At 41.6% G+C, this 72,089-nt stretch overlaps 3 protein-coding genes, 1 long non-coding RNA gene and 1 other non-coding gene across 9 annotated transcripts in view; 3 read left to right on the plus strand and 2 right to left on the minus strand.

The window, feature by feature from the left end:
- Positions 1-7,679, plus strand: part of GRIN3A (glutamate ionotropic receptor NMDA type subunit 3A) — a 151,923-nt gene extending 144,244 nt beyond the window's left edge. The window contains exons 7-9 of the mRNA XM_060013356.1: positions 1,268-1,432; positions 2,795-2,871; positions 7,340-7,679. Coding sequence (XP_059869339.1) covers positions 1,268-1,432; positions 2,795-2,871; positions 7,340-7,679 — 582 coding nt within the window. The remainder of the gene's footprint in view (positions 1-1,267; positions 1,433-2,794; positions 2,872-7,339) is intronic.
- Positions 7,680-13,792: 6,113 nt separating this feature from the next.
- On the minus strand, positions 13,793-41,140 carry RNF20 (ring finger protein 20). The gene is made up of 20 exons (XM_060014408.1): positions 41,014-41,140; positions 39,803-39,957; positions 34,436-34,603; positions 34,182-34,329; positions 33,846-34,028; positions 29,654-29,772; positions 27,274-27,420; positions 27,024-27,101; positions 26,697-26,816; positions 25,177-25,356; positions 24,082-24,217; positions 23,637-23,758; positions 23,146-23,516; positions 21,787-21,904; positions 20,828-20,977; positions 19,061-19,273; positions 18,386-18,511; positions 18,078-18,218; positions 17,229-17,330; positions 13,793-16,974 (listed from the first exon to the last, which is right to left on the minus strand). The coding sequence occupies exons 2-20, from the start codon at positions 39,929-39,931 to the stop codon at positions 16,798-16,800; spliced, it is 2,928 nt and encodes a 975-aa protein (XP_059870391.1). The 5' UTR covers positions 39,932-39,957; positions 41,014-41,140; the 3' UTR covers positions 13,793-16,797.
- Positions 41,141-41,267: 127 nt separating this feature from the next.
- Positions 41,268-52,466, plus strand: LOC132426569 (uncharacterized). Its single transcript, XR_009519727.1, has 4 exons — positions 41,268-41,612; positions 42,153-42,356; positions 45,216-45,308; positions 51,230-52,466. It is a non-coding gene; the product is annotated as an uncharacterized lncRNA (long non-coding RNA).
- Positions 52,467-67,621: 15,155 nt separating this feature from the next.
- The window catches only part of PGAP4 (post-GPI attachment to proteins GalNAc transferase 4), a 19,837-nt gene continuing 15,369 nt past the window's right edge, over positions 67,622-72,089 (plus strand). For 4 of the 5 annotated variants that reach the window (XR_009519844.2, XR_009519843.2, XR_009519842.2 and 1 more), the window contains exon 1: positions 67,622-68,178. The gene's annotated coding sequence lies outside the window, so the exon portion shown is untranslated. The remainder of the gene's footprint in view (positions 68,179-72,089) is intronic. The other variant, XM_060014411.2, reaches the window with a different exon arrangement.
- On the minus strand, positions 69,940-70,043 carry LOC132427822 (U6 spliceosomal RNA). Its single transcript, XR_009520024.1, has one exon. It is a non-coding gene; the product is annotated as a U6 spliceosomal RNA (small nuclear RNA).

A 72,089-nucleotide genomic window follows, 5' to 3' on the forward strand; every position in this document is an offset into this window, starting at 1 on the left:
CTAGTGCGGGCCTGTTTCTCCCTCAGGACACAGGCCTCCTGCACCCTACCCCTGAACACAGCTCTCTATTTCACAAGCCCCCAGATCACTGTGCTGGAAGTTCATGTCTTTGTTACATTCTTTGTTTCTGCTTCCCTCAGCTTCGAGTGCCACTTTCCCACCCAAGCCTCCACATTCTACCTCCCTTACTTTAAGTCTTATCTCATGAGCCAGCTTCTCTGCAAAACCCAGGAGGCGTGGATCAATTTATCATGGGGTATAAATGTTTGCTTCCTCCCCAGATTCAAGCTGATTGAAGGCAGGGAAACAACCCTCCTAACTTCACCCCCCAGTGCTTGGGAGAGTGCCTGGCACATAGTAGGCACTCAAGGTATCAAATGTCTTTCTTTCTGCAGGACTGACTGGTCATCGATGTCGTAGACTGGATGATACGTATTTCATAAGGACTTCGTGTAAATCATTTAGCAAAGTGCCTGTCACAGGTGTTAAAGTTATTATATTTATGGCTGTTGTTGCTCTTTTGTTGTAGAGTAGAAAGAGCCCAGGCTTTGGAGCTACTAAACAAACATTGACTTATAGACCAGCTTTGTCACTTAAATGCTGCAGGAACTTCAGTTTCCTCAACTATAAATTGCAGTTACCATACCTATCTCGGCGCAAAAATAAAAAGTAAGCAATCAACAAATAGGTCCCTTCTCTTTCTCCTCTGTGGCTGTCTAATTTTGTGACCTGGCTCAATTCCCTTCACTTCTCTGGCCCAGGTTACTCATCTTGAAAATGAGGACATTCAACTAGATGATCTCCATGTTCCCTGGCAGATCTAAATGTCAAAATTATTGAACTCATCATCTTTTCCCCTTAAATCTACTCATTCTCTGTCCCTGAGAGAGGTTCTTTCCTTGATAACTATTTAATGTTTTGATATATTAAATTGTTTCAGTTTTCAGTCTCTCTCGATGTCTATCTCTCTGTGTCTCTCTTGAGACCATAGGGTAGTCCAGATGCAGGGCCTCTGCACGACTCCAGAAACCATTCATACAGTAGGACTGTATGTGAGTAGCACCCCGGGAATTGTGCCCTGAAGCAGCCCTCAGTCCTGGATGGATTCCCTTCACAGTGTAGTTTAGTGATGTCTGCGGAGCACGCAGAGGAACAGTCTCCAGCTTTCCTTGGGTCCAGCAAAAAAGAATCTGCATCTAAGAGTGAACAATCGTGGGACCAGATGAAGCATCACATTCATGGCCTTTCCTTTCCTGTTCTGCCACAGACTTTGCAAATGGGCATCAAACACTTCTCTGGACTCTTCGTGCTGCTGTGCGTTGGATTTGGTCTCTCCATCTTGACCACCATTGGTGAGCACATAGTGTACAGGCTGCTGCTCCCACGCATCAAGAACAAATCTAGGCTGCAATACTGGCTCCACACCAGTCAGGTGAGTGCCACAGGCATCTTCCTCCAATATTCCTAAACGTCCGAATTCCCAGTAATGGGAGAATCCGGGGCCCCAAGTCAGACTGACAAATGACAGGTTACCAAGAGAACCAGAGTTGTGTAGACACTCTCATTGTACAAGATGGAGTTCCCTCTATCCCATTAATTCACTTGCCCCTTAAATCAAGCTATCCCATAATGCTCGTGCCTTTCATATAACTGTCCACTGTTGCTCACAGTGGAAGGAATAGCATCCCTTTTAACCTGGCTTCTCTTAGTGACAGTCTGAAGAGATGGTGTGAAAGATTTGTTTCCTATAGACTCTTTTCTTGCCAAAATTGAAACCCATTAAATGAACTCGAAGTCCATTTCCCTTTAGATGAACCTACCAGCCCCTGTTCTCACTGCATTTCAATGGTCCAGAGCTTTGAAGTCCACTGGTGCCAAGGCCAAGCTCATAGGATCAAAGTTCCTTCATGTAATCCAGACACCTACACGCTCACTTACAGACAGAACTGAAAATGTCAGGCAGACCACCATTCAAGCGTATTCCTTTGCACATCTCACCCTGATGGAAACTGGCACTGAGAGACAAAATGTACTCTGAAGGCTTCTTACCGATGAAGGAGCTCTAGCAAAGGCAGCAGTTCCCCCCGGCCCCCGCCCCCCAGCGCGTTGTCCAGCGAGGCCGGAGGAGCCATCCTGACCTCCCGACGACTCCCTCCTACTTCCCAGTGCACTATCTCAGCTCCTCAGTAGTGAGGCTGCCAGTTCTGCCACCTTTGCCCCCTGCATTGTTATGCGGACTCACTGCTTTGTTAACACAGTACTTTTTTTCTAGATAGGTCACTATCATTGGTTTGGTTACATGTGAACCCTGTTGTTCCTACTTTCATCCTAGGACCTAATTGGTCTCCTAAGGAGGACTCTGCAGACAACTGATCCTCTCCATTGTATGTTAGCATGATTAATTTAATTAATCAGGAGTTCTTACCTTCTTTGTTTTGGCTGTTAAGAAGTCAGACTTAAGTTTTTGACTCACCTTTAGCAATTGTGCCAGGCCCTTTGCCACGTGTTGGTTATGATAACTCTTCTTTATATCACATACCTTTTTACAACTCAGAGTATTTCTAAGCTTCCCATCAAATTACTTTTCTTTCCTCCAGGTAGAATAATAACTTATAATTAGAATTTTTGCTTTCTTGAGATTTGGGACTGAATATTGATCTTTTTTCCGTCATCATTGTTAAGTTGTTTAAAGAGGCCTAGGTTTGTAGTGAAGAGATTAAATCTCAGGGGGTACTTTGTCCCCTGGTTGCGTGTTTCTAACAGTCTCTGTGTGTGCATCTGTTCTTTCTGCCAGAGATTACATAGAGCACTAAACACATCATTCGTGGAGGAAAAGCGGCAGCGTTTCAAGACTAAGCGTGTGGAAAAGAGGTAAGAAGAGGCCGGTTCCAGGTGTCATTTATGTTTGTTAAAAGTTTAGAGATGTAACTGAGACTTCATGCTCAAAAGGGAAATTATGTATAATGAATCAAATCGGGACCAAGTTGTTGATAAACACCATCAGTAAAAATACGTGGTCTCAAATAGAAGTAGCACAGACAAAATAAAAAACATATCTGTACATAGATGGACACTGAAATGCAGTAGAGGCAATATATGTTGTGGTTTAAGTGCTGGTGTGATCTCTAAGGTCAAGCATCCGGATCCAAATACTGACTCTGACACTTACAATATGTGTGGTCTTGGGCGAGTCGCTATGCCTCAATTTCCTCACTCGTGAAAATTAGATAGAGTACCTACTTTCTAGAGATGCTATAAGAATTCAATGAGATAACACATCTAAAGCCCTGAAAACAAAGCTATTTTATCTATTATTGTGTACAAAATACAAGTTAGACTTAATTCATAAGTACCACAGGCAGTTTCATGCAATATTGCCCCTTTGGCATGTTTCCACTCCCCACTCCTTTCCAGCACTTCTAGGAATATTTGAAATATGCAACAGACGTGTTCTGTTTAACCCATTTCCCGGCACTGTTACTACAAACTCCCCAGAAAAGAGCATCTCATTAATAGGAAGCAACAAGCATTAAATGCATAGTTGACATTTGAAAATTGAAACTCTGCATCTTCCCCACATCCAGCCTGTGGAAGACTGTTGCCTCATTCATGGTGGCTAAAGATGTTAGAAGTATTTGGGTCTAGTACCTGGCTGGCCTCTGTTTCATGCTGCCTAAGACAGCCTCCTGGTTCTTTCTTATGTCCAGAGGCCTCGGTTTACAGCATTTCCTCCAAGCAACTCTGTCATCTATGGCAGATCCTCAGCTCCAAGCTTGGCTTTCTGGGTAATTTTAAAACCTGACACTCACACTTCTTATTCACAATAGAGGACAAGGAAAAGGGGGTGGAAAACATGATTCTTTTTCATTGTTTTTACCTCCTTGGGGACTGCTGCAGTCCCCTTCTCTGCAATTTGCATCAAGCTTGTCAGAATCATTTCCGTTATCTCTTAAAGCCTCTCTTTCCAGGCAGGGAGCACACCCCCCTCTCCCTCAGGGTCTGTGGTGCTCCTGTATCACACTGCGGCCCCATCAGCAACAAGCTGCCGACCAATCAGGTCACAGCTGTTCTATGTCGTGTTACATATTTTTTTCTATAATTATTTTTAACATAAATTTTTAACGAGAGAGGAACACAAGAAGACATAGCAGCAAAGACACCATCTCATAATAACAAAGCATTTGTTTTCCAGCCATAATAGAAACAGGGAGCTTCCAGTGATCCCATTTCCAACTGTGAGATGACTCCTATTCGCATTTCTCTCACCTAAATTCAGAACCAAATGCATCTTTCCCTCAGCTTATCCATTTTTGTTGGCAGATTCCCTTCTGAAATCCCTTATTTGAGAAGGAGCTAAGGCAACACACCCTCATGGCTTATGGGGCCCATGTTTCCTGTGGTACCTCCCTACAACCCAACACCCACCTATAACCTTTCAAACGCAGTGAGTGTTTGAGGACTCACAGCTGTCACAACTCTTCTGCATGGTCTAGTGGAGTACTGAACCTCAGCGTTACAAAATTGTCCTGTGAAAGCTTTTTAGTGTTAAATTCAGTTAACTCACTGGTCGCCTTACACTCTAAGGCTGAGGAAAGCTTGCAAACCACAATCAAAACACTCTAGAGGCCAACAATATAACACGTTCATTTCCTCCAATTAGACACCATATCTGCCATTCAGCACCTATCACCTTGCATTCATAGGTGGCTCAGAGCCACATGTCAATCATCAGAGCACTTGCGATGCTGCCACCTAGAGTATGTCATGGAAGCCAGCTTTTGCTTATTCTTCTATATTATATTCCCAGATATATGTACAAAGCTCTGGAGAAAACCAGATTGGCTAATTCTATTTGCCTGATTTCTGAGGTTGCCTGGACATTCTAGGAAAATGTGTTGATGCCTAACTCCCAGGTTTTCCCCACTATGAATCATTCCATGATCCTAGAGTTAGGTCCGTTGGCTCAAAAACTCTCTCCCTCTTTTTTTCTTTGGAAGAATATCTATGCAAATACCTTTATCTGCCGCAACTTGACATCCCTCCCCTATGTTTCTTATTTATTGAGTGAATAAAATAATAGATAAATAAATGAATTACTAACATATGGGTTTGAGGAAAGGCCTGGGGAAATTATGGGCCATGGTATGAAAAGATTTTGCTCTTTTCTTTAAATCAGAGGAAAAAGGTAGATATTGCAAAAGATTATATATATAGTCCTTAGTTTATTCAACATGTGATTTCATGTAAATTTTGGTCTGTCCTTCACTCCACTGGGTTTCCAATACACCTCCTCTTTTCTCTTTCCTCTCACCTCAAGATATACAAAAATTGTAAACCATATATATATATATATATATATATACAAATAACACATGCCACAAACAAGATTGTTTTGAAATTATTCAAACTCAATAGTAAAAGATTTGAAGGAAGAATTAAAGGGAACTGTAAGGCTAGAAGGAAAATTATATCCACACCTTTGACCCAGTGTAAAGACAATGGAGCTGTAAGTGAGCTCATTATAGAACTTTTACCCAGCCCAGGGCACAGGAAAGCTGGGCTGTGGTACTCCCTGCTCATTTATATGGGCCTTAAACCATGAGAAATGTTAAAGAACTGCAGAGTGGTTTGGAATGTGTTTGTGTGTTTTAATGGCTCGGAGCACGTATCAATCAGTTTTTGCTGTGTGAGAAATCATCTCAGTTCATAATGTTTTAAACAACATCTAGTTGCTTATGAATCTATGTGTCAGCTGCGCAGGCTACTGATTTGGGCCAAACTTGGCTGATCGTGGTCACATTTGCTCCTGTGTCTACAGCCAGCTTGGAGAAAGGAGGGAGAAGCAGAGGGCTGGCTGGTCTAGGATGGCCTCAGCTGGTCAACCAGGAAGACTGGGGACTCTCTCCGATGGTCTGTTATCAACCACCCGACTAGTCTGGACTGGTTCCACTGTAGCAGTAGGGTTCTGAGAGAGGCAGTGGAAGTGTGCAAGACTTGGAACCACCACCTGCCACTTCTGCCACTTCCTATTGGCCAGAACAAGTCATGAGACCCGGCCAAATTCAAGGGGGAGGGAAAGAAGACTTTCCCCTGGAATCCCCCTTGATAAGGGTGAGTTGCTAAGTCACACTGCAGAGGGATATGGATGAAAGGAAGAACGAAGGATTAGGACCACTTTTGCAATGCACACAGGGCAAAATGAAACAGGATCACCCTAGTTAAGTCCTTGTGTTTTTGTTCTTATCCATGTAACTGAATCGACACTTAATTATCTCTCCCTTTTCCCCTCCCCTGCAGGTCCTTCCCTTCTCCTCCTGGTTAGTAAGAGTCCAGGAATAAATTCTTGATTCAGTTACATGGATGGGAACAAAGACACAAGGACTTAATAGAGTGTTTCTATTTTGTTTTGCCCTGTGGTAGATTGCAAAAGTGGTCATAATCCTCCTCTGCCTCCTCTTCCTCCTTCTCCTTCAACAAGGCTAGAAGAAATTAGCAGCCATGTGCTTAGGGCTCTAATCTGTTCTTATAGCAAGAAGCTCTTCTCATTGCATCTGTCAAAGTGTATTTCAGAAACCAGACCCCCTCTTCCTGTGCCTGGTCAGCAATAACTCTTTTGCTGTCTACAGCCATCTCAAGGATGGTGGTAGGTGGCTCGACACGAGCCTGAAAGAGGATCTATTTCAATTTGACTTTCATTATTCCAGCAAGAACTTGAGGCTCTCTTGGGTCTTTTTTTTTTTTTTAAGCTTCAGACCTCAACTGTCATTCTCAACTCACAAAGTCATCCCTATACTGGGACACTTTGGGCTGAAACCTGCAGCTTGTATGCTTTTATTCTCCTCAAACTCAACTAGTAAACATCAGGGTTGTCCTGCGGGGCTAGGGATGAGTCATATTAGAGTATCTACCAGCAGGACCATGCTTAGAGTCCAGCAGCTGAATAAACAGAATCTCATTTCTACTGAAGCATCATCTTCATAGCCGTGAACTGTTTCAAGTCAGTGCGGCTTTCTGAGCCTCACTGGCAGGAAGAGAATAGAAAAGCATCTAAGGTTCTTCATAAAAGAACGTGCCATACCCTGGCCCATCAGCCCTCCAGGTGCAACACCCATTCCGGTTTCAGGACAGCATGAGACTTGATGAATCACTGAACATCAGTTGAAAAGAATTGCATTGGCTCCTTTTATTCCCCTGACACTCCAGCAGGCAGCCTGTCCATGGTTTTGTGACTCCATCTCTATCTGCGTACCCAGTTCCATATTACTCACAAGGAAGTAGCTAAAAGATGGGGAGAGCTGCAGAGTAGGAAGTCAATCTAAAGTGTCTCTTGGTTTCCTAGGTCCAATGTGGGACCCTGTCAGCTCACTGTGTGGAATACGTCCAATCTGAGTCATGACAATCGACGAAAATACATCTTCAGTGATGAGGGGGGACAAAACCAGCTGAGCCTCCGGACCCACCAAGACATCCCTCTCCCACCAAGAAGAAGAGAGCTTCCTGCCTCGCTGACCACCAATGGGAAAGCAGACTCCCTAAATGGGGCTCGGAACTCAGTGATGCAGGAGCTCTCAGAGCTGGAGAAGCAGATTCAGGTGATCCAGCAAGAGCTGCAGCTGGCTGTGAGCAGGAAAACGGAGCTGGAAGAGTACCAAAGGACAAATCGGACTTGTGAGCCCTAAGTGGCCACGCTGCTCTCTTTTCTCAGTTCCTGGCCTTCTTCTGAGCCCTTAAGACACTTTGTAATGCTCTTTTGTAACTACTGACCAAGGTGGGGGGAAGCTGACGTCTGGGTCTTCTTAGAGGTCAAGTCTGCTCTCCCTAGCCTGCAAAGCAGCAGCCAGCCTTCTCAAGCTCATTCCTAGGTCTCCAGGGTAGGAGTCTTCCTCAGAGCAGGAATCTTACATTAGTCAGAAGTAAACATCGTGTGAGGGATCTGTGAATAACCAGACAACCCCAGCTCCTGTTAATCTTTTCACCTGGTGCCACAGTAACATTTCTGGTTTTTAGCCCTTTCTCTGCACTATCAACAAGAGATAAAATTGTTACTCATACCTGTGTCTTACTGGGTTGTTGGTTTTAATCTTAGTATAGAGCGGGATTATTCAGGGTTGTGACTTTTGCTATAACTCCCCAGTGTAGATTTGTTCCTACAGTCTGAATGGGGAGCCAGGGAAGAGCTAGAGAAACTTAGGACAGGAAGGTGGGTACTTAGAAAACTTAACTGAACTCATTCACATCATAGCAGGCCAAAGATTGATTGGATCAGGCAAGAGCCATGTTTTTGAAAGGGTCCTGGATCTCCAACATCATCCTGACTAACATTTGGTAGGAACATGTTTACACGCCACTATGAAAGGGAACAGGGATGTGGTGAGCAGAAAGAGCACAGGCAGAAGAGGCATTAAAATGTATACCATGCTTTTCAAACGAAAGCTCTGGGCCAGAAAAGCAATTTCGCTAAGGAATGAATAGGCCCGTACTTCTAATCTAATTAAGCATCTCCACTATAGTGTGTGCCTTTCAGAAAGGAAAGTGAGAAAAGCAAGGCAAGGATGTGGCCTTAGGATGAAACTGGGACATTCCTGCTAATTGCCTGCACAGGACATGTGAGCTGGCACTGTGAGTTAAGGGAAGGTGTTCTGCAATCCATATATTTGGCTATTTTCAGATCAGCAGTCACCTGTGTCTTAGCTATAGGAATCCCAGAAGTGAACTTCAAGCCTGTGAACACCACAAGCTTAAACATTCAGGAATGTGCCCTGTGCTTTTCATATCTATATGGATCACTAGCAAGTCAGTCTTGCAGCCTCACACCCCCTCATCTGTGAGAAACTGTGAACAGGCACTGGTCCCTCTGATTCTCCCCCAAACCCCATCTAATGCCCCCAAGAGATTGATATGAGTAAGCCGTTTCCCCTCTGCCTAGGCATCCCTTTTCCAGTGTGCAAAGGCTTGGACACGCAGAAAGGGAAAGGAATACGTGAACTATAGAACTTCAGTTCTCAGTCACCTAGGAACTCATTAGGATGCTGACTGCATGAGATGGGAAAGGGGGTGGATGTGGGCTCAGAAAACTGTTACCAACACTCCCAGGTGACTGACATGCGGCCTAAAAATTACTCTTCAAGAAACATTGTTCTAGAAATTTGTCTGCTCCAGGCATGGGGAGAATTGAGAAGAGCCTTTTTGAGAGTTTCTCAAAAGGCTTCAGCACACACCTGATGATTCACGGTCCACACAGCCACGCCCACCCCAGGACACCATGTAGGACTAGACTTCCTTGTCTATCAATTACTTGCTTTATCTTCTCAGTTGCTTATCATCTTTGCTCCACCCCAGTCAGTTTGAAGGCCTACAGAGTTCTCAGCACCGTGCCAAGCACCGTGCTCTGTAAGCTGCAGATCATTGGGAAGGCTCCTCAATCACAAAATTTCTTCCCCTACTTTTGGATGCAGTCCCTGCATTTCCACCAAGAGCTGCCCAGTCCCCCAAGGAAAGATAACACTTTAAGCTGCAATTAGATAAGACTCCAGCAATTAGCTGTCTGAGAAAACCCTGGGGTGGATACAGGCTTAGAGATTCTGATGAGGGAGGTGGACGGGTTCTAAAGTTAGACTTCATCAACCTCACAGATGAAACAGTTCAATAATGAGGGAACAGTGATCCCTGGAAACAGAAAGGACAGCTCTGTTTTGAAATGCCCATCCTCCCATGTTCTCACCCCAGACAAAAAAGTAGGTTTGCAACTGCCTTTGGAAGATTATGCCCCTTAGCCATTCCCACCCATCTGCAACAACTAAGGATGCTCTAGAGACTCTGCCATCATGCTCTGCACCCCTAACCTCTGCGCAGCCTGGAAGGCTGACGTATAGGTGTACCTCAACTCACGTAACAGCCATGCTCCTAATGCTGTACCTGGACATTTTTTATAACTCAGCTCAGATTCTGACTGTACTTGAGAAGTTGGCTATTTAAAGGAACCCAGAGGTGAATTCTTTTGTAAAGAATCCTTTTGTAATGCAATTAATTATCCCATAATGTATTTGTTTTGTAAGTTTGGATTTTTGTATATCTGGTTTACCTTAAGCTTCTCTACTGAGGCATTCTGAGCAGTGGTGGTAACATGCCAGATCACCCTGCCTATCCACAAACATGTAGATGACCAGGGCATGGCTCCTCGAATATCTTCTGAGGAACTACTTGGCCAAAACTGCGGCCAGGAGGTGGCCAGAAGCAGCAGGAGCTGAAAGCAGGCTTACTGCCGTCAGCATTGCTTGAAATGCCCCCATGTTCTGGACAAAGAAAAACAAAGCATAATCGCTTGTGTTGAAATGATGCAGTCTTCATGTTAAGTAGGAATGGTAATTGAACAGTGTTTTGCAATTTGTGAAACAGTGTGTTGTGTTTTGTAAAAAGATTTCATGAAATGGTGGGTCCTTTGAAAACCTTCTTTCCTGTTCTGCTCCACCTCTGTTCTCTCAACTCCCCTCAGGCTCAAGAAACACAAGGATCAGAGAAGTCTTCAGGTGGAGGGTGGTTTTCTGGTAAAGAAGGAGATAAGCGATGCTATCTTGCCTCCTATTGTGGGCTTCTCTTCCATGAGATCAGGAAGACCTCCATTTTTTTTTTTTTATTATTTTTATTTTTGGCTGTGTTGGGTCTTCATTGCTGTGCGTGGGCTTTCTCTAGTTGCGGCGAGTGGGAGCTACCCTTCGTTGCGGTGCACCGGCTTGTCATTGTGGTGGCTTCTCTTGTTGTGGAGCACGGGCTCTAGGCGCACGGACTTCAGTAGTTGTGGCTCATGGGCTCAGTATTTGTGGCTCGTGGGCTCTAGAGCGCAGGCTCAGTAGTTGTGGCGCACGGGCTTAGTTGCTCCGCGGGATGTGGGATCTTCCTGGACCCGGGCTCGAACCCATGTCCCCTGCATTAGCAGGCGGATTCTTAACCACTGAGCCACAGTGCTGAAAAAAGACCTCCATTTTTTTCCAAGCTCTGATGCTAGGAAATGAGGTGCACGACAAGTCCACTATCACACTCCCCAACCCTGTTTTCCAAGGGGGAATTCCTGGCACAGGAAGCATATAATAAAGTAGGACTGGGCAAGTTGGAACAGATAGGGCTATTGGTTCATGTAAATAATGAAAATAAGGGCCCCAGAGTGTGGATGCCCAAGGTGGAGGAGCAGGGGGATCCCTCCAACAATTGAAGACAAGCTGGAAGAATGACTGGGACAGGCAAGCGAGAAGCCACAATCATTCGAGGTCTTTAAGGTGCCTGGAGGTGACTTTCCATTATCCACGGATCTTGCTGTTGCACAAACCTTATATGGGAGCTGCTGCTTCTGTGCCAACCAGATAAGCCGTAAGTGGAGCAGCTGCTGAGCAGGACAGAGCTATGTCATCTGGGCAGCAGACTTCTCAGTGATGGTGCTGGGTCTGTTAGAGCCTTGGAGCTAGTGACCACTTCCTCGGTATGGATAAAGACTTAAGGGGAAAGAAACCATTAGCCTCTCTTCCTCCCAACTCATATATTTGATAGGCAAACCAGAAAATCCATCCAGTCTTCAGAAGGAACTGCTTTCTAGTCATCAAATCCACTTCACTCTGCAGTGTTCACTTATTCCTTTCTTCACCCACCCACACCCATCTAATCCAGGATTCCCTCATTCTTTAAGTTTAGTTCCTAATCGTTTTATGAAAATAACGTACCTGTAAGTATTTTCTTAAGGTTTGTAAAGTGTTTGCATTGTGTCTTCACTTTAATGTGTTTGCAATTGCTCCGTTCCAGGAAGAACTGAAACGCTGTCTTGTGAGCATGAGGTGAACAGGCTGTTTTGCTCCAGCCACTTTTCTTGTACAACCACGTGATGGACTAGATGTCCTCAGGCCTTTTCCATTTTCAGTTTCTATGACTGTGGAATAAATGTTGAGATAAAAACTTCACTTCCAGGTGTACTGCTGGCATTGTCTTTGGGGACTCAAATGTTGACATGATACCAGCCCCTTCCTAACAGGAGACCCAGTGATGCTGTGACTTATGCTTACTTCTTTGGTATAGTCCAAAAGTGACACAAAACGTGCTGAGCAAACTCAGAGCCCTGGCATCATGCAGTTAAACTGAAATAGCTTCGTCTGAGACATTCTAGGAAAAGCCACACTATTGAGAGATCTCTAAAAAACTCTGCTCCAATCACCTCATTTAGTAATTCAACAAACATTTGTTAAAGAATTTATATTTATGTGCCAAGTGCTGGAGACCATCATAAGATGGGCATGGTCTTTAACCTCAAGGACCTTCTCGTCTGTCCTTTTCACAACCTGTAAACTGATACTACTATATATAATAGCTGACACTTATTGAGCACCTATTTTAGTAACTGTGATCTCATTTAATCTCCATTAAAATTCTGTGAGATTGGTACTCTAGACCTAGTCTAGAGTAGATAAGCTGGACCTCTAGTTTATAGATGGAAAGACTAAGGGTCAGGGAATTATGTGAGCTGCCCACAGTCCCACAGCTAATAAGAGTAGTGGCAGAGATTCATACGCAAGCAGTGCAATTCCAGAACAACCATACTATGTTGTCAGAATACTGATTTCCTTACAACTTCCCCTTCTTCCTCTAACCCTTCCCCTCTCTAGTCTTTCTGCCATACTGCCTCCTGCCCATGCCTCAGCCTGGTCCCCAGCTCCACAGAAAGCTCACGTGGTAACTGCACCTGCCATGGTCCACGGAACTCCACACTGCAGCCCTTGAGTAGCACAGAAATACTGTTTCAGGCATCTTTTTGCTTTCTAGTCCAACCAAGAACTGGTGCAAACACAGCTGCAAATCACTCAGCAGTCCTGCAGTCTCAGGCGTTTTGCAATTAGCTGCTGGAAGATTTGCTGTCATGAATCTGCTAGCTGGATGGATGCATTCTTCCCACACAATCTTTTGGCATATACCCAAACCAAATACTACAAAAATATAGACCTACTGTATAACCTAGTTCAACCACCAACTTACCAAAGTCTGTTGAGCATCATTAAGTCATTCATTTTTTAGATGCTTATTCTGAGCCAGGCATTGGGCTGGCTGCTGGAGATAGAAAGACATAAAGCAGATTCTGATCCCATGGAGCTCAGTCTAGTGGGGAGACACAAACTGGGAAAAAAATGTGGCGTGTACTCTGATAAAGAAATGCACATCAGGTACTACGGGAGCAAAGAAGACACTTTTTCCTGTGTGTGTGTGTGTGTGTGTGTGTGTGTGTGTGTGTGTGTAGTGTGCAGTGGAGAAATCGAGTGGAGGGTAATAGGCATCCCAGGTTAAAAAAAAAAAACCAGCACGTGCAGTTCTGGAGTTGGGAAACTATGGCAATCAAGGCACTTAGGAACATCACATAGTACAATATGACAGAAACATAAAGCACAAGGTGGGTAGCAAGCTATCAGGCCTGGAAAGAGAAAAGCAGAGACAAGATCACTGTGCTAAATTGGATTTGTATCCCAAAGACTACAGGAACCATTCAAGGATTTTAAGCTGAAAATGGATTTGTGAAAAGATCGGGATCCTCACCACTAGGTGGACCTGGCTGTCATTCACATGCATTTGTTTGTAGGGCAGTGAGCAAATGAAGTTAACCTTTTGATGTTCTGGAATGACTTGGCCGTGGCATCATTTAACAGGGACAGGTGGACTTAGAGACAGACAGACACAGATAAACACACATGGCCTAGATTCCAAAGAAAATGTCAGTCTTGTTTTTCCTAGAAAGAAAATGTAGAAGAAAGAAAAATTGACCTCTCAATCTCTTTATTTGCAAAATGCTGTCTTGAGCATTTACTAGGTGTAAGCACTGGGCTAAATGTTTTGTTTATATTGTCTCAATTCATCCTCAAAACAATCCTACAAAGTATTTATTATTTTATAGATGAAGAATCTGAAACAGAGAGAGCTGAAGTAACTTGCTAAGCAGCTGGGCCATACTCACCCAAGTCTGACTTCATGAGAAATAGGTTTAGCATAGTGCCTGGAATCACAATAAGCACTCCACAAATGCATAAACGGGTTGGGTGAGCAAGGAGAAATCTAAGATCCTTTTGGTTCAATTCTACGCTAGAACAAAACGCTATGGGAACTCTCATTAAACAAGGGAATAAAACGTAGTCCTAGGGACTTCCCTGGTGGTGCAGTGGATAAGACTCCATGCTCCCAATGCAGGGGACCCGGGTTTGATTCCTGGTCAGGGAACTAGATCCCACATGTATGCCGCAACCAAGAACCCTCATGCCACAACTAAGACCCGACACAGCCAAATAAATAAATAAATAATTTTTTTAAAAAAAAAAGAACAAACCAAGAAATCCCACTGTAAATTCATATGGGAATGCAATCGCTAGCAGAAACAGCCAAAGACCTTTGAAAAAGATCCCTAGAGTAGGTAAGAAGGTAAGAGCCGAGCCATGCAGTTAAGATATATGCCTTAGAGCACATCAACCCTGATTGTGGTCCAAATGGCCAAGATAATTTCCAAGGTAACAACTAAAGAAAAAAGAATAAGAGACCATCTCTACAAGACCTGAAATGTTAAAAAAAAAAAAAGAGAGAGAGAGACTCTAGTACTTCTACAATAATCTTTGAAACTGGCATTTATAGGCATTACTTTAAAGAAATCCTCAAAAAAATCTCTTATGGATCTAGGGCAGTGATTCTTAACTTTTTTGGTATTTGTTAAGTTTCAAAATTCCTTTAAGAAATTTTGATTCTTTAAGGATCTGAAAAAAGCTATGACTAATGTACACACACACAAACAAAATTTCATATACCATTTGTGGGTATTCCTGAAGCCCATTCATTGACCTCTTCTCTAATGAGAAGCCGGAGTGCACCAAGTCACCACCGTTTTTGGTCGTTATCTAAAAATGACTTTAAGAGCTCCTCCTGTATTGCCTGGACCTGAAGCTAGTTGGGACTAGGGGCTCCCTGCTCTCTCCAGCTAGAGGAACTTCCCCTAAATCCAGCTTCCCATTGGACTCCTGGTTCCTTCCACAACATTCCACAGGCTCCAGGGTCCCCTGATGCTGGGCAGCTGGCTTTCCTAGCCAAGTGTCATAAACAATTAATATCCAAACCCAAACCACTAGCTGCCCAAATAGTCTGTTTGCCCTCACAAGTTTCCTTATAAGACGAGAACAGCAAGGGGAAAGTGCCCTATTAATGAATGCAAAGGCACCGTGTACCCTGAAGCAGGGCCAGACCCCCTTATGGCTGTGTGTGTGTGTTGGGTAGGGGGGTGAGGGGATCGAGAGGCCCGTGACCTCTTTGATGACACTGTAAGGTTTCTCAGTTAGACTCATTTATTAACCCATTCCACATGACTCTGTAGAACCCATCACAAGTCCTTCCAATTACAGGTAGTGACCACAAAAGGACATGCAATTTGTCCTTACCCATTCTTCTAGGACAGGTAGTAATCAGGAAGGAATCCATTTTACACAACCCCTTACCAGAGATATAGAAAACCTCTGGTTTTCTGGTTACTATAAATCTTATACCTCAAGAACTCTAAAACTGAAGTGCCAGGCAGTCTGATACCCTCTGGAAAACAAATCACAATCTCTTACCCCCATAGCGAACTATGAGAGAGAAATAAATAGTCAAATAAACCATTATATTTTAGGCATAATCACTCCGCAGAACAGATTCAATAAAACAACTGGGAGAAAAGTGCTTCAATTAATCAGAGAAATAAATACTTTAAACAGAGCTAGCCCCTTAATCTAAGTTGATTATTTCTGTTCAAGAGAATTCAATTCTAAAACAGCAGGTATAAAATCAACTAATACTGACAAATAGAAAAATTTCAAAGGAAAACATGAACACAAAAGCAAACTGAATCCTGCTTTAATTGAAGCTTGTGGAGTATAAAGTCCTACAGAAACATTACAGAGAATCTTCTGGAAAACAGGAGTGACGACAACCCCTGTGGAGAGGCATATGAGAGTAATTCATAGTTCACCAAGGCCTCCCTGTATCGAGACCCCAGGGTACCCAGAAGGTCTCTTCACCATCGCAGCCCTGTGCCCCATCCTCTCCAATCTTGATTTCATTATAAGATAAAAGGGGCTATAGTATTTGAAATTATTCTGGCCTCGAGAAATTTAAAGGCATCAATGAGTAGAACATTCAAAACTTAAGTAACTGTAACAAGGAGGCCAGCTGACCTTAACAAATTACTTGGCTAGTGAACAGGAAATGGATTGAATCATCCTGGACATAAATTTCATTAAGGCTTCAAACTATCCAGGAATAAGTAGCATGATGATACCATTTTATAATCCAAGTTTACAAAAAGTTTACTGCCCAAATCAAGTACTGTTTATGCCTGCAGACAGCTTATTTCTAAAAGATCACCGCCCACTGCAAGTAGCCATGTGTCTCTACTCTTGTTTCTTTCTCTGTGTCAAAAATACCAATTTGACTTCTTCAGGAGGAATGGACAATCCAAGATTATACAGTAAAAGCCTGAAGATGTTGAAAAGTCTAAAGGCAGGAAATACACAAAGCTGGTAGGGAAGACAAATAAAAGTTGTTTCTAATTCATTCTAAAACCCAAGACTTGCATTACCAGTCCTTTCCTCCCGAAGTCACCTAGGTATTAGTGAGGAGAACCCGCACGTAAAGTCTGTGAAGGAAAGGGAGTTGACGGACAAACTGCCCTGTGGGTGACAGTCAAGGAGAGAAGAGGTAGAGGTTTGATGGTTAATGACTAAGTGCCCGTCCAGCCTGCCCCTCTTCTTCTCTTGGCTTGGATCAACCAATGTAGATGCGATGGAAATCATTGGCACCAAAAGCAGCATTACACTTGGGACATTTGCGCTGGCGGGTGTCATAGCGGGTCTTCACACACTCAAAGCAGAAAACATGAAAACACTTGGTAAGTACAGCATCCTTTTTACGCATGTTGCAACACGGACAGGTCAGGCGTGCCTAGAAAAAAAAAGAAATCAGAGTCAGAGCAACCATAAAGGTTTAGGACCCAAATGGCTCTGATATATAAGCAAAAAATCCACTAAGCACTAAGACAGTAATAGCACCGCACGCCCCCACCACACACACATGATAAAGCATTCTCTGTTACCTTCAAGTAAAGGAGTTCAGTATTTATTATCCTAATCTGTTAGTAGGCCACTGTAGGCCAAAACAAAAAAACACACACAAATCACTGAGGCAGTTTTTCTAACCTTGTAATCCTTAATCTCCTCCATCAGAATCTCATCACATTTGGGTACATTGTCTGGTTTCTTTGTGGTCTCCAGCTTCCTTCGAAGTCTAGAGATGTCCTCCTGTGGTGGGATAGCATACCCATTACACACTCCCCCAGATCTGTCATTTTTGAGAAAAATTAATTGCTCCAACCTGAACTTTCTGTTGCAGAAAGAAAGGACTTTCTGTCCTTTCATGCCTAACTATATTTTAGGAATGTAGAGAATTGCAAATGACAAGCTATTTTCTTTTTTTTCGGAACAGGCAACCACAATCATATCACCAAACTTCAGTTGCATCTAACTACTGTCAGTTCAGTTCTGCGAAACTCCAGTCTAAGTTTAGAGGGATTAAATTTTAAAAAAAGAAAAAAAGATGAAAACTTGATAGGCCACCTTATTTTAAGGCAATTAGTTTTTAGGCTGAAGATAGATTGGATCAGAATTTACAGACTTATAGACAACTATAGAAAGGCAGCATGAGAAACAGCTGGCATGCAAAAAATAGAAAAAATTGTAGAAGAATTTAAAGAAGAACTTTAAAATTCTCTAGTGTTTTTTTTTGCTGCTACTTCTTTACGATTTCACTAACTCATTCATTTAAATAAATAAGTATTTATTTCATGCCCATTAGGTGGCAGGCGCCATGATAGGCTTCGGGGATAGCTTTCAGTGAAGAAAACAGACTCCATCTCTTCACTCAAGGAACTTACAGTTAAATAGGAAATGACATATTGATACGATAGACCAATGACTCTTTTGTAACATAGGTCATCTTAGAGCTCAGAATATACCTAAAAGGCAAAAAGTGAAGAAAAAACAACTGACCTGGGCCCGTTTGAAATTGAACATATCTTTTTCTTTGGTGACACTGTTCTCCACAATCTCATCCTGAAAATCATGTAGCTGCTTCTGAGCCAACTCCAACTGTGCTTTGAGGTCATCTGCAAGCTGGGCTGCCTCCATTGCCTATGAGGGATGTATGAACAACACTAACTTATCACCACTTATTTCCAGTGAGACAAAATGTTACCAAGCCCAAGGAATAAAGTGAACCTGTAATTTTATCAGTGTTAAACTTATCTGTTCCTCTGAAGACTAACTGTCACTTTAGACCACAGAGTAATCGATCATACCTTGCGTTTATTCATCTCTAAGGCTTGGGTCCTAAGACCCAGCTCCTTCTCCCCTGTGCCAATGTTGCTTTGTAACAGATGCTCCTTCTCTTCCAGTTTCCTCACTACCTGTAACTGGGCATCAACCTTAGAAAAAGAAAATCACATTTTAACACAAACAGGAAGGAAAAACACAAAAAATTGACTAGGCTCTGTTAATCCACAGGCCCACAAAAGAGAATCTGTTAGAAAACTCGAACTATTACTGATTTTATCCATGAACCTTTCAAATTACATGCAAGACTATGGTAATTCTCTCATCCCAACGTTCAGATGTAATCAGGTAACCACTCTTACAGCTTCTCATGCAGCCTTACAGAAATTTTTAAGATACACAGCACGTGCACACAAAGACATACACATTTTTAACACAAAAGGGATAAATAGATGAATCCCTTAATGATATATTTAAACATTTTTCCTTATTAGCAGATCCACTTTTGTTTAAACAGCTGCACTGTACTCCTCTGTAGGGATGTATAATTTATTTACCAGTACCCAAATCATGTACCTTAGTTTTGGGGAGTTTTTCCTATTACAAAAAATGCCACAATAATCATTTTCTTTACTTGTATCTTCGTGTAGAAAGCACCCTATTTCAACAGGATTCTGGAAAGCTTTTTTCATTCTAGTTACCTGAGTCTTCAGAGTCAAAACCTGGTCTGCCAGCTCCTCCTTCTCTTCTTTCAGCAGCTTATGGATCTGATTGGACTTGATACGTTCTGACATGAGCTTGAAATTTGCATCATCCTTCTCCCTCAGCTGCTGCATCAAACGGATATTTTGCTCCTGCATGTCTTCAAAGGCCTGGCCTGTGACGTCCATCTCAGAGAGGAGAGCTTCTTCCTCCTAAAATAAGAAAGAAGAACCTTCATTTTAATGGAATCTTCTAACTCCAAAGAAATGCACACAGGAAACTAAACTTTCCTACTGTTGTTATGGAAATAACCTAGTGACAGAGAAGACAGTTTTAAGAAGCTTAGTTTTGTCACTAGGTTAGCCCTAGGAATCTGAAGCCATTGGCATTGATTGTTGGTCTGATGCTCATTAACTGGGCCGTATTTGAGGTCAGCTGAAGCAGACTAAAATTATACACACCATAATCTAGCAAACTGATCAAGTAGGAGTTGGTTAAGAAAATTTCTATCATAAAACCTCACGTTTTCTCATACTTTTCCACAATTATAATACTGACTTGAATCTACAGACTTTTCAACTCTGAAAACATCTGTTTCATAACAATCTGATAGGTGAAAAACTGAACGTAAAAATAGTTTTAATTTACATTTGTCTTATTATAAATTACAGAGCATCTTTTCATACGTTTAAGAGCCATTTGTTTTTCTATGAATTATTAATATCTTTTGTCTGTTCTTCTATTGGGCTTTTGAGTTTTCTTCCCTATCATTTTTTGGGGATTTTTTAATATATATTAGAAAGATAAGCCCTTTCATGATAAGAGTTAGAAATATTTTTTCCAGGTTTCTCATTTACTCTTTGGCTTTGCTGCCATGTAGAAGAGGTTTTGTGTGGTCTTTTGTATAAGTCAAAATTATCAATCTTATCTTTCATATTTTTTAGACTTTTACTAATAGTTAGAAAGGTCTTCTCCACTTCAAATTTAAAAAGAAATTTATCTGTTTTCTTCTGGTTCTTTTATGGATTTCTTTAACATTATATATATGTTCCATTTGGAAATTATCTTAGTGTAGAGTGTTCAAATATATCTCCAACTTTTTTCCAAAATTATTTTGTTTTTGCCCACCACATTTAATCGTCTTCCTTTTACTTGCTGATTTAAAACTATATCTTTTGCACATATTAAATACCCATGTGTACTATGGTTTATTTATGTACCTATATGGTTTTTCCAACCATTTTTGGTATCTTTATTATCGAAAGTTAATAAAATCCATTGGGACTTAAAAATAAAGAAATATAAGTTCCTTATGAGAAGGGGACAAGTCTCTATAGTTCTATGATCCAGAAACCACTACAGTTGACATATTGGTTATTTATTTGTAACCTATTTGCGGAACATGTTTTTCTTGGTTTCATGTATTTATAATCATAATGTGTATAAAATTTTATATCTTTTTATAAAATTTTATATTCATTACATCCCCTGATTGCAGATCAGCAGAGAAACGATACATCCCTCAAGAAACAGTTTTTGAATAACTGGCTATCCATCTGAAAATAGAAGTAAGTTTCCTTCCTCACAAATACACAAAACAAAGTAACTGAAGGATGAGAGACTTCAATGTAAAAACAAACATACAGGAGAAAAAAATATTAACCAAAAAAAAAGACTGGAATGACAGGGCAAATTTCACTGTCAATAACTTACTTATCAAGTAAAATTTACTTAAAAAGCTCATTAAATAAAGAAAGTATGCCCACCTGCTTGGCCATGGCCAGCTTCTTCTGCAGGTATTCTATCTGCTCCTCTACTGCCCGGATCTTCCTCAGGGCATCTTCATCAGCCATTTTCTTGTTCTCTTTTTTCTCCTTATCCTCCAGATCTTTGAGTCTTTGCCTTAAATCTTCCAACTATAGGAGGAAAGAAATCACACAAAAGAAAAACAAAAAAGCTATAATACAATTTCAAAAATCAATTAATACTGTGCACAGATGGAGGGCCCATAACACCAAAAGAACCTTTATAGGATTATGGAAGGAGACAAATGATACACTAGTGCACCACATCACAACCCTGCTTTAACATCACTCCATTCCAACATCACACGCTTCTGCAAGTGGCATTTTTTTTTTTTTTTTTTTTTCCGGAACGCGGGCCTCTCACTGCTGTGGCCTCTCCCTTTGCGGAGCACAGGCTCCGGACGCGCAGGCTCAGTGGCCATGGCTCACGGGCCCAGCCGCTCCACGGCATGTGGGATCTTCCTGGACCGGGGCACGAACCCGTGTCCCCTACATCGGCAGGCAGACTCTCAACCACTGCGCCACCAGGGAAGCCCTGCAAGCGGCATTTTTGAGGAGTGCAAATGTACTTTTCTTTAGAATAGCTCTCACTCTTTTTTTTCCTAGGCTCCCAATTTTAAAAGAATAAGGCATTCTTCCCAAAAGTAACCAGAAAAAGCAAATCAGTATGACAATTTATATGGCACAAAGGGGAACAAGAAGTTTGAAAAGGTTACTCCTATTCCCCGTAATTCTGATATACCTTACCACCTAGTGGAAAATCTGGAACTCTCTATTTTAGATGGTCTTTGAAAGGGAAGAAAATGTTGCTAAGTCTTAAATGCTAACTTTAAAGAAACTACAGCCTTCAGAAGTATGAAGGAGAATCCCACAAATGGAAGATTTTGACCAGAATGACAGGTAATGGCAGATTAGATTACCTCTCCCTTAGACTTCTTCTCAGCTGCCATTAGCTGAACCTTGTCTCTCTGTTCCTTTGGGGCAGAGCGGTACATATCTAGCAATAGTTTCATCTCCTTTTGGCTCTCCTGTGCCTTCCTATGATGAGGGTGGTAGAGGGGAATGGTGTAATGAGAAAACAAAGGGCATCAGAGCAAGGGAATTTTGAATTATGCAAAATATTTTACAACAGTTCTATTTTACACTTTATATAACACATCTAAAAGACAAAACTTTTGCACAGACTATCAAGAGATTTCTGGATACACTCAGAAAGTATAGAAAAGTAAGTTTGCAAAAAAGACTCATTTCTCCCGTCAGACCAAGTCCTCCAACATAGTTATAAAATAAACACTTATGGCACTTGTTAAATAGGCAAAGTTCTGGGGCGCCACTCGTAGAAACTGAGACTCTGTAGGTCTGGGATGGAGTCCAGGAATGTGCTTTAAGTAAGTCACCCAAATAATTCTGATACCGCACTTGGAGGAAAAAAAATTGCCTTAAAGAGAGCAAGAGGAAGAGAGAAAAAAAGGGAGAAAATTCAAAGTTTAAAATATACTGCTATTCCTAGATTTGACAATTGAGTGATTAACCATCGGCTAAACGCTAAAACTTTATCTTACTAAATTTTCAAACCTCTTAATTATCCTTTTATATACCAAAGAAGTTCAAATGTTTTGAGCTCAGTAGTCCCTTAAATCCAAACACCAATAAAGGCTCAACCATGACAAACGGGGAGCAAGAAGGAACCGGTTCTATCAGAAAAGGTACGGCTGAGCAGGATGAGAAGCAGCGATATGTGAGATTACAGCAGTGTTTCTTGACTTAAAGGTCTGTCTTACCATTTCAATGCCTGTAGGAGTAAACCTCCTAGAAATCTCTTAAAACGATCTGATATACACACAGACTACTTAACTGTCAGGCAAAGAGATCAATACTGTTCAATTTATAGCGATACATATTCTACCTACTATAATTTAAATTATAATTAATGCCAACAATTTGCCCAAATCTAGTAAACAGCAGTATTTACTTCCAATAATTCTCATGAGTGTTACCTCAATCATGACATCCTTTTCCTTAATTTGGATTCATGAAGAATAAGGCTACAACAATAGGGTTTACTGAGACCTGATCACTGAACCAGAGTATACAATAGCCACACAGGCCACTGAAGTCGTACACTTGATCAAGAACTGAGACCACATTAATTGTACATTTAGTTACACCTGATACATTACAATTATTGAATAAGCGATGCCATCATTCAAACATTTCATGCACGATGTCCTAACCTTAGCTTTTGAGTCAGAAACAGTTACTCTAAACATTGCTCTTACTTGAGTTCGATCTTCAATTGTTTGATAATTTCTGCTTCCTTCTTCCTTCCATCATCATGTTTCCCTTTCTCTTTATCCTTAGCAGAATCTCTCTCTTTTTCTGACTCTTTTAGTTTCTGTTTCTCTCGTTCTCTCTCCTTTTCTTTCTCCCGCTCTCTTTCTCGCTCCCTCTCTTTTTCCCTCCTTTCTCGTTCTCGCTCTTCCTCATCGCGTTTGGACTTAATTTCGTTGACTTCTTCCTGAGATGCCTTCGATGCGGTGGACTGGGCAGACAAGTCCTCAGGATCTTGTTTTAGCTCTGCAGGCTCGTCCTTAGGGTCCTCAGTACTGGACTGAGACTGCAGGAGGGCACTCCCACTGCGCAGCCGTGTCTGGGAGGGCAGAGAAAGGAAAGCAGCACCCACACTTACGGTGACCACACCACTCTCCTCACCCCAAGACAGCTTTGCAAACTTAACAGAAAATAATACTTTTCTCCTGCTCCTGGTTACCTTGTTCAGGTCAGACTGGGCTTCTCTCAGTTTCCGCTTATACCTCAGGACCTCCCCCTTCAGCTGGTGGTTGTGATTCTGGAGGCTACTGATGAGGTGGCGCATCTCCCGGTTTATGGGGCCTTAAATACAGCAACAGCAATGTCAGGAAGAAGTGTGACAAGGGCAAAGGCACAAGGAGAGAAAGAGTAGAACACATGAGGGAACTCTGAGAAACAGGGAGAATTGACAAAAGGAAGATTCCTTCTCAGAAGATGAAAACAAAACTGGCCAATCTGAGTTAAAAAACAAGCACCCAGGCTGTAAACCAAAATGAATGACAGGATTTGATTTAAGGTTCGTTAGGACTTCTGAGCTCCGTAACAAACCCTGGTGACCACGCTGTGTCTTTCAAGGAATGCATGTGCAGCAGACGAACTACAGGGTGGAGCCAGAGTAACTGTACCTGCTTGTTCATTGGCAGCAAGGGTCTGCTCAAATTCTATCCTCAGCATTTCATACTCCTTGCGGACCTGGGCCAGTGTATCTTCTAGCTGGATCACTTCGGTCCTCAGCTTCTTATGAAGACTAACCTCATCTCGCTACACACAGAAAAAGGAACCAATCAAAAATTCTTATCAAAATGTGGACATGTCATCATATTCTATTACTGTTTCCTAAATTTGATCTATAAGGATCAAGATCCTTATCTACATATATAGATCTTTGATCTATAAGGATCTAAGAAGAAAAAGAGAAAACATCAAGAAAAGAGGGATTACTCTGAAAAGTTCCAATTCAATCAATACTTAATGAGCACCAGACAGCTACAAAACACTCATCTGAGAACTAGCAGGAGACTCAAGAAATATAGGAAATGGCTCCTAACTGAGAATATTACAATCTGGTTGGAGAACTAAAGAAGAAAACAGTATATAAACAGTAAAGTAAGATATACTCAGCTCTTTGGCAGACACACAGTAAAAGACAAACTACTATAAACATAACCTTAAAGGCAATGGAAAATACAGAAGTGAACACATGAATGAAAGTTTCTGCCTTAAAAAAATTATTTACATATGCCATTATATGATATAATGGCTTGTAAGCAGTGATACAGCTTCTATACACTATTCTCCCCAATGCACATAAGACTCCAGCCATACTAAACTATTTTTTTTACATCTGCTGTTCTCACTGCTGGGAATGCCCTTCTCCTATTTTTATCTACCAGTAAACTTGTATTTATCCTTAAGAGTCATACTGCACTTTGGCAAGTGGAATCAGGACGGCTCCACAGTCAAATCAGATGTTCTGTCTCCTTTATCACTGCACCTTTTAGATATACTCTATTGCAACACACTGCATCCTACTGGATACTGTTCTCCCCACTAGACTCTAAGATCTCTCATGGCAGGATGCCCACCATCTAGCAGAGTAAAGACCTACAGCCACTCCATAAATGTTTTCTGAATGAATAAAAGATTGAGCATAAGAGAGTAAAATTATAAAATTTATGAGGGAGGAAGCTTATATACAGAAGACAAAGCTAGGCTGTTACCTCAATGAGCTCAACTTGGCGTTGGTGGGTACCCCTGGTGCCATGAAGTAGGGTCCGAGCCTCATCCAAGTGGGCTTTCAACTGCAGGCTCTCGTTGTACAGGACAGAGAACTGTGACTGCATGCAGCGATATTCTGGAGTCTCCTTGACCACTTCCTCCACAGCACTCCGCAATTCCACCTTAGGAGGGCCCAAAGAAAAGAAAAGTCAGAAGCAGAATCTAGGATGCTAGCCTGGAAATAAAATCTTAAACTCTCTGACGTCTTGTGCAACTGAGACAAACTTTATGAAATCTATCTACCTATTCCTCTAGTTACATAAAATCTATCCTAACTTAAATTAGACCCTCCAAGAGGTGGTACCTGGTACCTGTATTCTTCCACCCAAGGATTGTTTTAATTGATACATGTTTTACATTATGTGTCAACCTAGATCCAAGGACACTAGAAAAGCCCTATGAAATCTGTCAGATCTAGGGACAGAGAAGAGCACTAAGAAATTTGTCAGGATACTTATTTTAAGAACATAGTTGAGGACCCTAGCCACTAACTTGTTCTCTTTATTGACAGTCACAGAGAAAAGTATTTTTGTTATTGTATCAAAAATACTTATGGGGTTTCCCTGGTGGTGCAGTGGTTGAGAGTCTGCCTGCCAATGCAGAGGACACGGGTTCATGCCCCGGTCCAGGAAGATCCCACATGCCGCAGAGCGGCTGGGCCCGTGAGCCATGGCCTCTGAGCCTGCGCGTCCAGAGCCTGTGCTCCGCAACGGGAGAGGCCACAACAGTGAGAGGCCCGCGTACCGCAAAAAAAAAAACAACAAAAAAACTTATGCTTCTCCTAAGTAACTGTTTACTTTAATTACCCAAACACATCAACTGATTCAACTCAGGTTGTTTTTGTTCTTTTTTTTTTTTTTTCAGTTCAAACATCTTTATTCATATATTTACCTAGAAACAAATAAAATTATAAAAGATAGGTGGTTGTGACCGAAAGAGGGGTGGGAAGACTTTCGGAATCTACTTTCTTCCCCCCAAGAACCAGGGAGAGAAAATTCTAATGGGCAGGTTTGAAAACCAACAGGATCACTGACCATGTTTCTTTCTCTGCTTTGGCAGTTAGAAGCTGCAGAGGCAGATTCTGTGGCCCACATTTGGCAGTTACTGACATGGGAGTGGCCTACGTACTGTAGCTACATGCTTCTTGCATGTATCTTGTATACAAGCCCCATTTTTAAAACCCACTTTGGATCCTCACCCTAGTTCACCCTACTCCTCATTTTTTCTCAACAATTCTTAAGTTAGTGCCTTTGATTCAGCCAATGTATTTTTGTAGGTTGCTTTAAATTCTTTTCAGAAAAGGCAGGGTACCAATATTAAGTATATATATAACTAAATAAATGGATATAGCAACAAAACTTACATTTTTCTTTCCCGTAATAAATTATGATGGTTCACAACACATATGTGAGTTATCAGCAAAAAGTTTCATTTTACTGCCCCTCAGAGTTGTGCCTCCTACCTTCAGCTTTTCATTTTGCGTAGTGACCTCCTCAAAGTCTTGCCGAAGTTTCTCCAGCTCACAGTGACGGTTCTGAGCCAACTCTTTGTTCTCCTCAAGTTCTGCGTTCATTTCCTCAAACTGGAGAAAAGCAGGAAATAGCAAAATGAGAGTAAAGAAAAGGAATTTCTAAATCATTCCCATTCCTAAGCTTCCAGCTCCACTGATCCACTCTTCTAGCAAAACCCCACGTTGTCACTTGTGTACTTGTGAACACAATCCTAAGTACCTAACACAATACCTGACACCAGGTCAAAAAAACAAACCCTCGGGGAGTCGCGATTTTACCTTCCGGGCATTGATAGTGATTGTGCCGCCATAGAGACTGCTCCCTGCACCGTATACTTTATAACCTTTTGAATTCACCTATGGAGAAGACAAAGATTCTTCAGTGAGAGGCCCTAAAATTTTAGTCTGATAACCAAAGTACTTTCAAAGAAGTCCATTTTTTCTCCAAGTACTACTACCCAAGTCCATCCTTTCTGAGTAGACTCCTTAAAATGAATAGTCTTCAAACTATGAATAAAACAGCACTTGCCCGTTCTAGGACTTCTACTAAGTGTCGATTGAGTCGCTGTTCCCTCTTTCGAATTTTGTCAATATCCCACTGCAGGTCATCAATCATGGACTCCAGGACAGATACTCGTGACTCAGCTGTCTCCACTTTACTCTGCAACTTGGCGAACTACATCCCAAACACAGGTGTTCAGAAAAATACAGCAAAAAAAAGACCAGGTTAGAAAAGGAATGCCTTATATCCCAAATCCCACAAAATTAACCCATGCTTATGTGTCATTAAAGAAAAGGTTTAAGTAAAAGCTATTTCACCCTCTTCCCAACACATGAGTATAAAACTGAAATCACAAGTTTAACAGTTTGGGTAAGTCACAATCACGAAAACTGTAAAAGTCTATAAGAACTCTCACAAAGAAAAGACTACTTAAGATTCAATAATTTTTCTGCCTCTGAGAAGCACCATTTCCCTATATAGACCACAAACCCATCAGAAAATATGTTTTTTAAGAGACAAAAGATAACATCCTTGATTTTACCAGACAAATATTTTAGGAGATAAAAATTCAAATATTTATTTAGAAAAGACAGCTATCTTTACCCTCTACTTTCCCTTCCCATATTCCAACAAATGATAATCCAAAGAGAATGGAAGGAAAACTTCCATTCTCTTTTTCAAGCTGAGCCCAGGGCAATCTAGAATCAGATGCTATAAAGATACAAAAATCTATGTTGTTCTCTACTTATTTAGGAGATGTACATAGCTAATGCTATTTAATACTTTAATTATAAAACTGTTACATGTCCACATTAATCTACACATATCTTTTGTGTTGGTTTTAAAATATGGCCCCCAAATTCTTTGACAGTTCTCCCAAAAAATGGTGAGGTCACTGTCCCCTCCTCTTAAATCTGGGTCAACTTTGGTGACCCAGTGGAAATGATGCTACATAACTTCAAGGCTATGTCTGAAAGGCCATGCAGGTTCTGCCTGATATTCTTGAAACACTCATTCTCTGGAAGAAGTCAGCTGCCATGTAAGAAGTCCAACTACCCTGAAACTTCCATGTTGGAGAGGCGACACTCCAGTGGACAACTAAGATGAGCTCTTAGCTGACAGGCAGCGTCAACAGCCACCCATGAGTTGGGAGTTCCCTAGTGGCCCAGTGGTTAGGATTCAGTGCTTTCACTGCCGTGGCCCAGGTTCAATCCCTGGTCAAGGAACTGAGATCCCACAAGCCACGTGCCACGGCCAAAAAAACCCCAAAAAACAAGAGAAAACAAAAAAGAAAAAACAACCAGCCGTGAGAGCCGTCTTGGATATCAGCTCAGCTGAGCAGAGCAATATGTCTCTCCAACTTAGTAATGCTAAATGAGATTTGGGAAAGGGCTGGTAAAGGAAGACCTTTTCATCTTGGTAGCACCTAGCTTATGCCTTAAAACATGACAGAAAGTTATACTGATTTTTTTACTACACTCCAATTTCTTTATAAGCACCACTATACTCTAACCCCTTTGAAGGTTGATGAGAAGTATTAATAAACTTCCCAAATGATTCCCAGGCAACCAGCCCAGCATGCACCTTGGCACTGGAGTTTAGGAAAGAGGACATAATGAAGAACATAGGCTTTGAAGTTGAACAGACCTACATCCAAATCACAGTTCAATCACTTTCTGGCTACGTGCCCTCAGACCAGTCATCAGTTTCTTTGAATTTGTTTCCTTAGCAGTAAAATGAGAGTTATTTGACCATGAGAGATAATATTCGTAAAGTACTTAAGTGCTAGGCACTAAGTAAACGGTTAACTATTAACTTACCAATAAGCGTAAGAGTTGGGTGGCCAAGCTAAGGTAGGTCAAATTTCAGCAGAAGGCTTATCACCACATTGTCTCAATCATTTTATACAATAAACAAACACCCAAATCTTGACATAGTTTGGTCGTGGCACTATGTGTGTCCAAGTTTGGATTGAAAAGCCACATTCCTCAAGTTCATAGGTCATCATAAATGCAGTATTTCCTACTGCTCCATTCTCAGATAAATTTCTACCAACCTATTCCTCAGTAACACTGTACATGGTCTTTTATATTTGGAGTAATTTAATATTTGGGGGTTTGGTGTGTTGTTTTGCAAATCTCCATGATGGTAATTCTTCCTAAAAACTAAGATCCCAAAATGTCCACTTAAACAGAGGCAGAGTCAAGGAGAAACGTTCAATTATTTCCTTCCCTTAACCTTTACTCGGATTTTGATTTCTCAGAGCTGGTTGCTTTAACCTGCCCTGCATGCTCTTCAGTATAAAAACAGGCTTTCTAGAGTAAGATGATGTTTGAAGCACTTAGTATTCTGAGTCAATGTCTGCCACAGGCCACTGGAAACTGCCATCTCCTTTCCGGTCAAGTACCTCCTGAGACATGGTGCAATGCTTCTCCTGAAGGAGGTCTGTCAATTCTTGTAGCCTCATGTCCTCTTGTGCAAGGAAGGAATTCAGCTCCTGCACTGCTTCCTCCACTATCAGATTATCTGAGGGAGAAGAACTGTACTTTAGTTTAGTTAGCATCTGTGGTGTCAGATTTTACAACTGTGTATCCCACCAAAGCATTAACATGCTATCTCACTTTATTTTCCTGAAAATTTCAAGAAGTAGGCTGGTTTTTATTATCTTCACATGACACATTAAGAACCCAGGCTTGCGTAGAGGACTTAGTCCTTCGTTAAAGCACTTGCTTAAGGAAATTAGTCAACTTTGTGCTTCTGTAGAGGTAGACACAGGTCTACCTGTGGTAGGCAAGGTCACCTAACGCCCATCCCTTTCTATAAAATTAAAATGCCTTGAGAAAAGAAAAGGAGAGGTCCTATAACTTTATTCAGATAAGGCACAATCACCAAAAAAACCTGCATTTTAGAATTGTAGACAAGACAGAAGTATCTCTAATCAATGTCAGACTTAATAGCAATAAAATTCCATTTTCTAAGGCTGTCACAAATTCCTATTAGTCACTAACACCAACGTGAAGCATCTCTCTGTTGGGAAAGAAGGGAAGGGCAGGGCAGGGAGCAGTAATTTCCTTGTTCAAATGAGCACCTATAAAATCATGAAGAATAAAGATAAGAGCATAGAATTACTTATCATATTCTGGTATACTATGCCAGAGGCACTCCTGAGGCTCAAAAACCAAAGTGTGAAAAATAAAAAAATGGTCATGAAGAACCTAGGGGCAAGACGGGAATAAAGACACAGACCTACTAGAGAATGGACTTGAGGATATGGGGAGGGGGAAGGGTAAGCTGGGAAAGAGTGAGAGAGTGGCATGGACATATATACACTACCAAATGTAAAAGAGATAGCTAGTGGGAAGCAGCCACAAGCACAGGGAGATCAGCTCGGTGCTTTGTGACCACCTAGAGGGGTGGGATAGGGAGGGAGGGAGGGAGACGCAAGAGGTAAGAGATATGGGGACATATGTATATGTATAACTGATTCACTTTGTGATAAAGCAGAAACTAACACACCATTGTAAAGCAATTATACTCCAATAAAGATGTTAAAACAAACAAACAAAAAAAACCAAAGTGTGCAGTATTATTTACAAAGAAGGTAGTAAATCTACAGAACTTACCATACCAAATTAGTATGTTTAAAATCAGTCACAGATACTATAGCTGAAATCCAAATGTTAGTAAATGAAACCACATACTCTCGGGTTGTATACTGCCCCTAGAGACAGTTATCAGGAAATAAAATTGGCACCACTCTTAGAAACATAATACAGGTTGGTCATGTGGTGGCTTTTATGGTTTTCAACCAAGATTACCCATCAGAATCACTTGTGGAACCTCTAAAATTAGATACCTAGGACCCATCCTATACCTACTAAATAAGAATAAACATGGGCAGGGCCAAAAAAGAGTATGCTCCAAAAACTCTCAAAATGATTCTGATTCATAACCCAAGCTAAGAACTAGGGGCTGAATTTTAGTCCTCTTAATATCTTAAAATATTGAGAATAAGGCCCAGAATACAGTAAGAGCTCAATAAATATTTAGTGAATTAATAAACAAGCTGATAAATGTAATTCTTTTGAATCAAGGACCAAATAAACATGAGGAAAAAAATGAACCGCCAAAAGTTACAGTTGATGCTACAATTCATACTTTATACACCTTTATCTCTTAGAACGTTCAGCTTATCAATGGCAATTGCCTTTTATGTTATAAATAATAGCTTAGCAGTTTGTAACTTGTAATGAATGTTTTTATTTTTTAACTTAAATCCTACCTTAAAATGCATGCCATCAAAAAGAATAATTTTAGGGCTTCCCCGGTGGCGCAGTGGTTGAGAGTCCACCTGCCGATGCAGGGGACACGGGTTTGTGCCCCGGTCCGGGAGGATCCCACATGCCGCGGAGCGGCTGGGCCTATGAGCCATGGCCGCTGAGCCTACACGTCCGGAGCCTGTGCTCCGTAACGGGAGAGGCCACAACAGTGAGAGGCCCGTGTACCACAAAAAAAAAAAAAAAAAAAAAAAAGAATAATTTTAAAGTACTGTTTAATGTGTTACTCATTTTAGTTCCTTTTTAAATACAGCAATTCCTTTACTTGATATTCATTTATAAAATCAAGTTTCATAACGACATAGCCTCTGCATATAGCATATTATCTGGTACACCATGCATACTGTATAAACCATAATGCGTATGGTATATCCGTGTGGCATATTACTAATGTTTAATAATACCTTCTAACTATTCAAGTGGAGCCAAGGGAGAAAGGAGTAACATACAGCTCGGTTTACATTAGGTGACAGGGAAGATTTATAGCCATTCATTCACCATTATGTAAGCACCCACTAGACACCAGAAACAGTGCTAGAAAATGGAGAAACAAAGAAGAGTGAGGCAAGGCACTGCACCAAGAGACATAGCTGAGCTGGGAACACACAAGTAGATGCAATATATGAACACAAAAGCCTGGGAGGACACGAATAATATTGTTTACAATGGCTATCTTTGGAAAGTAAGACGGAAGGACTTGTGTAGTGTACTTTATGTGATTTCTGATTTGTATATCTTAAAACAAGTATCTGTTATCCAAATAATAAAATACAGAAATACACAAACACCCTATTGGAAAAGCAAAGGAAACCTTTGCCCACAAAATATTCACAGGTCTTTAATATGCCTCTTCTTTTAATTCTATTGATAATTTAGCCCAAGTATCTTAAAAAACAAAACTACAGAGTAAGAAAATTCTTATTTTCCCAGCCAATGGTTCAACCTCCATTGCATCTGACATACTTCTTTCAGAAATGAAAGGTTAAACATCTTAATGACAATCAGAGAAATTAATATATTACAACTAGACCAGGATTATTATTTAAAGCATGAAATCAGGGCACTTAAGAAGATGCAACCTGGGGCTTCCCTGGTGGCGCAATGGTTGAGAGTCCGCCTGCCGATGCAGGGGACATGGGTTCGTGCCCTGGCCTGGGAGGATCCCACATGCCACGGAGCGGCTGGGCCCGTGAGCCATGGCCGCTGAGCCTGCGCGTCCGGAGCCTGTGCTCCGCCACGGGAGAGGCCACAGCAGTGAGAGGCCCGCGTACCGCAAAAAAAAAAAAAAAAAACAAGAAGATGCAACCTGGACTTCCCTGGTGGTGCAGTGGTTAAGAATCCGCCTGCCAATGCAGGCGACGTGGGTTCGAGCCCTGTTCCGGGAAGATCCCACATGCCACGGAGTAACTAAGCCCGTGCACCACAACAACTGAGCCTGCACTCTAGAGCCCATGCGTCACAACTACTGAGCCTGCGTGCCACAACTACTAAAGCCCGTGCATCCAGGGCTTGTGCTCCGCAACAAGAGAAGCCACCGCAATGAGAAGTCCACATACTGCAATGAAGAGTAGCCCCTGCTCGCCGCAACTAGAGAAAGCCCGCGCGCAGCAACGAAGACCCAACACGGCCAAAAATAAATAAATTCGAAAAAGAAGATGCAACCTAACTACACAAATACTTAACTACACTGAACAAATATAAGTTTTTGCATTAAATCTAATTAGTTAACATAAAATAATACTTTTATTTCAAATAGACACTTTTCCATCCCTATAATATTTTGTTTTATCTTTTTAAACACTAAAATCTAACAATTCTAAAGCCTGAGTCAACTTTTTTGAAAATATTAGAGATAACAGAAAAACAAAAAACAAGGACATATTAAAACTGACTCCAAGAAATTTAATTAAAAATAAATATGTAGGGGCTTCCCTGGTGGCACAGTGGTTGAGAGTCGGCCTGCCGATGCAGGGGACACGGGTTCGTGCCCTGGTCCGGGAGGATCCCACATGCCGCGGAGCGGCTGGGCCCGTGAGCCATGGCCGCTGAGCCTGCGCGTCCGGAGCCTGTGCTCCGCAACGGGAGAGGCTACAACAGTGAGAGGCCCACGTACCGCAAAAAAAATAAATAAATAAATTTAAAAAAAAAAGATAAAAAATAAATAAATAAATAAATATGTAAGTCTGAAAACTACAAACTAGCATACAAAGGTGAGTTCCTATTTCTCCCCCTCTGCTTCCAGTCTCCTGGTTTTTGCCTCACCTCCACTGTTCAGCTTCCGTGATAAGAGCTCCACTTTTTCTTGCAGTTTATCATAGACGGTCACAATCTGCGACACAGCTCGGCGGGAGGACTCCACGCGCTCCTGCAGCTGAGATTCCATCTCTTCACTGGAACTGCTGGCCAAAGTAGCAAGGAAAGAGAAAGCTGGCTCTTGCCCTTCCCCTGAGGACACAGGGGGGAAAAAAGAAGCCCCTAATATTATAAAACTGGAAATATCAAAATCTATTTTTTCCCCTCAAATGGAGAGCCTCAAAGCGAAACTCTACTTCAAACACCCAGAAAGCATGAAGTGGCAAATCCGCCACCAACACTCACCTCTCTCTCGGTCATCTTTCCGTTCCTGATTGCTATCAGAGTCTGGTTCCGGCTCAGGAACAACAAGGGCTTTTCTTTCTGTGAGTAGGTCTCCCAAACCCTGCTCCAGATCATAACGTTTAAGGATGATACGGATGTTTTCATCAAACTGGAGGAGGGAAGGTACAGTTACGAAAATACAAAAGGAAACAACTTTGGAAATAAAGAGTCTGCTAAGGAGAACTACAATGCTCAGATAAAAACAAGCTAGCTACCTGACTCCAGTACCGGTTGACGATCAATAGTGAGGCATCATCGGTGGCCTGTCTTCGTTCCAGTTTTTCAATGTGCTCACGGAGTTCATCTTCAATGGCTTGCCGTTGATCCAGCATTTCTGCCAGTTTGCGATTTTTGGCTTGCAGTGTTCGAATGTCTAACTCCTCCTGCCCCAGGAAACCAGTCTTATTAATCTCCATAAAGAAATTAGACAAATCAGTGGTTAAACTCAACAGGGGCTAATATGTGCATTACTTAGTTCCTATGAAAAAAGATATTTATTAACAAAATCTTACAGCAAATAACGGGATAAGAAGTAGAAGCAGAAGAAATAAATAAAGGTAAAGGTCTGTGATGATGGGAGCAAAGAGTGACACACACATATACACTAGAACCTTGACTTCACCCAGCTCACTGTTCTAGTCACATGTACATCCACAAAATACTGCTACTGTGAGGCTCCACCATCCAGCTAGATCACCCTCTTCCCCAATCAATCAGCTATCTCCTAACCACTGCCCGTCATTTATTCAAGACTTTGACAACCAGGTCCTTCTGTATCGCAGTCCCCGTCAACACATCTGGTGACTTCAATATACATGTGGACATGTACCTGTGTGGACAAACCATCCAATCCTCTAGCATCTACACTGTCAGCATTTTGAATTCCTTAACTCCAATGATTACTTCCTTCACTGTGCTTCAGCCAGACATTTCAAAAGCCACATCCTAGACTTTTGTCATTATCTGGAACTGTGTCACATCTGAAATCTTAAATTCCAACTTTCCATTCTCTGAATAAAACCATCTTTCCAGATAGCTCATGCTCTTATCTCAATATACCAGTCTTCATCTGGATCTCCAAAATTTTGAACTTTCTCCTTTCTCCTCTGTCTCCACTATCTTCCATACCTTGACTATACCCTATAATACATTCCTTCAAACTCCTGCCTATCAGGCTCCTCAAGTTCTCTGCCTTTAATCTTTTTATTCTACCTCTGCGAACAAACCCCAATCTGAATTAATCCACGTATTAGACTATTCCATTCCTATACCCAGTATGCTGAGACTTCTAGATATGGTCATTAAACCAGGGAGACTGGTGCCTTTATAAAATGAATTCTAACCTGAGCAGATCTTATCATTTGTCCGGAAATGTTTCTTTCTGGATCAAGTGATCTAGCTCCTATTCTACACTGAGGCAACGTCAAACTACCAAACCCTGTCTCCTCTCACATCACACTAAGCAGGTGACTTGGCCTCCGTTTTAAAGAGAAAACAGAAACCATCAGATGGAAAGTTCTTCAATTTCCTATCTCCTAAACCCATCCACACAACTCACCAACTTATGCCCATATTCTTAAAACCTCAACTTGTGCTGAGGATCCCATTCTCTTCTGTTTCTGCAAAAACGTCACTCCATCAGTAATTGTGTACCCCTCTCAGTATCTTTAACCTCTCTCTAAGAAAAGCTGGTGGGGGGATGGGGGGGGAGGGAGAACTTCAGACAAAGAAACAGCATGTCGAAATGATTACATTTTTACTTTACTGAGAAATTAATGAATATTTTAAAGTAAGAACCATTTATTAGAGCACCAATTTCTCGTTTCACTTTTACTTTCCTCTCTTCCATTTGGTTAAACAGTCTCGATACACCAAAACTGTCAACAGCTTCCCAACTGTACCAGTTTATGAATACTATTAATAAACTATATCTTTAACCTCTTTTCTGAGCATCACCTTCCCCTTCTTTGCTCCACCTGAAACCTGGATAAGAACACTGTTTCCCTGCAGGCTTCTCCAGTGATGGCTGTTTCTCTCCCACATGCTTTGAAGCCCTGTGCCTGGAGGCAGGTGGGTGTCCTCCTTGCTCTCCACTGCCACTAAGCCATTATCCACTTTGCTCCCTAAAACCTCCTAGCTTTGCAGCTCATGCCATTGGTCTGGACCACCTGCCACCCTGCCTTGCTGCACTCACCTATAAATGCCCAGGTCACTTCCCCACATTTCCTGAAGATTTAGCACCTGGCTTGTCATCACTCTCTCCAATACTACTCATGTTGTACTTCTTACTGATTTCAATTCCCATATAGATGATCTTTCCTGTATCTCAGATCCTGTATCCTGACCTCCTCTCCTCCAATGATCTTGTCCTTTACCTCCTTCAGTCACCAAACTCCCAGTTATTCCTATTCGTGGTCTTAGCTGTACCTGGATGTTCTCTATAAACTCAATTTCAAACAACCCATTCTCTACAGTTACCACCTGTTTTTCCAGCTCACTCTCTATAGTTTATCAACTCCAACAATTCTTCAACTCCTCCAGGATCTATTATACAATCCACTGGTCCTATACCTTCATCCTGTACCTATGTCTTTCACTCCTCTCACTTCCTCACTTCCTTATCAAACATAAATTCCATGACCAGTCACACTGTTTTATAACCTTCTCCTCCCTTGCTCCATATTTGCCTGCTGAAAACCCCAATCCTGATAACATCCAACTCTCCACCTACATCCATGAAGCTAAATGTGACTAGAAAAAATAAACCACCATGCTGACTGGTCTCACTTTAAACTCATGCTCACAGACTCAGGTAGGTCCTCAGTGCTGCCCAGCAGCCCTACTCCCTCTCTCTAGTCCGTTCTCTCTTCAAGGTGACTACTTCCTACCTTCTCCTGTCTCTTCGCACCTCCAAAACTTCCTCCCCCATCCTCACTCTCAGATGAGTCTTGCTTCTGATTTCACTGAAAAAAAACAGAAGCAATCAGAAGAGCATGTCCACCTCCATCTCCCACAACCCTCATTACTGCCCTGCTTACATCTGAACCCACATCCCTTGCCTTCCTTCTTGTCGATAAACCATCCCTCTCCTAGTTAAGGCCCATTCTCCCACTTGTGCATCGTATTACATTCTTTCTTCTATTCAAGGACATCACACCAGTAACTGTCTTCTTTTTCTGCTACATCATCAACTTTACCCTCTCTAGCAAATCATTTCATCAATATATAAAAATGCTGTAATATCTCCTACTTTAAAAAACAAATTAAGAAAACCTTCCCTCAACCCCACACTTCCCTCTGGCTAAGGCCCCATTTTCTTGGTTCTACTTTACATCAATACTCCTCCAAAGCAACACCTCTGCCCTCTTTTCCCTCCTCTCATATTCTCTTAAGTTCACTGCAGTCAGGCTGCCATTGCCGCCACTCCACCAACACAGTTCTTGTCAAGTCTCCAGTGAAATTTCTAAGGCTAAATCTAAGTCTCAGTCCTCCCCTTGCTCAACCCATCAGGAGCACCTGATCAACCTCTTCCTGAAACACTTTCTTCTTTTGACTTCCGGGACCCCACTCTCTCTTATTCTCCTCCTACTTCAATGGCCCCTCTTCAATTAGTCTCTTCTCATCTCCTTGACGTGAAGGGTTGCAGTGCTCCAGGGCCCTGTTCTCAGACTTCTTTATCTATGCTCATTCCTTATGGGAGAGCCTATAGTCTCATGGATTTAAATACCATTTAAAAAAATAATGATTATCAAATGTACAGCTTTAGCCCAGATCTCTCCACAGACTGCAGATCACCTCATCCAACTACCTATCCACTCACAGGCCTAATAAATACCTCAAACTTACATGTCCAGTTTCAAACTCATGATTCATCCCCCACAGCTCCCAGAAATCTGCTCCTCTCATACCCTTCCCTAGCTCAGTTAGTGAAAACTGCATACTTCCAAAATCCTGGGGTCATCGTGCCTCCTTCCTCTCATATACTTCACCCAGTCCACAAGCAAATATTGTCGACACCACCTCCACAGTGGCCCAAGCCACCGTGATCCCTCAAGATTACGGCAACAGCCTCCTACATGTAGCAGACACTTTTGCGCCCCATGCCACGATCTGTCAGCCTTCCAGACTTCAGCACACCTCCGGTGAACAGCTCCAGTCACCCTACCAGTGTCCCACTTCAAGCATACCTTGCAGTCTCAAAGTTTTTTGCTCCACAATCTCAGTTTGTTTACTACAGCAACCTCAAAGTGCAAAGGAGGAGTTGTTGCCTTCAAGGGCAACCTTCAACCAACTGGGGCAGGGATCAGTGGATTCATGCACCAGCTCCCCACCCTTAGAGAGGGAGAGTGGGAGGGAGGAGAGGGAGAAGGAATGAGGAAACAATTTTGCTAACTGAACTCCTGCTTACAACCCTTGCTCCCCTACAGTCTATTCTCCAAACCTAAGTCAGAGTATGTTACTCCCCTGCTTAAAACCTTCCAGTAGCTCCTCACGGCCTTCTGGATAAAGTCCAAAATGGGATGTGTGTTCGGTGCTTCCCTTAGCACATGTAGTTATCCCTGTGAAGAGCACGTTTCCCACTCTATTATGACAGTCTGTTCCCTGCTCAGTGCCAACCTACAAGCTGAAGTCCAGGGGCTGTCCTTAGGGTAAAGCACAGTGTCTGGCAAAAACAAATTCTCAACAAATATTTATTATTGAATGAATAAATGTCCTTGGGATGCATGACGTGAGACAGTGCCAAGACAAAAATCACCTCCTGGCAACAGGAGGCTGATGAACCCCAGACAACTTCAGAAATAATACTTATCAACAATTTACTCTGAATGTTCCTACTATTCTCTCTGATCCTCAATTTCAAAGAGTAGATGTGGTTTTGTAGGCTATACAAATGTGAAGCATTTTTACACCATATCACCATGGCTGAGCTCCAAAATACAGACTCCTGACCTATTATAGTGAGCTTCTGATGTCTAATGGACATATAACATTACTATAAACTGTTGGTGTATAACAGTCTAATAAAACTGTCAACTCCATAACAGCAAGGACAATATCTATTTTATTCACCATTATAGCCACAATGTCTAGCCCAATAAAAACTATTAATAGTACATTACCATGTTAAAGGTAATATTCCTTAGCAGGAACTCTTTCATTTCATCCTCTCAAAAACCCAGTGAGTTAGGTACTATAATTACATTTTATAGACAAGAAAATAAGAAGACACTCTCTCGGTGATTTTCTACATTGCTTCTTAGTACCTGGCACCTAAGTTTTCAATGAATGAAAAATCAGTGTATAGCTCTCTCACTAAATACCTATAATGCTAAATACCTCATGCTGTATCAGGGACCAGAATCTTCAGAGAACATAAACGTACCTTTAAAAATAAAGATCAAATGTCAATATATTTCTTCTTCAGAAATGAGCAATGCATCATTTCATCTACTTCTGGCTGTTTCATTTCCCTCTTCTTTTCAAATCAATTTCCCTTACTCCAGAAGGCTTCCGTAAATTATTACTTTCAGGTTGCCACGGACAGAAGAAAAACACACTCTCACAGCATTGTTTCCACATACCGTTGAAGAGACACTCCCGAGCTTAATTGTTTCCACCGTGGTCCCTGAGTCTTCAACAGCTGTCTTCTTCTCCGGAGGCACAGATGTGCCAGGCTCTCCGGCTACTCTTTTATTTCCAATTCCTGACATCTTGGCACAAGATGATAGCTGTTTTCCTGGAGAGAAAAAAAAGACAGAAACTTAGGTAAGTTTTGCAAAGAGAACTAAAGAGGGTCCACCTATGATGTAAAAACTAGCAGTTTTTCTGGCCAGTCCTTTAACCTGGATCCATCAATTCCACACTCAGCAACATGATCCTTAAGTTTCTCTTGGAAAGAGAAAAATTGTGGAGTAAGAGTCACAGCTGAATTTACGGAACTACAAATTTCTAAATAGGATGCTGCTAAGAAATAAGCCAATGGGCAAAGGGTGAAGAGACCAAGAAAAATTTCAGGAATCTCATTTCCTGAAATGTCAACATCTGAAAAGTTCAGTTTGATTAGAAAAGAAGTTAATTCTATAGTGTTGGGAGAATCAGAGAGCTGAAAGAGACCTGGGAGATGTCTACTAAATTATTAATACTGGACAAGTCATTTATCATCTCTGAGCCTCAAGTTCCTAAACCAGAAATAACAACAATATAAGCTTCCTATGCTCCTTATAAGGAATAAGTAAGTACAGAAAGAATTCTGCATAATGCCTAGCATGAAGTATGCACTCAGAAATGCTAGCTCTCCTTTATATATTTGCAGTTTCTTCTCTATATCCAAACGCTCTTCCCACGAGTTTGTGCAACCCTGTGGAAGCTAGACCTGGGTGTGAATCCCAGTTCTAACTTTTAGGGAGCCATGCTGCCTTGGAAGAGTGAGTTCTCTATATGCACAATGCAAGAGAACAGATATTCTGTCTGCCCTACTTGCCTCCCAAGGTTTCGGAGCTCATAGGAGGCGGAATAGATGCTAAAGCACTTTACTACTTCCATCAACGAGACCACACATTACTCTGCTTCCAATTCAAGCTCCAGGAGAAGGGTATCGGTGGCAGCAACCAGAGTGGGACCTCGCCTGGAGAGAGAGGAGCAGGACAAGGGCCTCAATCCTACTCGAGAGGGGCCAAGGACCCCAGCCTCCGGATGGGCCAACTGCAGGCCCCGGAGAGGGAGGCCTGGGATCGGGAGAGGGTGGAGATCCCGGTGCCTGCAGAGTCCCTCCCACCCTTATCAGAGATCTAACCTGGGTTCTTCCAACTTGCGCTGCCCGGGAGCAGAACTCTGGGCAGTTATTCACCAAGGTCCGCGTAGCACTCCCACCTCTCACCCCTTACCCGCAAGCGAAGACCAAGCGAGGCTCCCGGGAGGCGGGGCCAGGGAGAGGAAGAAGGGAAAGGAAAGAGGAAGTCGCTTCAACCTGGCGCAGTGGACCACAAGACCCAACCGGGCGGAAGTGACGCACTTCCAGGGCGCCCCGGCACAGAAGTAAGCGCCGTCTCTTTAGCAACGCTTGGGGACCCGGCGGCAGCTCAGATTTCCAGGTGTCCTGAGGCCTCGCTGACGCCGGAGAGGGTGCCCCTGCTTTTTTCTGTTTGTTGGCCTTTGCTACTAAGACCTGCTTTTTCTACTGAGACGAAGTGCCTGTTTACTTAAAGTGCCTATTTTTTTGTTGCCTATTATTGGTTCTACCGAGACGCAATTGGTTCTCCTTAGACTGCCGATTGGCTGATGGCCCCGTCAATCTCCAGGGGAAAGAACTAGTTTTCAGACACCTGGGGAAAGTATTACTTCTAGCCCCTTCTTGCTGAAATGAAGGGTTCTGGAGAAAACCCAAGAGATTAGGTAGGTTTCGGAGCTTGTAGACTTTTCTTACAGGTAAATGTATAAAAGCTCTGTCTACGCATAAGAGTCACTCGGGGAGTTCTGTACCCTCTAGGGTAGGGCCTGAGCATCCACACTTTTTAAAAAAGCATTTCCCCAGCCCTCCCACACCCGCACGAGATTCTAATGTGCAAACGGGATTGACAGTTGCTTTTGTGCTTCTTTTGAAGCAGAAATTGAGCAGGGAAAAGATAAACGTAAATCAATAAGTAGTTTCTGATCTCAACATTAGCCTATTTTAAGCTAATTAAGCATTGATTTTTATAGTTAATAACAAACTGCTATTTCCCGCTCAATTAAACTAAATGTGTTTTAATGATAGGAAGGTAATCAATCTAATGTATTGATAAAAAGCTGTATGCCTCGCAGAGCTATGAAAAACTACCTAATAACGTCGGAACGTAAACAATGGGATACAAGTGTTCACTGTTCCCCACCTATCACACTTTGCCTAGCCTAGAAGGAAGTAACTGGCTCCAAATGGACTTTACGTTTTGTTAGGTGAAGCAGAAGCCTGAGAACCGTGTTTGGGGACCCACCACGGAAAAGCATTGTATGAAATAATGACACTCTCTGACTTCCCTCCGTTGGCTGCTCTGCTCTGCTCTTGGCAACCCTTGCTTCCACAGAGCCACTGAATGGCAAGCAATGATTCTAGCCCAACGTTTGTAAACTTGAGGTTCACAGGCTGTATGTGGCCAACAGGTATGCTTTGCTTATTTTGGACGGTATCGGCTGCCTTCTATGGTTAAAAACAAAAACTGACTTAGTTGCCAACATTTAAAATAAGATATTTTACATAAAAATCCAGATTACCAACTTCTCTTGAAAATGTTGAAGATCTAGTAACACTGGGTTTATATTCTTGCATGGCCACATTGCCTAGAATTGGGTTGTTCTTTTATTCCTGTTTGCTGTGATCACCACTATTCATTATCGATTCCCTGACACTAGTTGAATTTCATTTGAACATTATCACCTGTGTGTTGTATTGTGCTAAGTCAATCCCTGATACTAAGTGAACGTTGTTGATTGCCTACTCAGCATCCATTTCCCCTCTCACCTTCTTAATAGAACACAACCAGGATTTTATTCATATGATTAGTTATATCCATTTAGACCCCTTCATTCTATATGTCTTGAAAGAAGCTGACTTCACTTCCATCTCCAAGGATTGTCTTAATTTAAATAGTAAGTCCCATTCCTCAAGCCAAAGTCCTAGTCTAAACAGTGGATAGTTTAATCAGGGTGAATTGCTTGGAATACTAAGGCTGAAGCAGTTTACTTATCTTCTGAATTTCTTGTGAGGCCTGAAACTGTTGGAGCCTTCTTGCTACCCGGCTTGATAATGAAACCAACACAGAGATGAAAGAGAATCTCAGGGATGTTAAATAACAAAACTCTGAGTAAATATTAAAGATCTAATTAGCTTATTGAATGATTCGTGAATTGGGCAGCATCCCACTTAGCAAGTAGAGGGGAGCTCTGAAAGGCTATAGAAAGGGAGAGGTTTTTAAAGGTAAGACAAGGAAGGCAAAAACAAAACAAAACATAAAGATTATTTCAGGCTTAGATTATCTATATGGGATGAAGGGGATCTATGTGCCAGGTTACCTCATCTTCCTTTTGGAGGATGGAAAGGATTACCTCCTCCATGGTACTGACTGGAAAATTCCACACTGACCAGTTAGGATTACATTCTTGGAGAAGGTTGTAACTGCAGTAAGGTCAGGTATTAAGTGTTCCTTTTAGCACAGGTGACTCCATCTTGGGCCTGTTATTTCTTTTTTAACAGGGAATAGGCACCAGATCAACTCAGCTAGGACACCCCTACTCCACCCACACTTCAGAGTGCTGGAGAAGATATTGAGAAGAAAGCAGACCTTTGTAGAACCTTTCAATTCTCACCATGTAGATAACCAGATTCTCCAGCTACTGGTGAGATCTATATTTTCCAAAAGCCACAGTCATCTGACACCTTCCCAATAGCCTGTCCTGATCCAAAGAGATAGCCTAACCCTAGAGATTTGGGAAAATGGAATATATGAAATGGAGGATGGCAGAGACCTCTTTCATTGACCATGCTTCCAGTTTCTGATCAGCTACCACATGTTCACGATCGTAATCAAGAGAAAAAAAGAATAACCCTGGAAAAATAATTTTGGCCCTCACTACTAAATGGCAGAACGTTTGCTGTGCTATAAGAATACTTGCTATTTTATACCACTTGTCTTCGAAAGTTCTAATTGCTTGTATCAACAACATTATAATTTAAGTAATATGGTAATAGTCCTTTTTTTAAAGGAGCAAACAGAGTCATAAAGATTGCAAGTGATTTTTCCTAGTTGATGAATATTTCTCAAAGGACCCAAGTCTTAGACTTGCTGCCTGTCTTCATTAAATATACAGTTCTGCACCAGGTGGCAGCAGGCAACATGCTTCCACCCCCAGTTCCTCTTGTAAAACTTTGCTTGCAGAGAGTACTGTACTTACATCAGGGTGGGGGTACAGAGCATAATTACAAAGGTGAGTTTTGGAATTTTCATTTCCAGCAGCACAGTATTTGTCACACTGGGCAAATATGAACTTAGGTTTTCATGGCCTGGAAGGGCAAGGTGGGGCAGGAGACAAAGCCCAGGAACTATCAAGGTTGGGTGCCTATTACAGGCCCCTCCCCAAAAGAGTAAACTAGATATAACTCTTCTAACATCCAAGGGACTGAAAGAAAATTGTCTGTCTCAAACCTTCATATAAAGATTTTTGTTGATTGATCAGGAATTCCAGAAGGCACTCAGAAAGAATTTCAAAGAATGCAGAGGGGTGAAGGAAGGATACATAAAGGCCATGGGCAAAGCCAAATAGGAACAAGAGATTGTTCCTTATCAGAGTCTTCAGGAAATAGACTCTAAGATGGAGATTTGTGTGTGCAAGAGGTTTAATACCTAAGGGAAGTAAAGGAAGCAGGACTGTGTTGCTTTCACAACAAAGGCCTCTACTGGTAGGATGGGTAGCTCTAGAACTGGGAAAGCCTTTCAGAGTTGCCCTGAATTGAGGCAAGGAGGCCAGGGTTTTATACCCCTACATCAGTCAGTCATTGGATGTGGATATTGGGTGGGGGCAGGGGGGAAGGGGGCAGGAGCTTGAATGAGGTGGCTTCCTTCAGCCAAGGGCAAACTCTGGAGGGGAACTCAACTCACTGCTGTCAACGTCCAACATTCCCAGCAGCTGGGGAAAATGAGTTCTTCAGTTCTAAAGAGGGGTGGCGAAGATGTTGGCAGCACACCATGGCATCCACTGGTTGAGCAAAGGATGGGGTAATCAGTGCTGGAGGTCCTAGAGCTATGAGAGTTGAAAGAATGTCACTTTAGTCTTCTAAGAGACACAGAGGTTGGGGTCTCCCACTTGACTTCTGCAAGTCTTTCTGCAAAAGAAAGTGTGGTGTCTTTGCTGAAAAGTGGTCTAACTCCTAGCATATAGGTACTTCCTTGATCCCAGCAGATGACGCTTTGTGTGGAGATTATTATATTTTACTCTGAAATTATGGCTCTGTTTTTATTCCTGCAGAGATAAAAATGGAAGAAGAGCGCATTTCCCAACACTTCCAATAACCCAGTGCTATGGACTGAATTGTGCACCCCTCAAACTCCTAGTGTGATGGTATGTGTTCCCCAGTGTGATGGTATTTGGAGATGGGGCCTACGGCAGGAGCAGGGAATCAAAACCATCTGTAAACTTTACAAACAAAATTCCATTGAGATTTTGATATAATGCATTACATTTATAGACTAATTTAGGGAGAAATGAACATTTTCTAGTATTTATTCTTTTCAACCAGGAACATATCATATCTCTCCATTTTCTCAAGTCTTCCTTTATGTTTCAGTAAAATTTCATGGTTTTCTTCTTATAACTCTTTCACATTACTTATTAGGTTTATATCTAGGTAGTCCATAGGCTTTGCTACTATTGAGAATAAGACTTTTTAAATTATATTTTCCAATTGTTTATAAGTGCTGTATAGGACAGTGCTATATTATATATGTATACGTGTGTGTGAGTATTCATATATATATATATATACACACACACACATATATATACGTATATATAGCTTTTGACTTATTATCTTACAAAACTCTCTTGTTGATTCTCTTGGATCCCTTTTCCTTTTTTTGGGTGGAGAACAGCCATATAATCTGCAAATAATAATAGTTGTCTTACTTCCTTTTCAATATGTATACTCCTTTTATCCCTTTTCTTATCTCATTATGTTTTGAAGAGAATGATGATACTGAAGATTCCCTCCCTCATGTTTTTTTTCCCCACCACATATATTTTCCCACCATGTTTGTTTTCAGTCCATGCCAATCACCTTACATACTGTCTTTCAGAAGTTGACAGCTGAATTTGCTTGTGTGATGTGACCCTCATTTATTAATCAACATGCCCCATCTGGGTCACCCATCTAAATCATATCTGTCCTTTAAGGCCCAATTCAAATCTCTATTCCTTTGATTAAGACTTTCCAGATCATGTCCCAGACTCTTGCTGCCGAAACTCACCAACTCTGACAATGAAGGTAGTGTTAAAACTTGAAATGCAATGCAAGAAGGAGGCATCCCCTAAGGAAGGCTGGCTGGTTAGCATAAAGATATCTCTCCAGGTGGTATGTAGGTGAAGTCACCTTATTTCCTATTCTGGGGCAAACACAAAACTGATTAGAGTTTTAGGACCCCCAAAGGTGATCAGGGAGTAAAGAAAACACTCATCCAAACTTCTATGTAATGTTCTAACAAAAATGTCCTTTTGTTAATTATTTCAACAAGACAAGAATTTTCACTCTCTGGCTATTAATTTCTCTTCTTGTAGCTGGTGTATGCTTGAAGCCACATTTATAGATAATCAGAAGGCTACTTTGTGAACCTGGAATGAAAACAAGCAGGATTAGATGTATTATTTTTACAGTACATATCAAGAATGGCTGGCTAAATAATGATACAGCTTCACAATGGAAAACATATCTAAATTTATAGTGCTAATATGAAACACCATGACAATATGAATAGTATGCTCTCATTTTCATGAAAAAAAATTAAACCATATTTATAATTAAAATTTACTAAAAGAGTAGAACTTAAATGTTCTCACCACCCCCAAAAAAATTTTTTTTTATAATGCAATAATCATTATCCCAGCCCAGGGTAATTGTGCTTGCTTGTTCAGTTCAACCCCTCTAAGCACAAATTTGGGGCAGTCAGGTTTCCAGGCACAACTCCCCGTCCCCGCCCTTGGAGTTTATAGGAGGCTCAAGAGAACCCACATGGACAGAGGTCAGGCATCTTCCCCAATGCACAGTCAAGAGTTATGAGATGGATCATTGAACTCCAAAGAATCTATATCATACCATATTCACATTTTGGGTAGGATCTTAATTTCAGCAAAACAACATCATGTGTCACATCAAATGTTGCTCAGGTGAAGCTTATTTGACTTTATTTATATTGAATTTGTAAACATGTTTTGGTTTTATAGCTTAAGCATAAGGCATTTATACCAAGATTACATTGATATATTTTTACCAAACATTATAATAAAAATAATTTATGTAAGCATTAGGTGGTCCATGAGAAGCTTATTTTCCTTTAGACAGGAATCTGTACATCACTTAAGTTTGAAAAATACTATTTATTATTTAATTGTATATATACGTCTTGTGTGGTTCATGATTATTACTTATTTCTAGTCTTTTTCATTCTCTATCTTTTAAATGATTCTGAGATCAATAAAGGAGAATTGATATCAATATAACTGGCATAGTATATCAATTTAAATATTCATTGATTCTAACAAACTACATGTATTAAGATGTTACTCACATTCATTTGGATATATTCAGTTACGAATTTCTGGGGCTTGAGGTCATGTGGCCAAACTTAGCTGAAAGGAGATCTTGTAGTAGTAGTATCAATATATGGCCAGGACCCCATGGATGTTTAGAATCTTGCCTTATTGGCACTCCTTCTCCACCTCAGAGGAAGAATAAGGCTGACAACACTGATGACTAACTCCGTTACAGTTACTCCAGAGTTGTGAAGTTAGCCAAGACTCCCTCCAGCATCCCAGCTCTTGTAAAGTCCTCAAAGCTGTGTTCCTACTCCCGTCACCTCCGTGATACCTCAGCCAACTCTCTTCTCTCTTCTCCTTCTCAGAACATCAGGAAACACTCTGACCTTGCACATGCACATACTGACTATAGTGAATTTAAGCTGATGTGTTACCTGTCACAAGTGACTCATTCACATTTGCAGTTTGCTTGATCTTTACTGTGGGATGATGATAATATTTCCTGTTGGAGACATTTATAAAGCAGGAGACACATGATCTTATTTGGAGCAGGTGGGAGAGAGTTCAGATGACATCCCTTCCCTATTCTTCCTCCCAAGCCTAGTCTGGTAGGTAACCTTTCCCCTTCATATGGATTAAGCTGTTATGCCTTACTTATTGAACTAAAACCTCTGTGAACAAAGAAAGAACAAAGGGTGTCACTTATCATCCAGTTATACAAAGGGTTAAGTCAAAACCCACTGCAGTTGCCCAACAACAGTGCACCCTGAAGGGAATCAAGATGGAAAAACAGGATGAAGCATTTTGTGCTTTGGAATGGGTCCCTAGATAGTTAAGTTAAGATAGTTAAGATAGTTAAGATACGTATCTGAGGAAGAATTTCAAGCATCCCGGGTTCTTGCATCTTCCCATACACAGAAAAGCACTAAATTCATTAACTTGAGATATCTTTTCTTTGTGATTAGCAGTAATCTTTTACAAAGATATGTGCTTGACGACATGTATTTCCTAGCCCCCAAAATTTATATATATGCTGGCTCCTCCCCTACCTCTTTGGAGCCGTTCCTCAGAGCTGCTGCCCAGCCTCTCATCCTCAGTAAGTTCCCTCAGTAAAACTGAAACAACTTTTAGATTGTCTGTTTTTCTTTCAGTGGACAGTTTGGGTGACCATGAAGGGAACTGAGCAGATTCTCTCCTTCAACTGAGCTCTATGAGGATCCAGAGCCTTGGTACCAGCAAGGGCCCCTTGTACCCATCTACCTCCTCAGGGAGTCCAGACACCTGGGTATATCTCTCCTGGGTCTCAGACCTCCCATATTGGTTGATAATCCTGAGTTTTATCTGGTGGTTGATAAACTCCTTGCTGTAAGGAGTAGGGTTTCCTTGAACTTTAGGCTGTTCAGGAAAGAGGTACCCTCTTTGGTTTGTTGACCAGTGAGAGAATTCTCTTTGGTCTCTGCCATCTGAAAGGTATGCATATGGTGTACATTTGGCAGCCAATCAAATACACTGGGATTCCAGACAGTCTCTTTGGCCATGCCAGCTCTCAGGAAAATTTGTCATAAGGGGTCCCAGTCCACAAGGGACCCTTTGTCATTTCAGTCTTCATTGCATCCACCTGTACAACAAAGACCTTTTACTTTCCAGACTTTTTTTGAAGGGGAGTAAACTTTCTAGATCTTGTAAGGGCTACATCCTTTGCACTCTATTGTGGGGACACCTCTTGTGTGTTGTTGATTTGAGTTGCTATTAAGATCCTCTAGATGAGGGATGCTTTAAATTGTAATAAACTTCTAAACTGGAAAATTTTTAGAGAGCTCTCATCATAAATAACTGTTTATTGGTACCTATGTTAAGACCAAATTAAAAGGAGGATACAAAGACAAAATGGCTAACCTTAGGAACTCCCTTATTTTAAACAAACAAAATGGTTTGGGAAGACTTATTGAAATTGTGATCTCACCTTCCCCTCAATGGGTCTTACATATGTCAATAAAAAGATTAAGTTAATGCTAATTAGGTTAGTTAACAAGGGAATAAAAAGCTGAGAGGAAAGTCAAGAGACTCTTCCCAACAAGGTGGAAAATTTTAAAAGGACTTGTCCCAGCAGAATGGAAGTCTTTAGATGGCCATTAAGAAGTTGATGGGATTAAAACAAAGGTTGGAATACAGCACTGCCTAAAGTTGGATGAGCCAAAAGGACCCCCTTTGGTCCTCCAACATTAAAGGGCCCCAAACAATTGATGAAATAAAATTCTTATTTTCTGGCAAGACAAGAAAAAATTAAACAAAGAATTTTTCTTTGCCCATTTGGGCCTCCTTCCCCTTTAGTGTGTGTTGTGCATCTGCTTTAACCAGACTTCCTGAGGAGATAACATTTCTTCTTAATTTCATCAAAGCTCACAATTCTTTAGGAGATAATTTTCCTTCTTAATCTTGTAAAGGGCTTGATGACCCATGACCCACTCCTTGCTTTGTACTTTCTTTCGATCTGGATTGTGTAAACTGTCAATAATACATCATTTAATGTACAACCCTCTGTCTCAAACACTTATGTAACTATGCTTTGAGCTTTCTGAGAACTGTTCTCAGGTTATAATCACCAATTTGGCTTGAATAAAATTTTCCATTTATTTTCTTAGATCAACTGATTTTTTGTCGTTGTTGTTGATACAAGTCTACTGTTTCACTTTAGAAAAATTTAAAATGCTGGAAGATAAAATTACACTGAGAAACCTGACCAGCAATTGCTTGGGGCAACAGTTAGGCCAATTAATGAAGTTAAAGATTGACAAATAGGCCTGGGTCCCTTGGCTCCACCCCTCACCAGAGACCGCAGAGCCTTTACACGCAGGCCCAGCGGCCATGGCTCACGGGCGCAGCCGCTCCGCGGCATGTGGGATCTTCCCGGACCAGGGCACGAACCCGAGTCCCCTGCATCAGCAGGCGGACTCTCAACCACTGCGCCACCAGGGAAGCCCCCCAGAGCCTTTTTATACGGGAATAGATAAAATTGCCAGGGGATGAAAAAGTTTCCGGGGCTCCTTGTGAGACCAAGACTTTGTTAATGGGGTCCTAATGGATGCTAAGGTTAAGGGGGTAAGAGTTAATAGAATTGAGATGAAGTTTATAAGAAAGTTGGTTTATTTGAATGGTTTTATATAAGACGGGTGCATCTCTTTTGGTTGATTATATTGTGGAGATAGACATTATGTCTCAACTGTTGAATGCTCTCCCCACCTGCTATGATAAAACAGGGCATATAAATCTGCCCCCCAGGCAATGTTAATTTAACATAATAAAGGGGAACCAGTAGGGTTACTGGAGCCCACACAGTATGAGGTAAAAACTGGGGCTAATATTCAGGGCTAATAAAAACAGTAATGGAGACTCTTTTGCCTCTAGGGTTAATTGGTCTGGGTTTGACTTGTGTCCCTTGGAAGAGGGCCTTTGTTGAATGCCTCGTGCAAACTTTTGAAAGCATGATACATTGAACCTTAGAGTTCCAGAACATGGAACTCTTTTGATTTCCAGTTTAGTGGGAAATCTTCTCATGGATATAAGGAAGCAAAAATTTTTTAAATATAGTTGTGTAATAGGGAAGAACCTTTGTAATCTATTACAAGTTAATCACTAAAGGGATGTTGCCTATAAGTTAAATTATACATAATGGAACATCTCTGGGAACCCTGCTTCCCAGGTAATGAGCATTAAGCTAAAATACCTTTGTTTAGTTCACAGGAAACATCCTGACCAGGCCCACCTGTGAATGACTGCAGGAAGGAAGAAATTAACACATCCCCTCTGGAAGCTGACCAGAAGCAGGAAATGTTTGACCTTACTGCCTCCCCTTTTAGTGTAAAAGAAGCCTGAATTCTAATTATGGCAAGATGGTTCTTTGGGACATGAGTCTACCATCTTCTTAGTCTACCAGTTTTCCAAATAATGTTGCTATTCTTTGCCCGAACATCTCGTCTCTCAACTGATTGGTCTGTCATGTGGTGAGCAGTATGAGCTTGGACTCGGTAAGATTTGGGCAAGTCAATCTTTTGATATCGTTTAGGCAGCACCCCAGTTCTTTGGGAAATTGAAAGCAACTGTCTTTGTCTTGCAAGTATTTGCAAGATCAGAAATATAAACACAGCCCAAAATGGCCTGAGACTGAGCCTAGTTAACTCAATCAGGTAGAACCTGAAATCTAAAGGGAGGAAAAAAAGGAGGGAAAGAAGCCTTTTTAAAAGTAAAAACTACTGGCACCCAGACATATTGTAATTATTCCATTTGTATGAAATATCCAGAATAGGCATATCCATAGAAAGCTCATTAGCAGTTGCCAGGGACTGAGTGGGAAATGGAAAGCAATTGCTAATGGATACAGGGTTTCTTCTTGGGGTGATAGAACTAGTGGTGATGATTGTACACCTCTGTGAAAAACCACTGAAATGTACACTTTAAAAGGGTGAATTTTATGGCATGTGAGTTATATCTCAATAAAAATTACAGCATTCATGAGAAAAAAGATGTTTTGTATATATATATATATATATATATATATATATATATATATATTTACAATGGAATACTACTCAGCTATAAAAAGATGAGATCTTGCCATTTGCTATGACATGGATAGACCTTGAGGATATTAGGCTAAGTGAAATAAATCAGACAGAGAACAACAAATACCGTATGATTTCACTCATATGTGGAATATTTAAAAAGTAATATAAAACCAAACCAAACAAAAACAAACTCATAGATAACGAGGCCAAAGTACTGGTCACCAGAGGGAGAGTGAAATGGGTAAAGGGGACCAACTGTATGGTGATGGATGGAAAGAAAACTTTTGGTGGTAGGTGCACTGTAAGTGTATACAAAAGTTGAAACATAATGTTGTACACATAAAACTTCTATTATGTTATAAACCAATGTTCAATTTTAAAAAATCTTTCTGAGGTCTTTAAAAAAATAAATTATGTTTGATGACATGTCTATGTAGTTTCTCCAAATCTTTTTGGTAATTTAAAACTTTAGAGTATTTCTAAAGTAAGCTAAATGATGGAAGTTTATTGAATATCCAGATCATTTCCAAATAAGATAGAATAATTAATTGTTGAGCATGTCTAAGTTAAGCATAGTTAATTAATTGTTGAGCATGTCTAAGTTTAACTACTTTTATCTTCTTATAAGATTAAGAAGCCAAAGATGTTTGGGTTTATCCCATACATCTTGTACCACATTAAGGAGAGAAATTATGCTATGAGAAAATCTGTGTTTCTAGAGGTTGTGGAGTATGTTCATAAGTTTTCCAATCAGGAAATGCTAGTATGACAGTTCACAATTGCTTGCTTCTTGGTTTTCTCTAGAGATTAGGGGTTTTAAGAATACAATTAATACATATAATTGGGACTACTAAAATTAATAAGGAAAACATCTTCATATGCAACAGAAAAAAAGAGTTTAAGGATGGTAAATGCATTTTGTTAAGGGAAAAGAAAGTAATTTTGTCCTAAGAGAAGTTAAAAAATAGAGAAAAGGGGAAAGCATGGGACAAAATCTGAAGGTAAAAAAGGAAGTTACAGGTTTGTGGAACAGAATCCCTGAGAAAAGAGTTTTGTATGTGATCAGGACTGGCTAACACTGGAATAAATTTAATTGAGTGAATAAGTTTTAATATTAAAAGTAAGCTGGTACAAAAGTAGAGTCTGGTTTTCTCTCTGTTAATAGGACAAAGTTTTCTTGCAGTATTGATCTGCTTTTGATAATAGATTGTAAAGTTTCTTTACCTTTTAAGTTCCCTTTCATAACTTTCTGTAGTTTACCTTTGAAATCTTTTAGTGTCACTTTGGTTAAATAATTAACTGAGTATTGTTTCACAGTGACTGTGATTCTGTTTGACCAAGTGTTTCCAAGTGTTTTAAAACCTTTTGATATCTTTGACAAACCCCCCAAATCAATTCTGAATGAAGTCCTTTTGACCTCTAGCTAACTTTGGGGTGTTTCAGAGGTTCCCTGAAACATCTCAAAGAGAGGTATTAAACTAATGAGGCTTATTTTGGTATGTTGAATTATGTCGGAAGCATTGTCAAATGAGTGATGATAAATTTTCTTAGATTATATTGTATGGGCAAATATTATTAATATAAATGTTCTAGAAGTTATATGAAATTCCTAAAAATCAGATATGTGTTGGTATGTTGTCAGTCATAATTCTGGTTATTATCTTAAAATTTTGTATGTCACAGAAATATCAAAATTTCCTTTTCAATTGCGTTGTAGTCATGTCTTTAACCATGCCATTCAAAGTCTTTTGTCATTTACAGACAGTTATTGTTTTACTCTGATGTCTTTACAAAGATGAAACTCTTCAAGAAGATTAATAAAAAGGACTTTTTGACAAGAGCAGGTTTATGATAACTTTTAGATAATACCACTGAACTGGGTAAGAAATTCCAGAACACTAATAGAAAAACTTTATGACTTCATAAACTGTTAACGGAAATGATGATCAACAAGAATTAGTTACAAAGGGCTGAATGATCATTTTTATGACTTTCTGTCTGAAATACTACTGTCTTTTAATCTTCCTTTTCCAGATATAAGGAAAATTTCCCGCTTAAGCTAACTATAACTTGGAGCAGTTTGGTAAATTACACCTTTGTAAGCAGAATTGAAACATTTGTCTTTTTCTCTGTAACATCTCTCCAGAATTTGAAATCATTAGTGAGTATACTTATTTTTATGGCAGTATAGTTATTTGCATAAGTTCAATAAAAATGTGTTCTTCTTATAACAGGACACAAATGGGAACATTGGTTATATTACCAAGGCTTTGACTGGAATGTCATGTTTGAGAATTACATAGAATCAGATATAACCAGACAGCTTTAAAGAACTAAGATGGACTTTATGGAGCCATTTCCTTAGGAAAAAAACAGTCTGATACCTTGCTTACAGAGTTCCCAGCAACCTTACCAGGTGACTAAGAAAGGTCACTTCCCGGCAGGTGTAAGAACCTAAAGATATTTTGGGGGCCTTGAGAAGAAAGGAATTCACCCAACTCTATAAGTATTACAGTCAAATCTCATGGTGAGTCCTTGGAATGACGTTCCTGGCTTCAGGAGTCTTTCAACAGTCAATCTGAGATTCCTTATAAAAAGTTCTATTGAAGTAAATTTACAGAAGCCTACATGATCAATTGCCATTCTTGTTACACTTATGTAAATAATCAGGTCAAACTTACTGAAACCAAACTTATTTTGCAAATAAATTAGTCTTAATTTGTCTATGTTTGGTGGGAATTAAAGTAATTTTAGAGAAAAAAATATGTTTTAGTGGATATTAAGGTCTAGTGCTATAATTGTATTTCAGGTTAGGTAATTACAGCCTAAACTCACTTCCTAGATGGCTCCTTATCGCTGTATTGCATTATAGCAAAGTTTAACTGAATTATTAAAAGGACATTATAAGTCTGTTTCTGAAGTTTATCAAAGAGAGAAATACCTTTGGATGAAGATCAGATACCCCATAACCTACAACCAGGAGATTATATATACTGGAAAAGACATCATTTAAAGGACTCTCTCCAGCATAGATGGGAAGGCCCTTATCATGTATTCTTTTTTTTTTTGCGGTACGTGGGCCTCTCACTGTTGTGGCCTCTCCTGTTGCGGAGCACAGGCTTCGGACGCGCAGGCCCAGTTGCCATGGCTCACGGGCCTAGCTGCTCCGTGGCACGTGGGATCTTCCCGAACCGGGGCACAAACCCGTGTCCCACTGCATCGGCAGGCGGACTCTCAACCACTGCGCCACCAGGGAAGCCCTCCCCTTCCCTTTTCATCTGTGAATGAGAAGGACATGCCTTGGGCATCCTAGTCCATTAATAGGGGGACCATAGAAGACCAATTGGATACCATAGCCAACTAGACCCTGTTGCTAGAGAACTCTCCCTTTACGAGCTTTCTCTGCTACTGCCCTCCAACTCAAAGCAACCAAAGAAATTGCCATGGGTTCCCCTTTAAGAATCTACGTGCCACATTCAGTAGAAGCACTTTTTAAAATATTGAAGTATAGTTGATTTACAATATTGTGTTAGTTAAAGGTGTACACCAAAGTGATTCAGTTATATATATATATATATTTTTTCAGATTATTTTCCATTGTAGGTTATTACAAGATACTGAATAAAGTTCCCTGTGCTACACATTAAATGCTTGCCACTTATCAATTTTATGTACAGTAGTCAGTAGAAACACTTTTAAACTTTCACACACTCAACATCTTTCTGCTAGTAGATGCACATCTTAGGAGATTTTGTTACTGACCCCTTTGAGTCAGGTCCCAACAGGTGTTCTCCGGCCGGCAATTGAACAAGACCAAGGAAAGCTTGAATCTGATCAAAGAATGGAGGGTGTGAGCTTGTGCTCTAGAGCACAGACTCTCCCCCATCTCCACAAGCCATGGACAGAGCTGCTTTACTGGGTTCCCAACAGCGGGGCGGAAGTGGAGTCCTCACCTGTCCCGTGAAGCTGCTCTGCTCATGCTCCACTTCACAGCGCGAGGAGCATCTCTGCACACCACCTGCCGCCGCCATCTTGAATTGAGTGTCGTGCGCAGCTGCTGCACATGGTCCTGAGCTGAAGTGTTGGGCAGCCATTTCTCACTCGGAACTGTGGTCTGAAGTGCTGGGTGTGAGGCCTCTACACGCAGCACCTTATGAGCAAGGGAAACTAGACTAAGCACAAAGGAAAAGAAAAAAAAGGTTAGATTTTATTTAATTACCCAGATTCTATTTTTACTTCCTGGGAATTGTTAATGGGCTTTGCTGATGACAAATCCTGCCTCCATCGCTAGTTCCGCTCCTCATTCTTGAGGGGCGCTGAGAGGCGCAGGTCTGTCTTCTGTAACTGCTTCCTGTTGAATTGGGATGTAGGTATAACCCCGGGGAGAGGAGCAGGACTTTTCCCCAACCACTTTAGATGTGTTTGATTGTCGCCAGGGCTCAGCCCTAAGCATTTGTACCCCTGAGCAACCCCCTTTTGTCTAACCTTTTAGAGACAAAGAACACCAGACAATTTAAGATATATGGCCCAAATATTAGCAAGAGAATAATTGTCACATGTCATATTGTCCTAAGCATGAAGGTATCTAGGTCTTTTGCCTGTAGGCAAAAGTGTGCCCTCATGTGCAGGCTCACTGCCGTGGCCTGAATCTCTCTGGTTACACTTCTGTAGTTTTTTGAAAGAGAAGCTTCAGGTCAGAGAGGTTCACTCTCAAATAGTCAAGGGGGTCTGTTGCCCCAGGTTGTCTCTCTGGAGGTTGGGGCTCAGGGACCCTCTACACTTGAGTGTAATGTCCCCACAGAGTGATTCTCTGCTACTTCAGGAGAGAGTGGGTGTTTAGGATCACCAGGTGGGGTCCATTCCCCTTAGGAGTGAACTGACCTTGCAAGCTACCGGTTTCTCAGGTTTTTAGGTGCACCCAGTCTCCTGGCTTCAGCGGGTAGAGGGCCAATTCGGTGGGTGTGGGCAGCATTTGGTTACCATGTTCCATGACAGCTTTCATGGTTTCTCCTACCTGGAGGGCATACTTGAGTTGTTCCATTTCAAGAGGGTTAAGGTGTCCCTTCTCTCAGTCTTGGGTCTACCATACATGAGTTCAAATGAACTTAACTTTAACTTATCCCTTGGGGCTGACTGCATGCCGAGCAGGGCAATCGGAAGCAACTTAATCCAATTTTCTTAAGTTTCCTAACAGCTTGGCTAAGGCCCATCTCAAGGTCTGATTGGATCTCTCTACTTTCACTGGTGATTGGGGTCTCCAGGCTGAGTGCAAGATCCATTTTATGCCCAGGGCACTTGTCATCCCCTTTGTCACTTGAGACACAATTGCTGGACCACTATCACTTTGTAGGGATCCTAGGAGCCCAAACCTGGGGATTATTTCTTTTAGTAATGCCTTAGCCACCTCAGCTGTGGTTCCAGTTCTAGCAGAGAATGCTTCTTTCCACCCGGAAAATGTGTCTTGCTAGCACCAAAAGATAGCTGAAGTTGCCTGGTACTCTTGGCATGACAGTGAAATAAATCTGCCAGTCTTCTCCAGGATATGTCCCTCTGGTCTGAATTGGCCTTATCTAGGGGTCTCTGGGAGGTCTGGTTTTGGGGTTGTTCATTGTGCAGGTGAGGGATGTCTCAAGTATCTGCCCGATTGTATTTTTCATGCCAGAAGTTATCATGACCCCAACTAACCAATTATATAAGAATTCCCTTCCATAGTGAGTTTCTTGATGATCCTCCCTGATGGCTTGACAAGCTGCAGTTTGGGGAAAGAAGTATTGCCCATGGTCATTAACTAGCCACCCAGGGCCTCCTAGATCTCTACTGAAGCCCCATTTGGGGGCTGTGTCTAATTCTTCCTTTGTATAGACTGGGGAGTAATTGGATGGATCTGGCCTCTTAGGTATGAGTGGTAATTGCCAAGTTAGTAGTTCTAGGGCCATCCTTTTGGCAGTTGCCTCTGCCTACTGTTTCCCGTTATTACCTCTGCATCGCCTTTTGGTGACCCCTACAGTGAATCACTGTCACTTTTTTAGGAAGCTGCACTGCTCCTAGGAGTCTCAATATGTTTAAGCCATGTTTCACCTGCTTATTCTCCACAATAAGCATAATTCTTTCCTTCCAAATAGCCCCAGGTGCGTGTAGGATGGCATACACATACCAAGAGTCTGTGTAAACTATTTAAAGTCTTCTCTGTCCTGAGCTCTAAGGCTTGGGTGAGGGCTATCAGCTCTGCCTTTTGGACAGAAGTCCCTGGGGGTAGGCTTCTTGCTTCTATGACTTAGGTGTGGGAGGTCACTGCATATCCCCCCAGCCCTTTTCCCTCCCTCATAACACTGCTCCCATCTGTGAACCATTCCTTTTTGGCGTTTGGGAGAGGCTCACTTCCTAGGTCGGGATGAATGGAAAAGATCATCTCTATGATTGCTATACAATCATGCTCCAGGGGCCCCATTTCTGTGCATAGCAGGGTGGAAGCATTTAGTGAGTGACAGATTTTTATGGTAGCCACTGGCTTGTCTAAAAACATAGCCTGAACTTGAATCGACCTTTTGGGAGATAGGTATTTTGTTTCCTTCGAACTTACTAAGCCCTGAAACTGGTATGAAGTCCACATGGTGATTGGCTGACCAAATGTTAACTTTTCAACCGCCTTTAGCAAGGCTGTAGTAGCTGCTACTGCCTGTAGGCAAGGAGGCCATCCCTTAACATTTTGATCTAATTGTTTAGAGAAATAAGCAACCACCCGAGTAAGGGGTCCCAGTTTTTGAGCTAATACCCCAAGACCGATTCCCCTTCTCTCATTAATGTAGAGGTCAAAAGGTTTAGCTAAATCTGAAAGGGACGTAAGGGCCTGAAGTAATTGCTCTTTCAATTCTTGAAAGACTCTTTTGCGTTCTGAATTCCATTCAAAAAGATCATCATTCTTTCCTTTCAACTTTTCATGTAGAGGCCTAACTATTAGACCATAGTTAGGGATCCAGAATGCAGCAAAACCTGACCATCCCCAGGAAAAACCCCTAAGCTGTCTTCCAGTTTTAGAAAGAGTGAGGCTTCAAATGGCTTCTTTCCTTCCTGCGTAGGCTTCTCTGACCTTCTGTGAGAAAGAAGCCTAGGTGGGTCACCCTAGTTTGTGATATTTGAGCCTTTTTTGGGGGACACGTTACATCCTTTATTGGCTAGGTGGTTCAGAGTGGTTACAGTATTCTTGTCAGAGGCCTCCTTAGTAGGGCTGGCATTGAGAATGTTGTCTACATACTGGAGGAGGGTAGGGAAGAGATCAAGAAGGTCCTCGGGGGAGGGTCAAGAACTGGTATTACCTCAGTGGAGGAGAGCCCACATCCCCTTTGAAGGCCTTTGTTCTGATATAAGGCTATTTAAAAACTGGACATAGGGAATTTCATCCCATTTCTTTTTTTTTTTTTTACATTTTTTTGGCCACACCGCATGGCATGCAGAGCTTCCCAGACCAGGGATCAAACCCGTGCCTCCTGCAGTGGAAGCATGGAGGCTTAACCGATGGACCACCAGGGAAGTCCATCCCATTTCTTTTGTCTCTGGCATAGCAGGTGCAACTGTAAAATGGTGTTGTAATATAGGGACCCATTGACGGGCCAACTCTCCCCATCTCCCAGCCAATATTGGGGCCAGGCTGTATTACATTGGAAGATTAAATGTTTTGCGGTCAGGGGGTGATACCCCAAAAACTTCCAGTTCTGTGGGGTACACCCTAACGGGCTATGGTTTAGTATGGTGGATGTTTTGTTCCTTATACCTTAGATGTTCTGTTTGGATTTGTTTCCAACTACCCACGGTCGGGGGCGGGGGGTTGGGGGGGCGGTTGGAGTGATTTGTTGGCAGACAAATACCACCATATTTGACCCAAATAAGGTTTATGGTTCAGGAAACTTGGAACCAGTACCAAACTGTTCATGGATTCCTCAAAAAACCAAAACAGGAGGTGTCAAATTGGCATGGATTCTGATATAACTGAGGGTCCCCCTTGAATTTATAATGATGCATGCTTGAGATAGTAAGTCCCTCCTCAGTTGGAATATCTCACAGGAGGTAAGACTGCCTCTGGGCCAGAGCAGCTTAGCCGCCTTAGTTCCTGACCGGCTTGGTCTGTTAGGGAGTGGCACGGCTGTCTGAGGCGGGGGTTTCTTTCCTCCTTTCAGCTGAAAAAGGAGGAGTTTTTGGACTTCTGAGTGAGGGCTAAAAGCAGGAGGGATTCCCATGGGGTACTTACCAGACCTCTGGGGCAACTGGCGTTCTGTGCTGGTACTGGGAGGAGAGCCCTAGAATCTTGGTCGATAAGGAATCCAAGGTTCACTTCACAAGCAGTTAGGGGAAGAGAGGTTGGGTGGTGGGTGTTTCCTTTCTCACCAGCAGCTCACAGGGCATCCTGATAGTGGGGTTTCTGGTCTTGCAAACAGCTTACAGGAGAAACTGACACTGACCAGAAGAGGTCAAGTCACTGGTCGAGTACCTACCGCAAGACCTTTTCCCACTCGGGCATCCCTGGTGTCCTTTCCTGAATTCGGATTGAGCATCCTCTTTCTGTTCTGTCAGGTGGTCCTTATTACTGGGCCTTTTACTGGTCTTGCCTCTTGGCACATGGGGCTGACCACTTTCCTTTACCAAACTGAAAGTGACTATGGAGAATGCTACTGTTGACCCCAGGAGGTCAGTGAGGAGGGCAGAAAGCCCTGGTGCAGCCAATATTGCCTAGTACAGGGGTCAAGAGGACAGCACTACAGGTAAGACAGCAGCCAAGACTGCGGTGGTTCCTTCTCATCCACAGGTCCCTTCTGTCCCTGTGTTACCAAACCAAACTTGGGTCTGCTCACTCACATGAAGTAAAGCCAATCTACTGACACCAGATTGTGGTGAAGGAAAGTGCAGCATTTTTTGTAGACACCATACAAGGGGTCCAGGGCAGCCAATACTCAAAACTCCCTGATGGGTTTCAGGTAAGCATTTTTAAAGGCAAGGTGTAGGAGGGAAGTCACAGGGTGTGTGATCAGTTCGTGCAAAATTCTCTGATTGATTGATGGTGAAGTAACAGGGCAGTGTCACAGGGGTTAACATTATCAATCCTCAGGCTCCAGTAGGTCTGGGAGCTATGTGCTCATGGTCATCGAGTAGTTAACTTCCTCCATTCGGTGGAGGTTTTAACATCTGTAAAACAACTCAGGAAATGTGCACCAAATACTGTTATCTAGGTACTTCAGGGAGGAACTAAAGACTGCCATATGGCTGATCAACTGTTTACATTCTTACTATTTCTCCTAGCTCAACTGCTATTTTTGTCACTACATGTTCACATCCTTTCAATCATTAATTCTCCTAAATAGCTCCTATGTTATTGCCTTGTTAGATGCCATCTTACTGCCAAAACAATTAGCAATTATTAAGGTGCCTGGTCATTTAAAGTTTGATATTGATGAAGGTCATGGAAACCATCAGACCTATGAGGCAGCTAAAAGAGCTGCTCTCCCAAACTCTTCTTGTTTACTTATGATTTCCCCCATTGTGAATGACACTAGAGATTTGAAGGAGGTAATTAGATATGGGAACAGCATGCTACTGCTAAAGAAAAGCAAAAATGGAAAGATGCTAAATGCATCTATAATCCTGAGTCTAAGTTATGGGATAGGCTAGACATCGTCTGGCCCTATCCAATGTCACACAAGAAACAAATAATATTAAAATTGACACATGAAATGATACATTGAGGTACAGACAAAATGTTAGATTGGGGATGACAACAGTTTTGGAACCCTTCTCCCAGAGTTGCCTCTGAGTTATTTCAAAGGTGTCTTGTTTGCCCAAAACATAATCCAGGCAAGCTTGTACACACATCAGTGAGCCATTTCCCTTTACCCAAAGGCTCTTTCAAGTTATGGCAATTAGATTTTACTCAATTACCTCCTTCACAAGGTTGTAACTGTTTTGGTAATGGTTTGTATGTATTCTCATTGGGTGGAAGCTTTTCTTGTCAAAGGGCTAGTGCTCTTGCCATGGCCAAAATTCTATTGGAAAAAATAATTCCCATGTGAAGAATTCCACTGGAATTACCTAGTGATAGAGGAACCCATTTCGCTGGTCAAATTCTTAGTGCAGTCTGTGATACTTGGCCAATTCCACAACATTTCAGTTGTGCTTATCACCCTCTGTTCTGGGTTGGTTGAGAGGACAAATGGTATTATTAAAACACAATGCTAAATATGTAGAAATTTTTAGCCTCTCTAGATCACAATTTCTGCCCATTGTTTTAATGAATTTGATATCTATCTCAAGTATCTATGTGCTACTAAACATAAGGGTGTTGACCCATGTTTCTCATTTAAAGAAGGCTTCTGTCCCCCAGTGGACAGTGGAACCAACTGGAAATTTTAAACTCAAGTTGACCTGGAATTGAAGAAGATGACATCTGAATGAATAGCTTTCCCAAGACTGGACCAGGTCTGTATTTTTTTTTCAGAACAATTTGTTGATTTGCTATTGCCTTTCTAATTATTCTTCTAGGAGAATTTTCTATATATTATAAACACGTTACCATTTATAACCTGTATTCTTGTATTCTTTCTTATGGACCTCCTTGCACATAGTGAAGGCTTATGCTTGATATTTAATTTAAAGAGCATCTCACAAATGCTTTGGAAAACTGGACATGAAGCATTGTTGGATTGAAGTATTTGGACTGCTGTTTATCTTAATAGGTATTCTAATGGTTTTTGCCTTACTACACACAATAGGAATTCTCAGTTGGTGGTAAAACCCCATGAAATCAGAGGAACTTGCTGCCTTTATGACTGTTTTTTCCTGGTACTCATATACTGGCCAACATACTGAACCACCCCTCTTTAGATTCTCCTTATAATGACTTTTGTTGTTAGGAATAATTTTAACTCTTGGTTTGGCCTTTTATCTTCTCTTGTGACCCTCATTGCTGATAATGATGCTTTACTGCACTCTTTTGTTTCTACCCTGCAGAAACTTTCTGATTTTGCAAATCTTATTGACTGTTGGATTTGTGCTAGAGCAAACCACACTCATGATGCTCCAGAATTAGTGGATTGACCTCTGTCCTCAGGGGAATGGAAGGCCCTAACAAACAAAAATGTAGGGTTCTGTTTTGGTATCTTTGAAAGCAAGCACTCATCACCTTCCCTCTGGGAGACATGTCCCAGATATTACTACTTTCCATTGGGTTTCCACTGCTCATAAAGGAATACTTCTTACTCGAATCTGGATGTTGACTCATAATACTTCCCTATGTTTTGAAAATATAAATGGTACTGGTAAAACATTATATTACCTTCCATTGCATGTCTGTGCCTATACACTCGTATGATTCAGATGATCCTGAGTTCACTCCTCCTTGGAGTCTACATGACTAAAATGTAACTTCTCACAATGAATCCTTGTGGTAGCGCAAGGAAATCTATAACAGAACTGGATATTGGGACACGGAGGTACTCCCCCTTAATAGGACAATGTGGGGAATTTATCACAAATCTGTAAAATGGTGGGAAGTTAATTCCACCTACCTCTTCTTAGGCAAAATTTTGATCCATAATAAACTCACTTATTACTCCAGGCATATAGAAATATAAGATGTTCTTACAGCCACTTACACAATTCCAGTCAACCAGATTATCATGTACTCAGTGAAGATGAATTTTTTTGACCATGAAATTTCTTCTTTTGAAACTGATAAAAGAATTTCAGTTCAAGAACCTACTTATTCTTTGTCCCTAGAAGGTTCTGGGCATTTTGTATGTGTAGCACAAATATTTACTCAACTTTTCCTACTAAATGGAAAGCGTGTTGTGGAATCATTGCTCTTGCCCTTGACGTCACTATTAGAAAGACCCTTCCCTCTACTGCTCACATACCAAACTTAAGGTCTTTCTCATATCGGTTAAAAAGATCTCGGAGAAGCTGAGAAGGTTATAATTTTGAATATATGCCAACTAATAACCCAATTGTAGACAGAAAGGGTTTGGTCATGCTTTTGCCAGGGCCTTCCTCCCTTGGTTTGGGGTAGAAAAAGCAATACACAATTATCCAAAGTTATGACCAACCCCTTCAATGCTTCTGTCTAAGCATTTGAATATCATGAAACTCAAACTGATAGCCTGGCAGAAGCTGTGCTACGAAATAGAAGGGCACTTAATATCTTGACAGTTCAACAGGAGGCACCTGTATATTACTAGGGGAAGAATGTTGCTTTATATCAGTCAGTCTGGCAAAGTAACACAAGAACTAAAGGTAATAAAAGGTAATATCAATCTGCTGGCTGAAATAGGATACACACCAAAACCTGAGGATTATCTAGATCTCTCTAGTTGGTTACCATCAGGAATAGGGTCATGGTTAAGAACAGTATTACAAACTGGATTATTATTGTTTATCTTAATAATATGCATTGTTATATTAACCAAATGCTTGCTAAAAATTATAACCTCTGTTGTAACTTGCTAAACTACCCAGGCTATGTTTGCACAGTTGACTATGTTAGATGTTCTTCATTGAGACAGACTTTATGAATCAGAAGATTTGGAAGAAATTATTGCTAATGCCTTCACAAGACCCTTCCCCCCCCACAACTGAGGAACTAGATGGAACCGGAGCAGGTAATCAAACCACTCTGGCCGTGAGCAACTAATGGTGCTCTGTTGACATTTTGTCAGGAAAAATCATGAGCCAAAGGGGGAAATGTGGAAGGAGTTGTCAGTAATAACTCCACTTTGTACTTTAGGACTCCATTTTGTTAGACTGTGAATTGTGTTTACCCTGCTGGGAAAAAAATTATTTGCTCAGAAAGGAATCCCTAAGAATTGTGCAAAAATGTGCCTTAACTAATAACAAATGAGACATCATTGACAAGCCAATAAATTGTAACAGAAAAAAATATATATACATTCCAATCATATCTCTTGGCAAACAAATTATGTAAAACAAATACACTTTTCCATTTTCCTTTAAAATCCCTTGCTTTTTGTTCCCCAGATGGGACACTGTTCTAGTTACTGCTGGAATCTGTGCTACCCAAATTATGATCCTAAGATTCCTGAAACACAGGTTTCTTTGTTTTATAGCCTGCCTCTTTTTTCTCAGATGACACTAACAAACATTCTTCACTCAACAAAACTTTAGTCAGGCTCTTAAATCTTCTCCTAGGTCCATCTGTGCATTTCCCCTTTGGGGAGGAGGGGAGGATATTCTGCAGTGCTCATTTGGATATGGAGTTGGCTTGAGACCTCACTGCTCTTTTAAGAAGTGCCTAGATTTTTGGTCATTTCATTCATGATATGTGAATGAAATAAAAGTTACAAATTATGATAGATCACATCTTCAACTACCATTTAAATTAGCATTTATAATATACTTAGTGAATACTTAATGACTTCACAGTAAACACTAAGTTATCTTGCTCAGCTATCACCTAGTTATGTATAGGATCTTTTATTAAACCACTGTGGCCTATGAAATAAATGATTTTTGAGAGGTGAAGCTCAGCAATGATCTCTCTCAATGCATGAAAGCCCTTCATTAGTAATTACAGACACTTTTCAGGTATTTCCTTTATGATTCTCTTCTACTTTTGCACAGTTTTCTCTCCTACATGTTCTGTGCAATGTGTTAGAATTAAAGGGTAGAACCAGGAGTTTATAATCATTCATTTGTCATTCATTGTGGAGAAGAATTAAGGGAGGAATACAAGGGATGGGAGTGCTGGGGTGGGAATAGGGATATGCGAGATGATCAAGGACAGCAGGGAGCAAGCCACATGGAAATCTAGAGGAAGAATATTCTAAGCAGGGGGAACAGCAAGTGCAAAGGCCTTAAGGTGAGAGTGTGTTTGATGCATTGGAGGAACAGCAGGGCCTGTGTAGCTAGAGGACAGAAGGGGAGGGTGGTTGGATAGGAAGCCAGACAGGAGCCACCAGCCACATCCTGCAGGATCTTGCTGGCCATTGTAAGAACTTTGGCTTTTGTTATGAGTGAAATATACCCAACTCTGATCTGCCCCTAGAAATTATGTCTGGTGCTCTTCAGGAAAAGCATCAGAATCCATAATAGTACAGCCTGGGCCCTATACACAGAAAGCCAGCCACTGACTAACAAATACTTCAATTTATTAAGTGCTGTGCACGTCATCCAGAAGATGCCTTGGCAAATGAGGTCAGTACTAGGCTAGATGCTGTTACTATGTCCTGAGCCTCTGGATAAAAGTTAGGTACTCCACTCCTCTCTGGCAAAATCTAAAAGTAATGGAAGGAGCAAGAAGCTGCATAGTGTAGGGGAAGAATGGTTTTGGAGACTTGAAGCATCCGTAGACAAAAAGACCTAGATTTAAATCCAAACTCTGCCACTTACTAGCTGTGTAACTTATACAAACTCATAATCCCTCTGAGCCTCAGTTTTCTTCACTCGGAATGAAAATAGTAGCTTCCTTATAAGAGTGTTGTGAGCACTAAAATAATGTGAATTATGTGTTTTGCACAGTGCCAGCAAATAACCACTTCATTATTAAGTATTAAGCTAGGCTGACCAGCTCTGGCACTTGAACAAGATCATTCCTTTGGCCAAACCTCAATTTTTCCATCTGTAAGATGAGTATGACTATCTATCTGCCAAAATTAAGTGTTGAGGGTGCTTTGGACTCAAATGAACCACCAAAGCCACTTCTGGGAGAGACTGACAGGTGAGTGGAAAGAGCCACAGACCTACTTCCCATGCGTGGCTAGGTAATTTGATTAGAGCAAACCTTTCTGTTTGTTTGTTTTTAAATTCTGGCTTTTGGAGTATTGCACTTGGCAAATTACCTTCTCAAATATTTTTTCCTCATTTACAAATTGGGGATGACAGTCTCTAATGTACAGAAGTAAAGTGAGGAATTTTCATACGGTATCTGGCATAATGCGGGGTACAGTGGGGATTAGGGGTGGAAGTGGTGTCCGCTATTATTTTTATTATTGGCAAAAACAAATCTAATGGACCTGAGGACACGGGGAGGCGGAAGGTTTAGCTGGGACGAAGTGAGAGAGTATCGTTGACATATATATACTACCAAGTGGGAAGCAGCCGCATAGCACAGGGAGATCAGCTCGGTGCTTTGTGACCACCTAAAGGGGTGGGATAGGGAGGGTGGGAGGGAGACGCCGAGGGAGGAGATATGGGGATATATGTAAATGTATAGCTGATTCACTTTGTTATACAGCAGAAACTAACACAACATTGTAAAGCAATTATACTCCAATAAAGATGTTAAATAAATAATAATAAAAAATAAGAATGCACATTAAAAAAAAAACCCAAATCTCCTCCCACGATTAAGAGAACACGCTTGATGGCCAGCTGGGGCTGTGAACACTGCAGATACCTAATCCTTCCAGCATTTCAACTTCCTTTGCCCTGAGCCTGCTTTTCCCTTTATGCCCATCAGTTGGCGCCTTTTGCCGTCCTTTTTTCCCCAAGCTGGCTTCTGGGGGCTGCAGTCGCTCCCCAGCTCTCAGGTCACATGGCCTGCCAGAGCGAGGGGACTCCGCGCCGGAGCTGCGCCGCAGGAGGTGAGGTTTCCGCGCGCACCCGGCTGCGCCCGCTCTTCGGAGGCCTCAGGGTCCGGCGATGGCTCCTCCATGGGCATGGGCCAGATAGACGAGGCGACACCAGCAGCGGCCTTCAGCGTGCGCAGGGGACGGAGCTGACCGCCCCCACCGGGTAGGTTTCCGCTGCGCACGATCTGCTCAGCCCCCTTGGCATCATGACTGGAGCGCCCACCCCGGAGACGTCTCCAGAGCGAGGGAAAAAGAATTAGGGTTGCTGCAGCTGGCACGCGGAGAGCAATTGCAGGGTCTGGCGCAGCCTGGGAGGGCCTGCGACCCCGGCGGTGTTCTCTGGGCGGGCGGGCTTCGCTGCGGCCCCGCTCGTGGCGGTGGCTGCTTCCTGCCGGAGGACTGCGGGGACCCCAAAAGGGCGTCCCCCGCGCGGCCAGGGCCGGGATCTGCGCAGGGATGACAGTGTTGCAGCGAGCTTGCCTCCCTACCCCTTGTCCGCTTCCGTGGCGCCGCGAGGCCGACAGAAAGGCTGGAGCCGGGCGTGTGCGAGTCCAGGTAAGACCCAGCTCCTGCCCAGCGTGGTCCGGCCGAGCAGCCTAAGGGAGGATCGCCTAATGGCCGCCCGCTCGTAGCTGCCTCTGCCGCGCGTCGGCCCCTCGGGCCAGCCCCGCGCACCGACACGCGCGCTGCTGCGGCGTTGGGTTTCTGCGGGCGACCTCGCAGCCCCTAGACCGAGGAAGGGCAACCGGGCAGAGAAGGCGTCCTTCCCAGCTCCCGGAAAGACCGGACCGAGGGAGTCAACCCGGCGATTGAGACTGTTAGTTTCTTCCTACGGGTGGGGAAACAGACCCGAGCGCGGTGGGGACACCCCAAGGTCAGTGGCAGACACTAGATCCACTCTGGTCCTCCGCTGACATTCTCGTTCCATGAGGGATAGTTAGGACCACCCCGGCTCGGCTCGCCCTCTTCCTGGCCTCTGGGTGCTGGCGTTGCCAGTGCCGCACTGCGCTCGCAGTATTGGAGAGTGGGTGTAACCCCGGCATCCCCTGCTTGTCCCTTTTTCTACCCTAGGTGAGGGGACACAAGGGCGGATCCAATGATAATCTCACTATGCCGATCATTAGCAAAACCTGCGTGTGTGTGTGTGTGTGTGTGTGTGTGTGTGTGCGCGCGCGCGCGCGTGTGTGCGCGTTTCCCCTGCGCGCCTGTGTGTGTGTGTGTGTGTGTGTGTGTGTGTGTGTGTGTGCGCGCGTGTGTGCGCGTTTCCCCTAGAGAACTAAACCTCGTAAGGCGGACTGGCTTTTAGGGATGCATTTCTAGAGTGCACTGCACCTGGTATTTTAGGAGGTGAGAAGAGAAAACCATGTTTGTCTAACATTATTAAAATTAGAATTTTTTAAAAGGATAAGCTTATTACAAAACATTCAGGAAACAGAAAAATGTAAAGGAGAAACTAAAGATAACTTAAAACTTCATCTCCTAGATTGTTGAGATTTCCTAGATATATTAAAATTTTCTCTGCATACACATTTAATCCAGTAACGTGGGCAAAACATATTGTTTCAGTTTGTACGTCTGATTACCCAGGGGGAAGCAAATCTTTTTCCTCTATGTATTGGCCTTTTGCATTTGTGTGTGTGAATTGACTATTAATACTTTTGCCCCTTTTTCAGTTGGAGTGTCTTTCTGTTCCTGATTTTTAAGCGCTCTTTATATATTACACATTAAGTTAGTAATTCTGTTATCTATGTTGCACAGTCTTTACCAATTTACTTAATGTTTTTGTCAGTTTTTCATCTTTGGCCGTTCAGCTCTATTCTTCTTTTTTCTTTATGGTTTCTGCTAGAGTATTTTGCTGAGAAAGGCCTTTACTAACCCAAGTTTGTATATTCTCCTGTATTTTCTTCATGTACTTTTAAGCTTTGGTTTAAAATTTTTAATGTGTAATTTATTCTAGTTTAAGTTGTAAAGTGGAGAGCTAATTACTTTTCCTAAATGGTTAGCCAGTTGCTACAAAGCTATTAAGTTCATTTTTTACCCCTGATTTAGACTGCTACAATTATGGTATATTAAATTATTATATATTTATATCTGTTTGTAGATTTTTGCATGTGTCTATCAGTATATTTTCGTGCCAGTGCCATGTTATTTTAATTACTGAAGTTTTATAACTAGTTTAATATCATATTACCCAGTATCACCTTCCTGGCTTTTTAAAAAATCAGTTTTATTAAGGTATAGTTTCCATGCAGTAAAATGCACCATTTAATTGTATATTTTGATGAATTTTGTCAAATATAACGACCATCACAATAAAAAATTATGGAGCACTACATAAACTTAATGTCATCCTTGCACAGGGGCCATGCTAATCTTCAATATATCATTCCAGTTTTAGTATATGTCCCAGCAAAGCGAGCATTTCCTAGCAGTTTTTATTAGTACTAATTCCAGGTTATCTTTAGAATACTTTGGTCAAATTAACCAGCCTCCTCCTGTTCCACCAAAAGAAACAAATCATGTTTGGATTTCTATAGGATTTTTGATAATTAAGGTCCTGAGAGTAGAACCCCTGTGTGTGTCACGTTCACTATTCCAGTGCCTGGTACAAGACTCAGTATTTGTTGAATTAAACTTTTAACAATGATCATAAAAGTAATATATGCTCTTTGAGAAGTGTAGAGGGCAAAACAGGAAACCTCCATCCTGCATACCTTCATCTCTCCTTCACTAAATTATACTCCATGTTAAAAATAAAATGATCATACTATGTACACTTTTCTACAATTTGTGTTGACATAGTTTGCATTTTTCCCTTAGAGACTTTTTCAAACTGCCTGGTTCGATATAACGAATTACCATAAACTGGGTGCCTTAATCAGCAGAAACATTTATTTCTCACAGTTCTGGAGTCTGGAAGGCTGCGATCAGCGTACCAGCACAGTTGGGTTCTGATAAGGGGCCCTCTTCCTGGTTTATGGATGGCCACCTTCTTGATATGTTCTCACTGGCAGAGGAGAGAGAGGAAGCAAGCTCTCTTCTGTCTCTTATAGGGGCACTAATCCCAGCAAAAGAGTTCCACAAACATGACCTAAATATCTCCTAAATACCCCATCTCCAAATATCATCACATTGGGGATTCGGATTTTGATATATGAATTTGGGGGGAACACAAACATTCAGTCCACAGCAGAGGTTTAGCTAAGACTTTTTAAATGTCAGTATATTTAAACCTTTCATTTTCCTTTTAATGTCTCCATATCATCTCCATGTGTAATTATCTAAACATCTGTTCCCTATTGCTGGCCATTTCCTTTCCCTGTAGTTTGTCTATCCTTCTCCCTGCCCTGTCCTCTATTCCTCTCCGCCTCTTTCTGCCTCTCTTTCTTACTTACAAACAAAATTGCTGTGAACATTCCTTGTCTATGTTTGGTAGCATGTGTTGGCACTTCTGCAGGGTAGATTCCTAGAAGTAGAATTTCTGTGTCAAAGGAGATGCACATATAAAATTTTTGTAGATACCTTCCCAACTTTCCCTCCAAAGGTTCCACCAATTTATATGAAAGCGCCCATTTACTGTACTGGCCCACTCCCTCTTGAAGTAAATTGAATTGACATTATGTTAAATATAGAGATTAATTTTGGAGAAAGAGACCTCCATCTCTTCTTTCATTAGTGAGACTTCTCAGCTGGGAAAATGTTATTTGTATCCATTTATTACACTTTAGAATGTCCTTCAGTAGAATTTTATAGGTGTGTATATTCTGCATATTTAAAAAATTTATTGTAGATATTTTTGGTTTCTTTATATTTTCATTTTGACTGAGATATTTTATCCCATTGATTAATTTAGTAATTGTCTGATTAGCTGAAGGCAATCAGTGTATATATGTAGTGTGTGTATAACATTATATATTATTTTTGCATATTAATTCTGTTACTGAACACATTCTGAAAGTCTGTTACCATTTCTAATGGTTTTTCAGCTGATTTTCTTGGCTTCCCAATCCATGCAGAGACAATATTGCGTATTGGTTGAGAACATGAGTTCTGGAAACAGTCTGCCTGGATTTCAAGTTTTGCTACCCATTTAAAGCTTTGTTAACCTAGGGTACAAGTTAATTGTGCCTTAATTTTTTTCAGGTATAAAATGGACTTAATAATAGTACTTCTCATAGGCTTCTTATAAGGATGAATGAGATGCTTAGAACAGTGCCCAGCACATAGGAAGTGCTCAGCAAGCACTTCCAAGTAAGTTGATCTCTGCACATTAAATTGGGAGTCTTTGATACTCCCAATTTTATAGCTGAGGAATTGAGACCCATAGAGGTCATTTATTTGCTTAACAAACATGAAACCTTTTCTATGTATAGAATACTGTGCTGGGTCTGTGAGGGGTATCAAAGGTAAATTAGACTGAATCCACTAATGAGGGATTTATAAGGCCAATTGGGTTGTAAATCAAG

Source organism: Delphinus delphis, chromosome 6 (genome assembly GCF_949987515.2).
Source record: "Delphinus delphis chromosome 6, mDelDel1.2, whole genome shotgun sequence".
NCBI lineage: Eukaryota > Metazoa > Chordata > Mammalia > Artiodactyla > Delphinidae > Delphinus > Delphinus delphis.

What these genes read in the sequence shown, in the direction of transcription:
- RNF20 (XM_060014408.1), bottom strand. Translation starts at nt 39,931, where the DNA reads ATGTCAGGAATTGGAAATAAAAGAGTAGCCGGAGAGCCTGGCACATCT. An exon ending in CGCAAAATGAAAAGCTGAAG is followed by an intron (nt 25,357 to 26,696) that starts GTAGGAGGCACA and finishes GGCCCTCCTAAG; the next exon opens with GTGGAATTGCGGAGTGCTGT. An exon ending in TCAATTTCAAACGGGCCCAG is followed by an intron (nt 17,331 to 18,077) that starts GTCAGTTGTTTT and finishes ATCCCACCACAG; the next exon opens with GAGGACATCTCTAGACTTCG.